Genomic DNA, 72089 nt, shown 5'->3' on the forward strand with positions numbered 1-72089 from the left:
AGAACGTCCCTCCTGTGCATCGGGACCCGGCTGCTGTCCTGCCATTCCTACCTCCTCCCCCTCATCGTCATCTGGTGGTGGCATTTCCACGTCAGGGGGCAGTGGCACGTTCCGACGGATGCACATGTTGTGTAGCATTACACATGCCATGGTGATCTTGGACACCTTCTCGTGGCTGTAGATGAGTGCCCCACCTGAACGGCTGAGGCTACGAAATCGTGCCTTCAAGAGCCCGAAGGTCTGCTCTATCACCACGCGTGTACGGGTATGGGATCTGTTGTTGTCCTCCTCGTGCCTGTTCTGTGGGTTGCCGACGGGGGTCATGAGCCACGGCTTCAGAGGGTAGCCAGCATCACCTGCATGGAAGTGGAAATGAGGTAATCGTGTGTGCCCTCATGGTGGAAAATTGTACTGATCATGCATGGCCACAGATGATTACTGGGATGAGCATGCATCCCCCCCTTCCCAGGCCGGTGGAGTATGAACCCCCCCTTCCCAGAACTACTCACAGCCCCAAAGCAACGCCATGGCCCATTCAGATGACTCACCAAGCAGCCAGGCACGACGTCCGGCATGTCGCTCCATGTAGCGTGGTAGTGTTGAGTTCTGCAGAACCAAAGAGTCATGAGTTGATCCGGGGTATCGGGCATTGCAATGTGTGATGGATTTACTGGCATTACACACCATCTGGACATTGATGGAGTGGTATTGCTTGCGGTTGCGATACGGCACCTCCATGGCATGCGGGACCACCAATTCAACGTGGGTGCAGTCGAGGGCACCTATGCAATTTGGCATGCCTGCCAGTGCATGGAAGGCAGCTTTGGTGTCGTAGATCTCCTGGGGAGTCTGGGGTAGGGATATGTATTCCCTTGTGTGGGTGAGGAGGGCATCCAACGCTTCTTTGAGTATCCGTGAAAATATGGGCTGAGAAATGCCATGCATTTGCCCCACTGTATGCTGGTAGGTGCCTGTGGCAAGGAAGTGGAGAACAGACACTACCTTCAGTAGAGGGGGGATGGCAGTGCGTATTTCTATGCGGCTCACGATATCATCATGTATCATGTCCACTATGCTGGTAATGGTGTCCCAGTCAAGCCGGTACAGGGTGTGGATCTGCTCTGGTGTGAGGTTGAAGGGGGTGGCTCTGATGCGGGGGATTGGGGGCTGCCGGCGTGGTAATGGTGGCTGCACCGGTAGGGCATGCTGGCCCTGTCTCACCCTCCTTCTCCTCCTGTGTATCCTCTGTGGTGGTGGCTGTGGTTGTTGTTGTTGCTGTTGTAGTTGTTCTTGCCTTGCAAGCAGGGCCGCCAGCTCCACGAATGCTGCTACAATCAGTATCATTTTGGTGTGGGAGGGGGTGTGGTGTGTGGGTGTGCTCCTTTTGTGCTGTGCCAGACTCCATAGCCTCCACCTGTGCTGATTGAGTGCACCTGTTCCTCTTGGAAACACTGCTCAGGGTCCTTTACACCTTCTCAGCGATGCCGGTATTTACTCCATGGCGGTAAGGTACTTTGCGGTCTTGTGGAGGCCGTTTTTTCCATGTCCGCTTTACTTGGGATCAGCTCCGGTTTACGCCATGCCGCTAATTACGGCATGGCGTGTCGTGCGCGTGCCACTAAACCGCTATTTACGGCATTGTACTTTACGACGCCGTAAATAACGGTGTGGTAGGTCAGAATGGGCCGTAAAGGGAAACGATGCCGGTATTCCTTTACCGGCATCATTCTTCCCTTACCACCCAACTCGGAATGAGGCCCAATGACTTTACAAACCTTATGTGAGAATCCTCCTTTGGTCACCAGGACAACCCAAACTCAGATAATGAACGGTCCAAAGCTCTATGTATGTCTCATGTTTTGCATAAGTGTTTCTGCCAGGGTGGATATTCTGACAGAAGATATGAGCACCATGCTCAGAAAGAATGCAGATTTGAATTACTATAACAGACATATTTGATACATTGGTGGCCATTCGTATGTTCCCAAAATGCATTTTGTTTTTATTCAAAGCAGCCAATATCCTATATTCAGGGCACCCGCATTATTCGACACCCAGGTAGGCCCCTCAGTCCCACCCACACCACTGACACTCTGTCCCACAACATCCCTGCCTGCTAACCACTCCCCCGTGTGTGAAGGAGAGGGAGGGGAGGGAGATGCCACTGTACATTTTCGCCATTTGCAGCACTGCTAACCAATGACTTTTAGCAGACATCTATAAAAGGTCATTTTTTGCTGACAATTTTATGATGTACATTTCTGTACTTGCATGTGGAATGGTATGTCTTAACATGTTCCTCTATGACCAGAAATAGTGCATGTTTGTGTTTCTAGGGGCAAGGTTATATTATTTGAACCGGTGCCATGCAGTTTTTCACTAGTGGCAGGAAATTTGGCACTGACGTATGGATCAAGTTCCTCCCGCAAGATAAAACATTGATGATGTTTTTCAGTTAAATGTCTCTTCATAGGTAATTTGGACCAATTATTGATGCAGGACCTCAAAAGTTCAGTGCAAAAATCCCATCCAGAAGTGCAACAATTTGTGCTCTGGCCACAGGATTGCAATTCTATGTGAAATAATTCAATATTAACTTAAGTGCTTAAGCACCACTGTTTTAAGTAGCATCTTATAGCCGTTTTCTGATAAATGAGGTGTCGCTTAATGTTGCACAGGGTTCGCAGCTCCACGTGTTTGATGAATTACATGGTTGATCCAAACTTGATCCTGAACTTCACCATGTGTCCATCATCAGCGGGAACACTGCAGATCACAAGAATGCATTTGGGAACAAGGATTGGCCTTCTTACATCAGTGAGGAAGTCATAATAGTTTTTCAAGGATCTAGGGCTTCGGACCCCTCAAACAATGAAGGCTGTGGATCTCACTATATTCCTGCCATACCATCACATAGGGGGAGACCAAAGGGTGGCTGCATGTTTGAGTGCCCATTAGGGTGAAGGCTAGGGTTAACCAGTTGGGCTGGGGTTCCCTCATATCCTCTGTTTACTTCTTAACGTGTTGGGGGGCTTATCATGGATTGTATCTCTTATTAACACCTATAACCTTTTATCCAATGTGCAGCTTTGATGTATCATGATGGAGCTTAGCTTTTAGCAACCAAGGAGGTGTATTTTCTGTTTTTGAAGACTTTAATGGGATGATGTGTAGAGAGACTGATGCCAAGAGACTGCTGATTCTTGATGCTTCAGGGGCGTTTACATTGTGTCTTGTCCATTAGTGTCTATTAACAGCACAGGTCATCTAATGAGACAATTGTCTCCAGATGTACAAATGAGAAATGAGAACCCTCAATGGCTCACCTAAGGATAGCCCAGCAAAAAACACCTCTGCTACTCACCAAGGGTCTTTGGAAATCGACTATTGTTTTTTTCACTGATGAAGCTTGGTAATACTTTAGGGATCTTTGGGTTGGGCTGACAGTTGAAAGTGATCAACATTCCCTGTATAAAATGCTCTCTTTATACCCAGCCAATAAGCCGGCAGTGGAGAACAGGGACAGGATGCTGGTTGCTCCAGTTGGGTGTAGTCATAAATGGGCAGAGGATTACCTGTCCAGTTTCTCCTGTATTGCGGTATAATGAGATGTTTGGAGTGCCTCCTGTATCATAACGGAGGTCCTATACTCAGATCAAAGCAGTTACGTAGCTTTTAAGGCCTTTAATAATCTCCTGAGGCCTACCACAAACCCGTCAACCTCTCGGAACTCAGAGGCCCTCGTGGTTTGATAGGGTCTGCTGAAGTACGAAGAGAGAGTTGTCTTGTGCACTCTGGAAGATGATCAAAATGGGAAGGACTTTTTTTATCCAGTTGTAAGCTCAATTAGGAAGCAGAGAGGGGAACTCGCCACTCTAAAAAGGCGCAGTATACGGGAAGAACTTGGGAAGACTTGGACCAAGAATTGTTTGGTAAGGGTAGTTGAGCCTTTTTTTACCTGATAACATGAGGAGATGGAAAGAGATGTCTGGAGAAGTATTTTCTTACTCTATATGGCCATACGGAAGAGGGGGAAAGACAGACTAGTGTACAAGGAAGTAGTAATTCTGGGGAGCCTAATATTTACATGGTTCCAGTCCATTCTCTTCAGTCTAGCTAAAAGAGGTCAGTAAGGAATTGCAATCCGAACTATATGAGAATGCCACCCTAATGTACATGGCTGCACTGAATTTAACACAGGCACTGTAAATAGATCCCAGGGATCTATTTACAGCTCCATGACTGGAATCTTCAGCATTCCCTTTTGGCAATTTTAATTTATATCCATGAGGCACTACCTTACAGCTATGTTTAAACAGGCAGGGATCCTAAACAAAATAGGCATCGACCTTTAGAGGCCAGAGGCAAGGATGTGTTTTGGCCACCTGCCTGTTCAACCTTTACGTGTCAAACTCGGGCAATTATTTATCATCTTCTGTGTTTGTTACTCCACAGACTGGTACCTTAAAGGTACAATTGACTTGCATATGCCAACGATGCTGTGCTGATTGATCACACTCATTCAGGACTACAGCAGCGCTTGAAGGGCATTACGTTCTATGCTGAAAACCACACATTGATGTTTTTCTGGGAATCTGAGTAAACGATATGCCTGTACATGTTGTTCTGTTGTAATTAAATGAATGGAGCAATTTAGTGTAAACTTGAAATGTAATAGTCTTTAATGGGTATGGGTTCTATAATGAAAGAGAGAGAGAGAGAGAGAGAGAGAGATGAACTGGATGTTTGACATGCAGAGGCAGTGGAATGCTGAAAGGCAGGTTTGAACTACCATATTAGTGAAATGTGAAATGTTCGATAGTCGTATGATTAAACTGGGACTGACATTAAGAGAAAGTGTAGCTTTTCAGGGGGACATTTCTTTTCCGGGATCAATGCAGCATCAGAGCGTAAGCTTGGTCATCAAATGGTGCATAGCATTAATGGGGGAAAAGTAGCGGTATGGTGTGAGAAGATTGCTATTTTGAAGATGTGTGGAAGGTTGTGGGCAGTCATAGTTGACGATGTAAAGCTACTCTGGCCACTCAAGAGGTTGAGTCGCAAAGATGCTACTGTTACTTACACTCATTTTTGTTCAGATTTAACAATGGGTGAACAAAAGGCCAGACTTGACCACTGCTGATCTAATTCTGGATTTGTTCTCTGGGGCATCTGAAGTTTAGTCTTGGGGTGGAGAGTGGGCAATGTGGTGGATTGTAGCCTTTTTAGTGGTGAGTTGTCTTGAATGTGGGGTGTAATGCTTGGGTGAAGTTTAACAGTGGCATGGAAACTTAAGCTTTAATATGTGTCATACCGTCATAAGACAAGTGAGAAGTTGGAAATGGAGTATCAGGTGGAGTGGAGTGAAATGATGGACGTGTAGTTTAATAGTAGAAAACAGTAGTCTGGAACAACGAAACTCCCTTTGTGAGTGTGGATCTTTAGAAGGTGAGTGTAGGTTGGGACATGGAGTGGTAGTGAAAAAGGAGTTTTGCCTTGGCGGGCAGTTTTGGACTATGGGGCTACAAAACAAAGACGATAGTCCTAGTACATGAATTCTGACTCACTCCAACTGTTAGGCGGAAACCTGTGCAGTTCCCTCTGGGACCACTGCAAAAGATTTAGGACTACAGGTGTTTGGCAGTAAATCCACTTGGTAGCAGTCTGTACCACACAGATTCACTTGGTAGCTGTGGCTGAGCAGTCAGACTTCCCTCAAGAAGAGTTAAGCAGTATGTGGAGTATACAATATAGGGCAATTCGGTGTCCAGTCAACTCGTCGAAAAAAAACTGGTCGACTGCAATTTGGTCGACGCAATTTGGTCGAAAACCAAATGGTCGAATTTTTTTTTTTTATTTATATATTTATTTTTCGGGTTTTCGTTTAGTTAAAAAAGGGGTGTTTAGAGAAAAAAAGTGGGTTGGGGGGGACCCCCCCCTCAAAAAAAAAGGGTTAAAATAAAAAAAAATAAAAAAAATTCGACCATTTGGTTTTCGACCAAATTGGTTCGACCATTTGTCTGGTCGAACAATTTTTTTCGACCAAATGTCTGGCAACCGGGCAATTCTTCACAGTAAGACAAGCAAACACGCAACAAGACTTAGTGTAAAGATATTCAGGTATTTATTTGTAACAGAACATGTATGGAAAACACTATGGGCCTCATTAGGACCCAGGCGGTAAGGGGTTTACGGCGGCGTAAACAGCGCCGACCCTTACCGCCTGATTCCGAGGTCCCTTAGCGCCATGGCGGATTTAACACCTGCTTCTAGCAGGTGTTAAAATCCATGGGGCTAAGGGACCATGTTGTTAATTACGCCACCGTAATTTACGGTGGCGTAATTAACGCCTTCCCCACTCCCATTATGCCCTATTGGGCAAAAATGGGAATGGGGAAGGGTAAATGGGGATTGGGGACTTACCGCCCCGCCAACCTCGGAATGGGTCGGTAAGTCCGCCAACCACCATGGCGTAAACATAGTTTACTTCATGGTGGTAAAGGTTCAACCCAGGCGGTAACTTACCGCCTGGGTCGTAATAAGGCCCTATGGCACTATCACGGCAAACACTTCAATCACAATTACTCTACGAAGAAGAAACGATCAATCCCTCTAACAATATTTCGACAAGTCTAGGTTCTACTAGCATCACTTATTTGCAGACAGAGGTGTACGCCTCAACCTAGATGGCACTCTAATATTAGTAAGGACGGGAGAGAAAAATAAGCAGGTTACGAAATCAACACAGTTCAATACTTCACAGGAAAAATGCAAGGCAAGAAGGCAAGAACCACAAGAGATCATAAAGTTCAGAGGCCAGGCCCACTCGGAAAGAGGCAAGGCGATATGTCCCAAAAAGTCTCTAGGGGAAATGCGTTCGAGTCTTTGTAGCAAATTGTTATCGGCAGATTGAACCAGTTCAGAACAATACGTGAGAAAGCTTGGAGGCGACCCAACGGAAAGGAGAGGATTAAGACACCTCACTCGAACCGATCGAAAGGGAAGCCAGGTGGACACGGTAACTTGTTTGTGGAGAGACAGCTCCGGCGGGGGCAGTTGTTCCTGGTGGTGGATGCACGTCGGGTCTTTGCCAAGAGTAGAGATGATCTCGTCGTCGAAGAAAAGTGAAGTCCGGTGCACCACCAGGGAAGAGACCAGCCGCAGAGTGCTCCGTCACAAGGCACCACCTTTTGGTCGCGGTACAGGGGTAGTGGCTATCCGGTTGCCGAAGTGCTCTGCACGGGTAATTCGACCACTGCGTCCTGAGGCGAAGAAAAAGCAAAGGAGACTGGTTGTTCCCACCAGTCAGGGAAAGAGACTCTCCGGCAGGGAGATCTCCTCTGTCGTCGGGAAGTGGTGAGTCGGTTCCGCAGGGCTCCACCGGAGGTGTCGTCGTGCAGGTCGGCTCAGCGTTACCCTCGTCGGATTCTTAGGTCCTGTGGCGACTTCTGAAGATCCAGTCCCAAAAGCCCTGCTTTTATGCAGAAAACCCCCATTCATTCAGCCTAGCAGTCAATCAACCATGCTAAGTGGTGAGCGGGGAGGCCCTCCACTTGGGCCAATCACACCAGAGTGCGACCGGAGTTGGCAAGGCAACTCGGTCCAGGGTGCCTAAACCCCCTCCCACGCCCCTGTGGTAACCCAGACAGAATGGCACCACTTTGGAGGGTCTCTGTACAGAGGCCCGCCAAAAGTGGAACAAAGGGCTCAACCTTTGGTTTAGGAGTCACAGAGACGAACACAGACGCCATTTTAAAAACCGAGTTCTGGCAGAAAATACCATCCGATAAACTTATTTAAGATAAGTAGACCGGTGGTACGTTAGAAATTAACGAGGAAAAGTATCAATCTCTAACAATGGGACGAATCCCATAGGGTTATGTTCGGGGTCGAACATAACAAGTAGTTTCCACTGTCACCAGCCAAAACTCGACGAGGGGGGACGGGACAGTGCCCCCTCGAGTAACAGATCCAGGAGTAATCGAATTACCCCTACTAGTACGTCCACAATAAGATGGTTTGTACTAGTTCTGTTAGTAAATTTAGGTCTAGTAAAGCCAATGGTGACTTTACATGCCCGGGGAGATAGTAGTCAGTCCCCGGGTATGGAGTCTATGGTGGAGGTCCGCTAGGACGCCCCAGTGTTACGGCACGTAGGGTGCAGTGTAACACACATAGAAAAACATATGAGACCCTATGGAGTAAAAGACCCCATAGCCCATAGAACACATTGATATTCAAAGGAATTACACACATTCATGTCCAAGAGTGGGAGGAAAAGGAGTCTCACTCTTGGCGGAATGGAAAAAAACAACTCCAGAAATCCAGCAAAGCTGCTGGGGGACTCACTAGGTTAGGAAATTCAGCCTAAACAGAGAATTCTCCCTAACACTCGCCCACCCCCCCAGACTAAGGGACAGGAGGATTTAATCCACTCCTGGATGAATCTCATACCTCTAGTCGATGACATGCATCCTAGAGAGACCATCAGCATTTTGGTGGTGACATCCTGACCTGTGCTCAATGGTGAAATCAAACCCTTGCAGGCAGATCGACCATCTCAATAGTTTTGGGTTTTCCCCTTTCATTTGCATTAACCATCTCAAGGGTTGGTGGTCAGTCTGAATGACAAAAATAGAACCATACAAGTACGGCCTAAACCTCTTCAGAGCCCACACGATAGCAAAGCACTCTCTTTTGATTGTTGCCCACCTTGTTTCAGGATCCTTCAGCTTGCGGCTGATGAAGCAAACGGGGTGCTCCCTACCTTTCCCATCCAGTTGACTGAGTACAGCACCTATCCCTACATTTGAAGCATCTGTCTGCACAATGAAGTGTTGGCGGTCATCAGGAGCTCAGAGTACTGGGGCTTGGCAAACAGCCTTTTTCAGGTTTTCAGAAGCCTGATTGCACTCCTCGTTCCATTTAACCTTTTTAGGAAATTTGGGCGAGGAGATGACATTCAGTGGAGGAGCTATGGTCCCATAGTTCTCTATGAAATTCCTGTAATACCCAGTGAGGCCTAGGAAGGCTCTCACTTGGGTTTGAGTAGTAGGTGTTGTCCAATTTTGCACAGCTTCAATCTTACTGAGCAAAGGCCTTATTTCTCCACCTCCTACCTCATGTCCAAGATAGACTACCTTACTCTGTCCAATTTGGCATTTACTCGCCTTTATGGTCAGATTGCCTCGTCCAAGAGCCTGCAAAACATCTCTCAGGTGGGTTACATGTTCTTCCCAGGAATTGCTGCACACTGCGATGTCATCCAATTATGCCATGCAGAAGTCCTCCATCCCATTCAGAACCTGGTTTACCATCCGTTGAAACGTAGCAGGTGCATTCTTCAATCCGAAAGGCATTACCTTAAACTGGTATAAGCCAACCGGGGTAGAAAATGTAGTTTTCTCCTTGGCATGGTCTGTCAGGGCTATTTGCCAATAGCCTGACGTCAAGTCAAATGTGCTGAGGAACTTGGCAGGGCCAAGTTTATCCACCAACACATCTGTTCTTGGCAAAGGGTGGGCATCAGTCTTGGTGACTGCATTAAGAGCTCTATAATCCACGCAGAATCTAAGTTCTTTAGATCCGGCCTTTGGTACTAACACAACTGGGCTAGACCATGGACTAGTAGAGGGCTCTATTACCCCGAGATCAAGCATCTTGCTGACCTCACCCTTGATGTGGGTTCGTACGTTTTCTGACATTCTGTATCCTCTGCTTTTGACTGGCAGACAGTCACCAGTGAATATGTCATGCTGGTACAAAGGGGTCAAGCCTGGTGAACGTGAGAACAGAGAGGCAAACTGATTCAACATGGATTTGCACTCTTCTTGTTGCTCAGGTGTCAGATTGGAGGAGAGATTTACTCCTTCAATTTGTTCGTCTAAAGGTAAGCCTCTGAGGAGATCCGGAAGAGCTTCACTCTCTTCTTCTTCCTTGGATGATGCTAGAAGCAACGCTCCTACATCAGGTCTTGAGACATACGCTTTGAGGCGGTTGGTGTGGAAGACTGTCGGAGCCTCCTTGGGATTGCCCAAGTCCACCAGATAGTTAACCTCTCCGAGTTTACCCACAACTCGGAAGGGTCCCATCCACTTATCTTGCAAGGCCCTCTGCCTTGTTGGGATCATAACGAGAACGAGCTGGTCTTGAGCAAACTCAACCATGTTAGCCTTTTGAACGTGCCAGTGCTTGATCAATGCTTGTCCAGCTTTCAAGTTATCGCTTGCTTCCGTCATCATGTGCAACATTCTCATCCGGAGACCTATCACGTAGTCAGTCACTCTGACTGGCTTGGGGGAAGGAGCATTCTCCAACCCCTCCTTAATCAGGGCCAATGCGCCTCTGACGGGATGACCATAGAGAAGTTCGAAGGGAGAGTAACCTACTCCCTCCTGAGGGACTTCTCTATAAGCAAAGAGAAGGCATGGCAGTAGAAGGTCCCACTTACGCTTAAGGGGTTCTTCTAAGGCACCTATCATGCTCTGCATGGTTCAGTTGAACCGTTCTACCAACCCATTGGTTTGTGGGTGGTAAGCTGTTGAGAACTTGTAAGTAACTCCACAGGTTTTCCACATGGCTTTCATGTAGTGGGACATAAAGTTTGACCCCCTGTCAGAGATTACTTCCTTAGGAAACCCGACCCTAGTAAAAATACCAAGGAGGGCCTTAGCCACAGCCGGAGCTGTAACAGTCCCCATAGGAATTGCCTCAGGATACCTAGTAGCATGGTCTACTACAACAAGTATAAACCTGTTGCCTGAGGAGGATGGAGGATCAAGGGGACCAACAATGTCAATCCCTACTCTCTCAAACGGGACTCCCACAACTGGGAGAGGCACTAAAGGTGCCACATTCTTGGAGCCAACCTTACCAGAGGTCTGGCAGGTGTGGCAGCTCCTGTGGTGTTTTTCTACTTCGGCCCCCATCTTTGGCCAATAGAAGTAGAGAGAGAGCCTTTCCTTAGTCTTCTTGAAACTCAAGTGACCAGCCAAAGGAATCTCGTGGGCTAACTGCAAGAACTGTGGTCTGTTCTCTTGGGGTACCACAAGTCGTTTGTAGTCTCCAGGTGCAGACTCGGTTGGTTCGCTGTAGAAGAGGCCATCTTCCCAGTGCAACCTGTATTTCCCAGGCTCTTGCCCTTCAGCCTGAGCTTCTGCTTGGTGGCGAAGACCTTCCATAGTTGAACATTCTCTCTGTCCCTTACTGAAGTCTGCCCTGCTGGGTCCACCTTCTGCCAGTAAAGACTGCAGCTCAGGATGGTCAACAGGATCCAGATCTCCAATGAGTTCCTGGCCTTCCATTAGCTCTTCCTCAGAGTCTAATTCTACCACACAGGGTTGTACCTCCCTCTCAGCCTCAGCTGGAGGTGGAGTTACGGGTGTAACTTTGGACAACCGCGGGGAAGTCCGCGTTGGCTGCACTGAAATGCTGGCTGCTGGTTTCGGGAGAGAAGTCTTAGGTTTCCCTTTCACTTCTGTTTTCTTGGAGACAGCTGCCGACAATTCCAGTGGAGCAGGAGTGATTTCCTTCTTCATCATCTCCTGGAGAGTACTGTGCATGGTCCTCTCTCTTGCGGGTCTGGTTAGCTCCTGTAACCGTTTACTAGGAGGTCTGGGAGTATGCAATACAACTCCGAGAGTTTTCAAATCGTTATCCAACAGTACGCGTCCTGGTACCTCACTCTATATGCTGACAGGTATCTTTACAGTCATGTCGTTACACTGGATGAGAACTGGTAATTGGGGAAGCATCTGCACAGGCCCTCCAGCTAACTTGGTGAGGCGTTTAGGTGCCTTAGCAACATCCTCAGCCTGAAAAAACGATTTATCCACCACAGTTATGCTGTCCCCAGTGTCCCTAATGGCAGGAGTCTCCTGACCATTCACCTGGACACTGTCCTTATAATACTCTTTAGTATTATCGGGGATAGAATTATAGACATCTAAATTCTGTTGTTCCCACAACCCCAGAGATACTAAAGAAACGCTGGCTGAGACGCCAATGGGTTTGTCAGCTAGCAGTAGAAAGTTCCCACTTGCCATTTGGACTTCCTCCTCTGGAGAGAAGGCTAAGGAGACAAGCTGGACCCCTGAAGGTTTACCCTTACATCTCGGATCTCCTTTCACGTGGTCAGTCGAGCCACAAACAAAGCATTTACCGAACGCTTTTTGGAATGGTGGCTTGTTTTGACCTCCTTCCGGTTTGGCACCAGAAGACACACTATTCTGCTGTGGTTTTCCCTGTGGCTTTCCCTTCTGGTTTTGTTTGGGGCCCTATTTGGAATTTGAGTTATTCGAATTCTCTTTTGAGTCTTTTTTAGGCTGTCTTCCCTCATCCTTTTTCTGAGTTGCCCCAGAATCCTTATGAGTAGCTCTGTTGGCAACCCATAAATCAGCAGCCTTAGCTAGCGTCCCGGAATCCAATTCCTTCGAATCAGCCAAGTGCTGTATGAGCTCAGGAGAACAGGCATCATAAATCGACTCCAACATAAAAAGATTCTTCATACCCTTCACTTTGTAACCCTTAATTCATCCCTCTAAGTTTTTCAACCCTTCGCTCACCCAGGTAGCCCAAGGGGTACCATCATGCTTTTTGAGGGTTCTAAACCTCTTAAGATACTGGGAAGGGGTCTTCCCGAATCTAGCTATTAAAGCTAGTTTCACACTTTCGTAATCCGTCTTATCCGCCTCCCCCAACTCCATTACCACATCAGTCGCAACAGGAGGGAGCCTAGAGAACAACCAGGGAAGTAAATCATTCCCGGTGATGTCCTGGAGCCCATGATTGTACTCAAACAGTTTTAACCAATCCAACACATCCAATCTAGGTTCATACATACCCACTAATTCCTTCAGCATCCGGGGTCTTTTGGGACTGGCGCTCCTAGAGTAACCAGAGGAGAGAGAAGCATTTTCGATAGACAACTTTTTCATCTCTAACTCGTGATTAAGTTCTATTTCCCTGAGTCTTAACTCAGCTTGCTTCTGCTCAGCCTGGGCATTCATCCGTCTGAACTCGAGCTCTTGGTTTCGTTCAGATTGAGCCAAGAACTGTTTGTATTCTAATTCGAGCTTCATTTTTTCAAGTTCAAAATAAGCAGGGTTACTTGTGGGACCTGGTATGGGCCCCGTAGGCACAGCGGGTAAGGCAGGTAGAGGAGCAGGGGAGACAGTTTTGTTAGCCTCTCCGTCCCCGTCAGCCTCTTCATCGCTATCATCAGAAATACGATTCAGATCAACACCATCACCGGTGGTGAAATTGGTTCCTCTAAACCAGTACCCAGACTTTGGTTTGCCAGAAATCTCTCTATTAATTCTAACTTCTTGCCTCTTACAGAAAGATTCTCTTGCCTACAGAGAGCTCGCAAACTCTCAGTATTTTCACCTGACAAGGATTCTTGACTGTAAGTTTCCATCGTAGACATGTTTTTGAAAGTTGCTTTTTAGTGCTAAGTTTTGTGGTTATTTATCCTAAAGTGTCGAAAAGCACTCTAAACTGTATACTCGATACAAATCCCACCACTGTACACCAGTGTTAGGCGGTAACCTGTGCAGTTCCCTCTGGGACCACTACAAAAGATTAGGACTACAGGTGTTTGGCAGTAAACCCACTTGGTAGCAGTCTGTACCACACAGATTCACTTGGTAGCTGTGGCTGAGCAGTCAGACTTCCCTCAAGAAGAGTTAAGCAGTATGTGGAGTATACAATATAGGGCAATTCTTCACAGTAAGACAAGCAAACACGCAACGAGACTCAGTGTAAAGATATTCAGGTATTTATTTATAACAGAACATGTATGGAAAACACTATGGCACTATCAAGGCAAACACTTCAATTACAATTACTCTACGAAGAAGAAACGATCCATCCCTCTAACAATATTTCGACAAGTCTAGGTTGTACCAGCATCACTTATTTGCAGACAGAGGTGTATGCCTCAACCTAGATGGCACTCTAATATTAGTTAGGACGGGAGAGAAAAATAAGCAGGTTACAAAATCAACACAGTTCAATACTTCACAGGAAAAATGCAAGGCAAGAAGGCAAGAACCACAAGAGATCATAAAGTTCAGAGGCCAGGCCCACTCGGAGAGAGGCAAGGCGATATGTCCCATAAAGTCTCTAGGGGAAATGCGTTCGAGTCTTTGTAGCAAATTGTTATCGGCAGATTGAACCAGTTCAGAACAATACGTGAGAAAGCTTGGAGGCGACCCAACGGAAAGGAGAGGATTAAGACACCTCACTCAAACCGATCGAAAGGGAAGCCAGGTGGACACGGTAACTTGTTTGTGGAGAGACAGCTCCGGCGGGGGCAGTTGTTCCTGGTGGTGGATGCACGTCGGGTCTTTGCCAAGAGTAGAGATGATCTCGTCGTCGAAGAAAGGTTAAGTCCGGTGCACCACCAGGGAAGAGACCAGCCGCGGAGTGCTCTGTCACAAGGCACCACCTTTTGGTCGCGGTACAGGGGTAGTGGCTATCCGGTTGCCGAGGTGCTCTGCACGGGCAATTCGTCCACTGCGTCCTGAGGCGAAGAAAAAGCAAAGGGGACTGGTTGTTCCCACCAATCAGGGGAAGAGACTCTCCGGCAGGAAGATCTCCTCTGTCGTTGGGAAGTGGTGAGTTGGTTCCGCAGGGCTCCACCGGAGGTGTCGTCGTGCAGGTCGGCTCAGCGTTACCCTCGTCGGATTCTTAGGTCCTGTGGCGACTTCTGAAGATCCAGTCCCAAAAGCCCTGCTTTTATGCAGAAAACCCCCATTCATTCAGCCTAGCTGTCAATCAACCATGCTAAGTGGTGAGCGGGGAGGCCCACCACTTGGGCCAATCACACCAGAGTTCGACCGGAGTTGGCAAGGCAACTCGGTCCAGGGTGCCTAAACCCCCTCCGACACCCCTGTGGTAACCCAGACAGAATGGCACCACTTTGGAGGGTCTCTGTACAGAGGCCCGCCAAAAGTGGAACAAAGGGCTCAACCTTTGGTTTAGGAGTCACAGAGACGAACACAGACGCCATTTTAAAAACCGAGTTCTGGCAGAAAATACCATCCGATAAACTTATTTAAGATAAGTAGACCGGTGGTACGTTAGAAATTAACGAGGAAAAGTATCAATCTCTAACAATGGGACGAATCCCATAGGGTTATGTTCGGGGTCGAACATAACAAGTAGTTTCCACTGCCACCAGCCAAAACTCGACGAGGGGGGACGGGACAGTGCCCCCTCGAGTAACAGATCCAGGAGTAATCGAATTACCCCTACTAGTACGTTCACAATAAGATGGTTTGTACTAGTTCTGTTAGTAAATTTAGGTCTAGTAAAGCCAATGGTGACTTTACATGCCCGGGGAGACAGTAGTCAGTCCCCGGGTATGGAGTCTATGGTGGAGGTCCGCTAGGACGCCCCAGTGTTACGGCACGTAGGGTGCGGTGTAACACACATAGAAAAACATATGAGATGCTATGGAGTAAAAGACCCCATAGCCCATAGAACACATTGATATTCAAAGGAATTACCCACATTCATGTCCAAGAGTGGGAGGAAAAGGAGTCTCACTCTTGGCAGGATGGAAAAAACAACTCCAGAAATCCAGCAAAGCTGCTGGGGGACTCACTAGGTTAGGAAATTCAGCCTAAACAGAGAATTCTCCCTAACACCAACCCCCCCTGTTTCACCTTATATTAGGGTAAAATAAATGTAACGATGCCCCAGGTAAAATGAGCCACCCAACTTCACACATTTATTTCGCACACTCTTAAGCCCCTTATGCATCCAGCATTATATTGTGTACTCACATATCATTATCCAAATGTATCTTGGATATACAGCCCAATAGCAGAATACTTTAGAACCTATCCACCTCTGCCATTTTGCAGAACTGTGGTCCCACCAACTTGGACCAAGATTCACCCATTCTATCACAAAACATTCTTTCTCTGCTGCATCCCTCCTCCTTTATGGTTGTAGCATCTATTTTGCACTTTCCCATCCTCATGTAGTCTGTTTGCTTATTTTCTTCCCAATACACAATATCTGTAGGAACACTGTGATGTACTCCCCTCACTAATGTGTAATGTATTAGAGAAACAATACCACATAATGCTATGGGAGTACCATGTAGCTATAGACGCTGGCATTCCTTATCACACACAATATACTTCAAACCACCCTGCTTGATTCCACCACAGTAAACATTCGGACCCAGCTGTTTAGAAAAATAAAAGCTTTGAACAACAACCAAACATAATAAACCAATACACAATCTGCTTTCAATCTACTCTTGTTGGACAACATAAAGAATACATAGATCCATGCAAATATCACAATCTGATATGTGGGGGTTAGTTCGTGAGTCTGCTGTCTCATTCCAGTGTTGCCATGGCGAGCAGCAATGCCTAGCAGTCGCCGAAGCGGGCGAGGGAGTGCTGCAGCGTTGCGTCACAGCTACGTTCCAGATAGAGTGAACTTCTGAGCAAGCACACCAATATAGCGAGCAGAAGCATGTGGGTCATTGAATGACAAAAGAAGAAGAGAATGAGCCGGTCCAACAACATTCTCCTCTAGATGTGGAGTTGATCAACCGTCCTGTTAGCCATGTGATTTACATACATGAGCGAAGAATGCTCCTGGATTCAAAATGTGCGAATTGGAGTTGTTCCAAAAATAGAGCCAGCCGCAAAGGGTTCTAAGCATTATCTCAATGGTGCATTGTGAAATTCTATATTGTATATATTGCATCTCATGAAAAACACAACTGCTACAGAAACCTTAGAAAACAAAGAAGTGCAATGCATTGTTTTTTGTCCTGGTGAAGGCTTGTTTGTAATAGAAGAGGTTCCTAACCGTGCTGTTAGCGAGATCTTAGAATTCTTTGGGCAGAAAGACAGCACTGTTGACGTTTTTTGTTTTGAACATTGTACATGATGACATTTAATGGGATCAGTGGTGTGTAGGTGGATAGAAGAGCAGTACAAGAGTGGAGTTTGCTCTGATGCAATTACAGCATTAAAACTGTAAAAATAATTGTTGTATGTAGAACCGAAGGTGCTTCAGTTGTATGACAATTGAGCAGAACAATCTGTGGAAGACCTGACATGTTTACAATGCTATGTAAAAGTGAGATACCAAGTTTTGTCTTTGTAAAACTGGAAGTGAGCCAGTAGACTCACAGACTCACCACCAACTATCAGATTGCGACATTTGTATGCATTTATGTATTCTTTGTGTTTTCCAACAAGAGTAGATTGAGAGCAGAGTTTGTTTTCGTTTTGGTATGTTTGGTTATAACTAAAAGCTTTATTTTTCTAAAAAGCTGGATCCTAATGCTTAGCTGTGATGCAATCAAACAGGGAAGTTTGAAGCATTTGGTGTGTGATAAGGAATGCTAGCATATACAGATACATGGTACTCCCACAGCAGTACATAGTATTCTTTTTCATGTTCTTCCCTACAGCAGAATCGTTCTGGGTATCCCTTGTGCGGGGCACAGTCAACCACTCCACAGAAAAGCCCAGGTACTCTGAAACTACTATGGTAGTGATGTAGCACAGTATTAAAGCATGTTAACATAACATTACATTTAGTGCCAGTGGTAAGGGTGCTTAAACGCCATATTGAATAGGACATAACTAAATGTAAGTCTCGCCCCACACACCCATCCCCTGTCCACTAGACTGAATGAACTGAGGCTTTTGCCGGCAGGAGTTCCAGAACATCGCATCCAGCCTTACTTAATTGTCAGGTGCTGAAGCCCACTGGTAGTTCTGCCCACCAGTTGTGAAGGAGCACACATATATTTGATTCTGTGGAGGGAGTTTGCAAGTTAACATTCTATATAGAAAGCATCCCATCTGATTTTGGGAACTATAATTATATTCCTTTAACTGCTAAACAACTGTATGCATGGGTTACAGAAATAAAACAATTAAAAATCACAATGGTCACAGTGCAGCCATATGTATTAAAAACAGTTCAAAGAGGTCTGGAAGCCTCCCTACCGAGAACGAACACAGGCAGATAACATGTTCTCTGGGAAGGTGCCCACTCGGGAGGCTCTACAACAATGTGGCTGTGGACTTTTAGTTGGTACATTCCCACAGAACAGGTTATCCTGCCCTGTTCTTTCTTGCAGAGGGGCGCCCTGGCCTCTTTTTGAATGTAAAAGTAACTTGGGGTTAGTCACCCTAAGTTACCAAGGGTTATTACAGACATGGACCACTTGCTCACTCACTGTGCTCAGCGAGGCACAGCTCCACCTAACTGATGAGGCCCGAGTAGGCCGAAACACATGTCTGGGGTTGCTGTTGGTACTCTTGTTCAAAGATGGATTGCCTAGCATTTCGGTGCAGGACTGCTCAAGTGGGTGGGACAAAGACTGATTTGCAAATAGATATTCCTCCTTTGTGAAAGATACAGTGAGGTAAAACATGTGGCTGTGGACTCTGAGTGGGTAGATACCCACATAACAGGTTATCATGCCGTGTTCTTTCTTGCAGAGGGGAGCCCTGACCTCGTTTTGTATATTAAAAACAGGCAAGATGAAATTGTAATGTACGTGCTACTTCAGTCTCTTTATTTGTTTTGCATCTGTCTGATCATTGATGTTCATATAAATATATTTATTTAACGTGTGTCAAATTAGGCATTAATCATGACACTTACAATAGCAAAATATTAAAACTAAGTATAATTTTCATGACACTTATTCTAACAATCTCAAAGTTTTGAGACACGCTACAGGATACCACATACACAATGCTGTTACGGGGCTCCTCTTCCTAAAGGAAGCCATTCTTTTTTGTTGTTGTATGTTTTAGTTACAAAATCTAGCACTGCGGTTGGTGGTAACCTCTTTGTCTTGCACGAGTGCTGAAGTAAAATTATTTTTATGCATATCACGTGATACCAGGTACGTCAAGCAATGAAGCGCTGTAAAAACAGGTGTCCACCACGGAAGGATGACATGGACGAGTCAGCCAAACCGGTGTAAAACATGCCAACGTATATACCAAAGGAGAGCACTTAACTCGTTGAGCTATCTTTAACTCTAAAACTTGACAGCCAAACATTGCAGACCTAATAGTTACGCCATCGTTATGAAGTTGGATGAAACTGTCAAATATTTACGTATTGATATTGATATTTTATTTGTATCGTGCTCGTACACAAGTGTTTCAGAGCGCGACGAGGCAAGGGAGGGGAACAAGGGAGAAACAAAACAATGATCTTACTAGGCCCAGTGACATTGAGATGGTGCAAGTGCAGGGGAGAGGGAAGGGGGAAAGTGCAAGGGAGGGTGGAGAAAGTGGAAAGTGCTGAGGTAAGGAATAAAAATAAATAAAACAAAATGAATAATAAATACATAATAAAAAGCAACAAACAGTGGTAGTGGAGCTAGGAAGTGGCAAGTGCTAGGTTTAGGGCAACAGACAGGGTGTGCCTGATAAGTGCAGAAAAGGAGGGGGGGGCTGTGGGTTTACAGAATACAGACCCCAGTGCAGGGGATTGTCAGCAGGCAGTGCGGGTGGGTGGCAGGGTCATTAGGGACCCGGGCCCGAAAGTCAGAGGGTAACCAGGTTCACAATGCCGCCATGACAGAACAGATCAACCCGGGAGAGAAGGAGCGAAGCAACATACTTGAAAATACCTCCTATGTTTCCTCTCTGCCAATGCATGATGTATGGGGAATATACAGCATGCCTGATGCGTAGGAATGTTGCATGCAGCAATTAGTGCCTATTTATGGGGTAAACTATCTACCAGAAATAACTTCGATTTTCCCTCCACCTTAGAGATGGCGGTAAACGTTAATAAAAAAAAACAACTAAAAAAACCTGACTTTTTAAAGTACTTTGTGAGGAAGTGAAATGGTGTTCAAGACCCTCCTGAGTGTTAGTGAACCCCTTACAGTAACCGTATGATCCGCTACTCTACACACAATTCATTTCCATCCTCAAAATGATTGCGGAAAAGTATTTAAGAAAAAATGCATTCAGATTTTCAAGTAATGGTAAGTACGACATTCCGTATCTGCAGGTCAAATCGGCCAAGCTTGCAGAGAGGGCCGTAGCTGTGCCGCGCACCTGCAGAATATCAATGGGAGTAATAACATTGGGAAGCGATGGAGGATAGGGAGGAATGATGTGAAAGAGTGAAGAGAAGGCAATGGCTTATAAGACAATCTGCAAGCCATCTGCGAGTGGGGGTGAAGGCTGTCATTGCTGTGTCTGTCTGGCCATGCAGAGCTTAGCCCTCAAGCTCAGGGATCATGCGGATTTAAGGAAGGGCGTGGGCTCTCACTGTTCTTAGCTTTTTTAGGGCTGGGTTCCAAACATTGAAAGGACATTTACTCCAGAGGAACGAAACATGCCCTGTTTTTATATAAATACACTTTCCATGTGTGCTTCCATGTCTTTCTTAGTCTCTTGCACAGCCAATTCCAGTTTCATCAAAATGCAAATATAATCACGATGTCAGGCCTATTGATGCCATGCACTTATTTATTTGTATTTATTTCTATTTATTTGTAGATTTTATTAATTAGTTAGATTTTTCATTGCTCTGTGATCATTGCCTTTCAGCCACATAGTTTGCCGGTCAGATATCTCAAAGATGTAAGCGCTTCCTTCAGAGGTGTGTGTGACCTGCAGGGAAAATTTACACCAATTTACACCATCTAATCTGTTCATTCTAATGAGGTTAATAAAGTGAGAACGATTACATTGGTTTTATTATAACATGAATTAATACAATGCTTAGAGGTGGGAGAAATCTGCCATGAAGCGCTATATCAAATGTAATTTCATCAAGATTACTACAGACCTCTCTGACACTTTGTGTAACCTGAGTCCCTGGCAGATCCCGTATATATATTCTTTTGGTGGACTAGTCAACTTATATTGCCTTTTCGGTTTGTTACCATACCTTTAACCCTAAAGAAGAGGCAAACACACGTGTGATTCTCTTATGTGGAATCCTTACACTGCTTTTATAACTTCGGGCTGGTGTGCCACTTATCAAAAAGGCAGAAGAGAACAGCGAGGTACTATCTGCCCCACCATTATGTAGTGGATTTCACCTACTTTATGTCTTGAGAAAGAATTAAGATGTATTAACACCCAGGGTGGCGGGCGCAGACAATCAGGTTCTGCTTATCGCAGGTTGAAATATGTAATTTTTGCCCATCACCCGCCATCTTCCCCCACCGCTTGCCCTCCTGTATCTTTAAGAAAATATATATCCCAGGCACCCTCCCCATTCCCACTTACCTGACTGTGGCGGTGGCGGCGCTGCATGCCGTTGCCGCAGCAGTTTCCTTTTTCGCCCACCATGGTCATAGAAGACTTCTATACCTATGGTTGGCATTTTGGTTAAGTATGTTCCTTCATTCAACTGGACACGGGCAGCGTCCCATTGAACAAATGAAAATACTCTTTATTTTAGCATCCCAGGTTACTGCTTTGGTAACCTGGGGTGCTAATAACATTAATTCCCGTTCCAGGGGGTGCTTAACTTATGAAGACAATCATGTTATTTAAATGCATTTAATTTACTAACCCATATTTTCTATTTACTTTACACACTCTTAGAGATTTTTTTTTTTTTTAACTTTGTTACCAAAGCATGTATTCCTACTACCATCATGTGTTAATAGCCTTTTAGACCCCAGGAGGGTTCGCTATTACTTGGGATAATGACCCTTCCCCAACTTATGTCCCTCGGCTTCACCTCAAGCCATAACTTCGTGGTGGGTCATTATCCGGCGATAACGACCCCTCCCTCAATCCATATGGCTATAATGTTCCTTGATGTTGGAGGAATAGTCCTTCTGCCTTCAGAAGTGAACGGTAGACCCATAACAGGCCAGTAATGAGTGTTAGAGTGACCTGATATTGTTGTCTGGGTGTCAGGAATCACTTCCCCACATTACAATTGTTATTTTGTTAAACACAAACAGCCACTGATCCTCATTACTTATCATGTGAGGTCCAGACCATCAAGACTAAAAACTTGCATTAAAATAGATTTTTCTGTTTTGGTATTAGCCAACAAGCATTATTGCCACCGAACAACATTCAAAAGCATGCATGCTATCTATAGATTATATGATTGTCTATATTGTTGGCTGACATAACAACACTGAATACCTTGACATCCAGACCTGGCTCTCTGCCATGAACCTCGAGGGCTTCACACCTCAGCTGACCACCTCTGCCAAGTCCCTTGGGTTCGACATTGACAGACACCACATCTTCAGACAGCCCATAGCAAGGAAGACAGAAATGACTTGGTAACAACTCTCTCTCCTGTGAAAAATCAAGCCCTTTACCGCAGAAAACAACTTCAGGTCTCCTTTCCAAGCTATGGTCCTTCATCACCCGGATGGGGGCAGTGCCCTTTTGAAAGACATTCCTGTGACCAGCTTGGCACCCCTGAGTTGTGTCCTGCATGATTTTCATATTTCAGAGCCGCAGGTAGGGCATGTGGGCCATTGTTCCATGTGAATTGTTGGCTCAGATTTGAGCCCTCCTGATAGCCACCTGAACTGATATGTTGTTTTTCAATTGGCACAGAAGCCTTTTACTTATGCTCAATCTCCTCCTGGGTTGAGACATACCTGAATGTGTCCAGGCATGGAAAGGGAGGCTGAATACATTCCATGCTTGACCTTGCACAGCTGTGGACTTGCTCATTCTCCCCGCTGCAGACATTATCCAAATTCGACAGACAGAAGAGGATTTTAACTCACAGAAGTCCTGAGTATACATGTTCCTTATTGGATGCTTGAACTAGCAATACAATTGACTATTGTCTATCTTTGAACTCTACAATGTTATCAGCACACTTTCATCAAAATATGTTTGGAAAACATTTTCCTTGGACTTTGAGGCAAGGTCACCTGTTTATAGACAATGGTCAGTCAAATCAAGGTGGTGGAAGCTGTCCAGAACAGGAAAGAACTATTAGGCTCCGCAAAGAGAAATATAACACATGAGATAGGAGTGAAATATTTAGAGTTGTTGTCAGGTGATCCCCATCATTATCCATTGTATGAAATCCCTAAAAATATCACCTCAAGGAGAGGTGTTGCATGTAGAAGAAATCAGGCTGTAGTTGGAAAAAAAATGCCAGGCCCTTTTCTCATTTTCTGTCACGGAGCAGGACTAAGAAAAAAAGTGAAGGTCAACTTCAAAACCCTGGCACAAAAGAACCGGATTCCAAAGGAAGCCGCATGGCAACTAAAGAACATCCTTGCATCAAACGCCCACACTCTGCAGGTGGCAGCTGGAAGAAGGGGAATACGCTCACCCACAAACGAGGAAGCCAAAATGTGTGGATGGGCTGATCCCAATAATTACCACATGCCAGAATAAAGCTCAAAGCATGACACATGGGCAGGAGGTAGAACCATTAGGAAATTACGTGTCCCATTGTTTCAAAGACAAAAATTACTTCAAAGTAATTGCTTCGATTTACTTTGAAAAACGTGCATGTAGTTTTGGGTTAAGTGCTAAAAAGGGGGTGGGGAGGCGTTTGGGGTAGGCGTGGCAGTGAAAGGGAAGGGCATGGGGTGCGACCCCGACAATTAAAAAAAATGAAGTACAATTATGAAGTAATCACTTAAAAATGACCACAATGTCATTTTCTTTGTTGAAATAACAGAGAACCGGAAAGTACCTAAAATGAACAACACTGCTAATCAGGAAATATATCAACCAACCAGAGCTCACACTGGAAATGTACACCTCGATCAAACTTATAATAAGAGTCACTCACCTTTTGATGTGGATTGTGTTAGGTCGGTTTTTCAGAAAGTAGCTTGTCTCCCAATGAGATAAGATAGAGATGAAGAGTGAAAGGGAGAGCTCCTGCATTGGCCAAGCCAAATAAGTCATTTATTGGGAAATATATAGAAAAGGAATTGGAAGGCAAATCTAGTGAGCCTGAGGCTGACCCAAAACTCTGGCCAAAATATGAAAAGCAGGAAAACAATCTTCTGAGGGCTCCGATCCAGAAACTGGTGATGGAGCAAAACCACCATTCCATTTGAAGACAATTGACACCTTAGGAACTCTGGTGGTGGTGGTGAAAATGCTACTCTAACGTAGCCAAGTACGGAGGATAATTCGTACATTAAGTGGACAAACATGAGACCTAGCGCAAGAGGTGAAACTAGAAGTCTTGTCTGGTTTAATCATCTAAATAATTCCTAGAGTAAGAGAAGTATAATACAAGATGTGTAGCAATGTTCACAGCCATCACATCCTAGAAGACAATGGGATGTTTATATTATCTGACAAAGGCATTGACAAAAACAAAGGCAAGGACAAGGGCAAAGACAATTACAAAAACCAAGAAGTGTATTAGGGCACTGTAAGCAACCTTGAGACTGCGAGCAATGTGAAAGACGACCTGGGAGAGGAATGCCCAAGTGTTTGGGGTTAAGTTTAGAAAATGTATAATGAACTTCCTTTACCCCTTGTTTCTCCTAGTATTACTTTATAATCTCCATTTTAAGTTGCATCCCTGCCCCATAGGTGTCGCCTCATACCCTCCATCTGATATATGTTGAAACATTTATCTTAGAAATGCACAGTTTGCACCATTCATTTAAGGCTGGAGTAAAATAACCTATTATATTTGGGCATGTAAGTAAATTAGCTTACTTGACCGGGCATGTGCAATCATATTTGTCATTCTCTTTAAAGCTTTTGTTTATGTAATAGAAATTGCCTTCCTAGATATCGATATTTAACGTGGCTGCCTCATGCTGATTATGCAGATAATCTGCTTGTCTCAGAGTCAGGTTATTGCTATTCTTTCTATATCTTTGCTCTACCCCATGAACCCACCTAGACATGCTGGGATATAAAACAGTCCTAAATATTGTTTATCAAGGGATTCATTCCAGACCAGCAGCACCATCTTTATTTTGGATCCCTTCACAAACCTACCCATGCACAGATTAGACTGCTCTAGATTGAAGGCAGTGGGGCAGTGGCTTAAGTGTTCTATGTGTGCTAAAGAGATAGCATTCTGTGGTGACTGGTCCAATAAAAATGCCCATAACTTTTATATGAAAGAACTTTGCTGGTTTCAAATAAATATGCCTAAGGATAAATCCCCTGCTTCTGGACATTTAGACAGCAAGCATAAAGTTGACTTAGCAAATCAAAATGTGACCACTTAAATCTCCAGGATGTGACTGCCTGTCAGGGTATGTGCTAGTCTGCTCTCTAGCCCAGGACATGGGAGGACATGTCCTTGTGAAACCTCTGCGCAAATAATAGTCCTGCAGTACTAAAAACCCCACAAAGGTCTTACTTTTGAGCATGCTATATTTTAAATCTTTAATATTATTTATTGCCAACCAATATACGCTACAATGAAATATCCCATGCTTTCATTAAAAATACTACAAACTAAGTTTACTAACTCAAATACAGGCTTATCAAAGGCAATCCAATTCCACTCAACCAACCTTTTTCAGGAAGGAATTCCAGATAACATAGATCATTTTCTAGATCATAGAGCCTTGAGTTCCATGAACATTTTTTAAGGAAAATCCTCAAGATCACAGATCTTTCAAGATCATCTGAAATCATCCGAGCTACTAGCTTCACATTTCCTGTCATTACACATATATTACTGTTCCTTTCAGATCTATGACAACTAAGTGCAGTGAACATTTGAATAATTACTTTCTCAGTGCAAGGCATTCTGGATATATTTTTGGGACTATCCTAATCCCTAAGGATATGAATGATCAAAATGAATTACATCATTTTCTCTAGGACCTGCTTCATCAACAGATTGATAGTATTCTACAGACCCTAAAATTGTCAGTGTTAGCGATATTAAACAAAATGGAATAGCTTTCACAAAATGTGTATTATAAATATTGTGTTTATATGGAACATATTCTTTATGTTTATTATTGATGTAATATTGTAGTATTATGCACTTCATTCATTTTCAATTTCCATTGTTGAATTTCATTATGCATTGTCTTTTTTATTTTTATTCTTATTTAGTAACTTTTTGTTTTTGTTACATTGCGTGCAAATCACATATTTGGCCGCCTTTTATGGATTTTTATGGATTTGATTTGCTTTATTACACTTATCAATTAATTACAATATGAAATACAAAATAACTAGTAGTTAATTACATTATTCAGTATAACATTTACTTTTTGCCCATTAGTATTCTTTTTCTTCAGATTTTAAGTGTAATAATCAAATTGCCTCAAACACAGCAATGTGGCTATGACATGAGTCATATGGTGGTACTCCGGTGTGCAATGATGTCATCACGTCATGCGCAACAACATTATTGGGTATTTGCGTGGATATGTCAAAAAGTGGTTTGATTCCTTCGCTAATATGGTCTTTTTCCACTTTTAATTTTCTGTAGGTCTTGTTGAGCTGGGAATCCATCATGGCCCGTTGAAGATTCAATAACAAATTGGTAATGTTGATCAGTTTGTTTTTGCTTTTGAATTATAGAAATTATGTAAATATCTCACAATGTACCGAATATTTTTTGAATCCCCTAATCTTCTCGTTTTTGGGGATGATTGAATTGTTGCTTCACTAAATAAAGATGTACAAACATATAAGTGTCTTTCAAGTATAACTCAAGTTGTGGTGTAAGGGCGTGCTTTGTTTAACTTTCAAATTTAGCCGTACTGATAAAATGTTGATTATTTCCCCTTTAACAATCATTACTGCTAAGGAATGTCTCAGGACCGATACTCGCTATGTTCAAAATAATTCTTATGTGGCTTCATTGAATTTGCAACTTTAAAGATTGATAAATTAATTTTTGTAAATGCATTTAAATTATTCTTATGTAACACATGTAGTACAGGCATTTCTATCTGTTTTCTAATGACATTGTTGATATAATGATTAAACATTATTGAAAGTACATACATTTGTGCAGTTGAGCAAGGTTGGTCACTCCTAAGGTTAGAAGAGCCTTGAGAATTGAGATATTGTTTTGGTACCCACTAATTACGTGGTGCAATGCAAATTCCTGCAATATTAAGAACACTACAGAGGTCTTTTCAATCTCACACCCTAAATATCTGACACACTTGTGCATCCTTGCCTTTGAGCACACTGTATTTTAAAACATGATCAATACATGCTCAATATCTATTGCCAATCAATATGTGTTAGAATAAAACATTTAATGCTTTAATTAAAACAAGATAAGAAAGGAAATTTACTAACTCAAATACAGGCACATCCAAGGGAATGAAATTCCATCACAATAACCAACATGTTCAGGCAGGAGTTACAGATGGCAATTATCTATTCCAAGACCTTAGAGCCTCGGGTTCCATGAATATCTTTAAGGGAAGATCATTATGGCAAAATCTTTCAAAATCATCTACAGTGAACATTTAACTGCATTTTACTGTAGTCCCCATATCCTTCCTGTTTTACTGACCCACTTACTTCAAATCCCCATATGCCTTATTTTAGCACCCAGTGCATCTAGCCACCCCAAAAACGCATCAGTAAAATGGCCCCTTGCCAAATTGCCACAGTGAGTTTGGTGGATGCCATTACTTTCTGGGCCTAAAAATGCACTACAAAAACACTGACATCTTCACTGCATCTCAGAAAGGTGCATAACACTTAACCAGCGCCTTAAGTCCCTGTGCCACAGGGACATTACATGTACCGGCGAATCGGGAAGTCAGGCGCCGGAAAATGTTGTGCCCCATTCCCATGGAACCACATAGGACTCCATGGGAGCGAGGAGATGGAAGCACTGGAACCAATTCTAACGTGCCAGTGTTTCCATGTAAACTTTGCGGGTGGCTGCTGTTGTGCCCGGCAGGTTGCACAATGGCCCGCACCCCCAGAGTTGTACTGTGGCGGTCTGGAAAGGATGCTGGTATGGTGCGACCAGCACCCTTATTTCTGGGCTGCCACAGTTGTAATGAGGCTCTAAGTCTTATCCAGTCACACTTTAGTAGTCAAAGCAAAAGGGTGCTGCAGCCTGCTTTTATGAAATGCAATGCTTGATGTCAAGAGAACTGGTGGAAATTCATTAAAGATGATTATCCACCTAGGCAGAGTGTCTGGCCACTCCCGAGGGGTCGGGACATGCCAGACTCCAGCAGTAAAGTAACTGCTCCCTTTTTTTATCCATCTGTGCACCTCCCCACATTGCATCCTATGATATACTTTCAGGCAGACCTCTGGCCAGCTATCTTCTCTTACTCCCTGTCTGGCCTGTGAAAGCAAGAAGATGTCCCAATCTATTACATAGTCTCTCTTCTCCCATCCTAGATCACCCCAGCTCAGCCACTCAGCTCAAATACTACACACAGCAACACTTAACCCATGAGATTTAGCCCACTCCACCCACTCGAGATGCCTTGATACCAACATGGTAACCTTATTCACTTTGCCTAGAAAAAGTACCCTAAATTTACTGACTCTACCTCCACTTGGCCAAACATTGACTTTGCCATATGTGTACTTAATTCCTTTAATTAATCTGCATCTTCACATTGTGAAGGTGACAATGAGTGTTGTTAAGGTTAGCGAAAGGTTAGGGTGGGGCTAAAGGCATGGCAGGGGTTAGAATATGGGGTAGAGTGAGGGGATATGGGCACAGGGAGTCTTCCCCTTAATGACAAAGTGGATGCTGGGCTAAGTGAAAACCAGGAGAAAATAAAGGTATGGAGAAGTAATATTGACCAATTGAATGTATGGCAAAATGTACAGAGGGAAAGTAAAGACCTACACGCACCCAAAACACCTTCACAAACTCCTCCCCTCTGACTTCAAACCTCATCACAACTCACCACACCCACTCAAACTGATGTATTGCTCATGTCCAGAGAGGAGTGCAGTCTGTATGCTCTATGCATATGCACATCACCATATGATGGAAGTACACAGGACAAAAGTCAGGGAACTGGTCATCCAGCGACTATAAAAGAGCCAACACGTTTAGATGTGCCACTGCTTGTTTCATAGAGCAAGCATTTCAAACTCATATGCATCCTGCTGCTTGATAATTAGCAACAGATTGTAGAAGAGTTACTGAGCTGCAGAGTTACAATGGTGAAGTAGGGGAATCTGCAGCAATGCAGTATGACTCACCTGTGGGCAAACCTCTTTAGTTAAATTTACCAAAAGTGTATGTCTTTTGGAATCTTATTTGGAGCATATCAGTTGCTGTCATGCCTGTGATCTGCAACCTGTAGCTCTCTAGATGGTTTGGGCTAATGCTCCCATCAGCAATGGCTAGTATAGACAATGCTGAGAGATCATAAAATGTGTAGACCATGTCATCTGGAGAGCTGAAGGTTGAAGATTCTGGCATAACCATAAACATTCATTGACATAATTCCTCATAGGGATTGTTTCCCTCCTGTGACAAATCAACTTCCGGGGTACCAGTTGCCCATGGGTGAAAATCAGTTTCTAAACCATCAATTAGCCCCACAAATCTATTACACCACAAGGTATCTGAACAGAATGGAATAAAAAGTAAATTATTAAACTCCTTGCCCAATTTTGGTAACATGGACAGAACGGCAGGCTTATCTCCAAAAGGTTGTGGATCCTTGGTTAGTGTCAACAAAGCAAAAAAACAATTTTTACCCATTGATAACAGGGACTGTCCAGTCAAGGCTGTATCAAAAATGTCGAATTTAGTTATATTACAACAGACAGTCAAAAAACATTACAAAATACAACCAACGCTGTAAGGGAATGCAGAGGACAGACAGCTACAAAGAATTAAAAGGAATGCACTCTGGATACTGACAGAAGGGTAGTCGGTATGGTTAATAAGCACAACAGTTTAAGTTTACATGGCTTCAGCACATAGGAAACAATGGGCCTCATTATGAGTCTGGTGGTAGCCGTGCCTCCGGAGTCCTGGTTTTCATCCTGGTTTTCATCGACTGTTCCTTGTATTTTGCCATTCTAGACAGAAGACCAAGTACCTAGTCCACCACATCTTGTGTGTGGATGAGGGGTTGCCCTCCCATCCCTCTCTCACTAGATGGAGGGGACCTTGTACAGGGTGTCCAAACAGAAGCTCAAAGGGCCTAAACCCTACTTATGTGGCACCTCCCGGCAGGAAAACAGTAGGCATGGCAGGAGAATATCCCATTTTCTCATCTCAAGTGCCATTCCAAGCCACCTATCATGCTTTTCTGGGTTTTGTTCAACCGCTCAACAAGCCCATTCATTTGTGGGTGGAAGGATGCAGAGAACTGGTAGGTAACTCCACACTCTTCAAACATAGACATCATATACGCTGATATGAAGATTGTTCCCCTGTCAGAAACAACTTCCTTGGGGAAATCAACACTTTCGAATATCCCAATCAGAGTCCTCACAACCACAGGGGCTGTGATACTCCTCTGAGGGAGAACCTAAGGGTACCTTGTGTTGTGGTCTACCACCACCAAGATATATCTGTTCACTGAGCTGGTTTGGGGATCGAAAGGACTCACAATGTCCTTGCCTATTCTCTCAAAATGTCACCCAACCATGGGTAGTGGAATTAAGGGTACCTTTGTGGCATCGCCTGACTTTCAGAATCTTGACACGTCAGGCAGGACTGGAAAAATTCCTTTACTTTTACACCAAACTGGGACCAATAAAAGTGTGCAGACAACCGATCTGATGTCTTAATCTTTCCCAAGTGACCAGCTAAATGAATTTGGTGAGCCAAATCCTAAAGGAACTTTCTGTGGCATTGGGGAATCACCAACATTCTGGTGACCTCACCCTCAGAGTTTTTTGGCTCACTGTTCAGGAGTCCATCCTCCCAGTACACTTTGAACAGGCCAGGGCCCTCGCCCTTAGCCTTCTCCGTTGCCTTATTCTGCATGTCCACCCAAGTAAGATACTCTCTCTCGGGCTTTAAGAAGTCAGTCTGATCTAGGCCCCCCAGCTGATGCAATCCCATCCAGCTTAGGCAGGCCCTTCAGATTTGAACTCACCTGGTCCCACATCTCAGGTTCCAGTGCTGTGACAGGCAACTCTGAAGTCATTGATTGATTGATATTTTATTTCTATCACGCTCATACACAAGTGTTTCAGAGCGCGGCAAGGGAGGGGAACAGGGGAGAACAAAACAGTGATCTTACTAGGCCCAGTGACAAATAGAACGTGCAAGTGCATGGGAGAGGGGGGAGGGCAAAAGTGCATGGAAGGGGGGAGAGGTGGAAAGTGCGAAGCAGAGGAGAAACAGATAAATAACAATAAATAAATAATAAAGGCAACAAACAGTGGTAATGCAGTCAGCAATTTGCAAGTGCTAGGTTTAAGGCAGCAAACAGGGTAGGTCTGATAAGTGCAGGAAGAAAAAGGGGGGGCTGTATGGGTACAGATACAGACCCCAGTGCAAGGGGTAGCCCGGAGGCAGTGCGGGAGGGTGGCAGGATGAGCAGGTACCTGGGCCCAAAAGACAGAGGGTGGCCAGGTGCACGGTGCCAAGAGAGAACAGATCAGCAGGGGAGAGGGGGAGCGAAGGCAGAAGAAAAGAGGAAGGTCTTGAGGTGTTTCCCGAACCGGAGATGGTTCTCCTCAAGTTTTAGAGTGGCAGGGAGTCTGTTCCAGAGGGAGGCCCCAGCCGAAGGCAGAGATCTACCCCCAGCTTGTTTCTTAGAATAACAACTGACCCTGAGCGAGTTGGAGGTAGAGGAGCGAAGAGTTCGAGAGGGGAGGTATTTGCGTAGGGATAGCTGAAGGTATTTTGGACCCAGGCCCCAGAAAGCCTTGTGGACAATGCAGAGGGTTTTGAATTTAATCCTTGCATCCACTGGGAGCCAGTGGAGAGATTTCAGAGCTGGAGAGATACGATCTCAGGGCTTGAGGCCAAGGACAAGTGTTGCAGTCCTGTTCTGGATTAGTTGCAGAGGGTGGAGAGTAGAGGTAGATAGATTTAGATAGAGGCTGTTACAATAGTCCAAGCTAGAGAGAACCAGAGCTTGAGATACCATGAGCTTCTGGGGGAAGGAGAGGAAAGGCAGAGTACCTCTGAGGAGGTGCAGTTGGAAATTTGACTTTTTAGAGACCTCAGAGATGTGGGCGGAGAAGGAAAGGGTGGAGTCAAAGATGACCCTGAGGTTCTTAGCCAAGCAGGTGAGGGTAGGAGGAGGGCCAAGGGAGGCTGGCCAGAGAGTGAGGGGAAAGGATGGTGAAGGTGTGCCGATGAGGAGGATCTCCGTCTTGCTGGCATTCAGACAAAGATCATTGGCAGCACACCAATCTTGAATGGCAGTTAGCCAATCAGAGATGAGAGAGGGAGAGGAGGTGGCAGAGGAAGCCTGAAAATGAGTTGCGTGTTGTCAGCGTAGCACTGAACATTTGAGCAGAAAATGGCAATGCAGTGGGCGAGAGTTGCCAGGTATTGGTTGAAAAGCCAGGGCGAGAGGTTAGACCCCTGGGGAACACCACAGGTAGAGAGGAAGATAGATGAAAGGAAGGACCCAAGGTGGACCTGGGAGGGTCGATCTGAGAGGAAAGAGGTCAGCCAGACCAGCGTCTGATCAGTGATACCCAGGTTTTCACAGAGACGATTGAGCAGGATGGTATGGTTGATCGTGTCAAAGGCAGAAGAGAGATCGAGGAGGATGAGAACAGAGGGAATGTTAGAGTCAAGGTTGGTGAGCAGATCTTCATGGATGTTTAGGAGAGCAGTTTCCGTGCTTCTGGCAGCTCTGAAGCCAGACTGGTGGTCATCGAGACAGCCAACAGAATTGGAATGAAGGTTAAGCTGAGAGATGGCCAACTTTTCCAGGAGTTTGCCAAGAAAGGGAGTAATGGAAATTGGGCGATATTTAGCTGGACAAGAAGGATCAGCCGTGGGTTTCTTGAGAAGAGGATGCACAAAGGAGTGCTTCAGGGGGGAGGTTAAGGATCCAGAGGCAAAGGAGTGGTTGCAAAAATCAGCAAGGGCCGGAGCGAGGGTGTCAATGTGGTCCTTGATGGTTTTAGAGGAGCAGGGATGAACCTGTTTTGAAGAGGCTTTCATAGATCGGACTTGTCTAGCAACCTCGTCGGGGTGAAAAGAGGAAAGGACGAGAAGGATGGTGAGAGGGTGGCTAAAGGAGGGTCAGCAAGCACAGATGGAGAAGGAAGAGGAGGAGTGTGCGTGGAGAAGGTGGACGGGATGTCCTGGGTTTTTGAAATGAAGTGAGAGGCAAGGGCATTGCAAAGAGCCTGGGAGGCAAAAAGAGGGATAGAGACTGCAGCAGGGTTGGCCAGCTCCTTGCAGATTTTAACGAGTTTGGCCGAGTTGTTAGATGCCGCAGAGACACGAGCTTGAATATGGACTCTCTTCTTGGTGAGGACAGAGAGTCGGTATTGCCTTTGTAGCAGGCGACACGCCAGTTTGTCAGAGGATGAACAGGAAGTCCTCCATTTCCTCTCAGCTGCCCTACACTTACGTTTAGGTGTAGCTAGGTCAGAGTCATACCAGGAATTGCACTTGGCTCTGGACTTCAAACGGATCCTCATGACAGGGGCAAGAGCATCAAGCGTATCAGAAATTGAAGAGTAGAGCAGAGACAAGACTGTGTCAGGATGTGAGAATGCCAAAGGTGGAGGGGGGGGGGGAGAAATTGGCGGCAAAAGCTTCAACTGACACACGCTTCATGGGCCGGATGTCCGAGAAGGTAGGTGGCAGTGTTGGGGTAGGCTTGGCTTGGGGGAAGAGAGGGAGAGATGAGATGAGATGAGGGAGTGATCGCTCCAGGAGAGAGGAGTGGTCAGAGGGATGGAGAGGGGGAGGTCAGAGGAGATCAAGACATCGAGTGTGTGCCCTGCAGAGTGAGTCAGGCCAGAGGGGAGGATGGACAGGGAGAGGGAGTCGCAGAGGTCATGGAAGAGTACAGGGGAGGAACAAGGAGAGTCTAAATGTATATTAAGGTCACTGAGGAGGAGGAGTCCATTGAGTCCATTGCTACCAAAGTAAGGTCCTCAGTGGCTACTGACCCCTCTCCTGCAAGAGTAGGGTGCTCAGCATTCTGTGGAATTTGACCAGGGGCCTCCGGCCTCACTGGTCCCTCCATCAAGCCCTCTGGAAGCACTACAGGCCATAATGCATTGAGAACATTCAATCTGGCGGCTTCTTTGGTGCTCGATCTGGGAAATGCTGCAACTATATCATGTTCAGGAAGATCATTACCCAACAGATATGGGCAGGTATGGAGTCTTTCACCGCTACATTGTTCTGAGTTGTTTCACCTCACCAGCTGTACTCTAATATCGCCAGGGGGCACTTACTCTTTCTGTCAAACCCACTGATGCTACACTCAGGCCCATCAATGTACTGGCCTGGTTTTACCCACTGCCAGTTCACTGCAGTAATTCTAGCTGAGGTGTCTCTGACCGCCAGAGTTTTGTGTCCATCAATATACACATGTTCTAAGAACAGTTGAGTATTAATGGGAACTGGGATCTCTTCTGGAGACCCAGTATTGTTCTCACTGAGTGTAACCAATCCACATTCAGCCATTCCTTGGACTAGTGGGAAGTCCTCCTCTAGGAGGCCCACACTAATGATTGCTCCCTCTATCAGTCCAACTTTCATTATGGCTTGCTTGGGTAAGCCCTTGCATTCAGGATCCCCTTTCCTTTGGCCCAGCTCCTTACAAATGAAACAACCTTTGGGTTGTGAGAACACAGGTGTCCAAGTGTTAGGGGTGCCTGTGCTCTTCTTTTCTGTGTGTACGGCTGAACTAAAATGTTGGGATTTCCCTTCATTCTTTTGGGTTCCTGACTTAGAAGAGGGTTGAACCTTTGTCCTTCCCATCCTTGTTACTTTTCTTGTCTGAAGATTTCTCGTCTGGTTTGTGTGTGCTCGCCTGAGCCTTTTCCTGGACTTTAGTACTCACAAACCTGTTAGTAGCTTTTGCAAGCTCTCTAGAGTCTGTAACAGTCTTTCCCACAAGATGCTAGTGTAGGTCAACCGTACAATTCTTCAAGCATGCTCACACACAATCAATTTGTAAATCCCTTAAATTGTGGCAACTTTTTTACCAGACACCCACATGCTCAGATTTTTCAAGAAGTGTGTGAACTGCCACCTTTCTTTCTGACCTCTCTGAAGCACTTCAGATACTTTTTGGGTGTTTTACAGAACTTCCTGGAAAGGGACGCCTTCATGTGCTCATTAACGTACATTTCCTCAGGAGTTAAATGAAGAATTGCATCAGTCCCTGGTGTCGGTAAGCAACACATCAGGGCTGCACCCCACAATACCTTAACCAACTCCTTTAGCTGAAAAGCAAGCCTCAGCACTTTAAACCAGTCAAGTATATCCTTACCAACTTCAATGGCCTGTACTACGTCTTTGGGGATGTGGCTCCAGGGTTTATTCTGGGCACCCTTGTTTGAACCACTAACGCTGATTTTGCTAGAGATGGATCTGTTAACCTTGTTCCTCTTTTCGAGTACCAGCATGCGCAGCTCTTGGGAGATCTTGCCCCACAGTGTTTGTTCCTCCAGCAGGAGCTTTCTAGCCACTTCATTGTTAACCGTCGGTACAATTGCTGCACCGCGTAGAGGCTTGCTGAGGCCTGCGATCTAGAGGTTGATGCACTAGCCCCTGACTTCACTGACACTCTGAAGTGTTGGGAAACCACACTTGGCCCAGGGAGGGATGGTTGGTGAGAGACACTGCTACTGCTGTCTTCCTCGTCATCTTCTACTACCCCTCCCAGATGTTCTTCTTCATTCGGTTGTATGGGTCTAGCCCATTCCCTGAGGTCTCTTCCCCAGGTGCCCTTGCTTCTATCCAAGCTTGGAGGCTGATCAGCATCTCAGGATTATCAATCATGTTGCTGCTGGGAAATCCCCTTTCTTGATATTGGATGTGCAGGGCAGCCTTGCTCATGCCTTTGACAGTGCAATCATGGATAAACAAGATCCATGATTAGCTATCAAAAACTTGCAGGGCATAAGACTGGAACCCTAAGCACTTGTTGGGACCGTGATCTAGTTGAGAGGATTAAATGTGCTTTGAATTAGCAATTTAGGTGACAGTGAAGTGTACTGCTGTGCGTAGTTGTTTTAAACTGGATCCTCTGCTCAAGGAATACTAAACAAATGAACAATTCAAGGAATTACACATCCACACTGTGCAATTACAGTTAATGCAATATTGATCAGAATTAATTAAATTGAATTGAATATTCACAAATGTACATTGAGTCGAAAGTCACAAAGATTTTGCATTTTTGTGTCACAATAATTGGTATAACTCATATTAACTCTGCAATCTCAATGCATTATATAAGATTTGAGTGTATTCTTTGGAGATGAATGGCCTGTGCTCATGTACTCATATTTTCCTTTCTATTTTTTCTCTGCCTTGATTATGATATGCGACAACTGTATCCTTTTCTGATATATATGGTTGTGTTCAACCAATGTATTTCCATTTTATTTTAATGGTTTCTGCAAAACATAAAAAAATATTTTCTGCCTTGCTTCTCCCTCCCCTAATGCCCCTGATTTCGTTTGATATGAATTGAATTTTCAAAAATGCAAAATCTTCGTGAATTTTCGATTCAATGCATGATTGTGAATTTATTTTGGACAGCTCTAATGTGTGGATATCAGCTTGGAAGAAGACCTGTGGTCGAAACACACGTCGGCTATATTCAATTTCATTAAATAAGATAAATATTGCATTAACTGTGGCGTGCTTCATGTTCATCCTCTGACAAACTGGCCTGCCGCCTGCTCCAAAGGCAATACCGGCTCTCTGTTCTCACCAAGAAGAGAGCCCTTATCCAAGCCTGCATCTCTGCGGCATCTAACAATTCGGCTGAACTCTTTAGAATCTGCCAGGAGCTGGCCAACCCTGCTGCAGTCTCTACCTCTCCTGTCACCTCCCAGGCCCTCTGCACGGCACTGGCCTCTCACTTCATTTAAAAAACTCAGGACATCCTGTCCTCACTCTCCTCCTATCACTCCCCCCTCTATTCCCTGTTCTTCCTCTGGCCCTTCTGCAGCCACCCCTCCTCCCTCCTTTTCTGCCTTTCCCCTTTTTTCTGCTGACGAGGTCTCAAGACAAGTCCGATCTATGAAAGTCTCGTCTAAACAGGTCCACCCCTGTTCCTCCAAAACTATCAAGGACCACATCGACTCCTTGGCTCCTGCCCTGGCTGACTTCTGCAATCACTGCTTCGCCTCTGGAGTCTTCCCTTCCCCCCTCAAGCACTCCCTTGTGCACCCCCTTTTAAGAAACCCTCTTCCGACCCCTCCTGCCCAGCTAACTATCGCCCAATCTCTATCACTCCCTTACTGGGCAAGCTCCTGGAGAAACTGACCAATCTGTTGGTAGTCTTCATGACCATCAGTCTGGCTTCAGAGCTGCCAGAAGCAAGGAAACTGCTCTACTGAACATCCGTGGGGACCTGCTCTCAAACCTTGACTCTAACACCCCTTGTGTTCTCATTTTGCTTGATCTCTTTTCTGCCTTTGACACTGTCAACCACACCATCCTGCTCAACCATCTTCGTGATAACCTGGGTATCACTGGACCTACCTGTGGTGTCCCCCAGGGATCTAACCTCTCTCCCTGGCTGTTCAACCAGTATTTGGCACTTCTTGCCCACCGCATCGCCGCTCTCTGTCCCAACTTTCAGTGCTACGCGGATGATACCCAGCTCATTTGCAGGCTACCCTCGGCCTCCTCTTCCCCTTCCCTCAACTCTGACTGTCTTTCTGCTATCCATGAATGGTGTGCCGCCAACGACCTCTGCCTTAATGCAAGTAAGACTGAGATTCTACTCATTGGCACACCCATTCCCTCCTTCCCTGCAGCTATCTTGCCGGCCTCCCTTGGCCCTCTTCCTGCTCCTACCTGCAAGGCAAAAAACCTCAGGGTCATCTTCGACTCCACACTCTCTTTCTCTCCTCACATATCTGATGTCTCTAAGAAGTCACACTACCAGCTACACCTCCTCAGAGGTATCCTTCCTTTCCTCTCCTTCCCCCAGAAGCTCACTGTCTCCAGAGCCCTGGTTCTCTCGAAGCTGGACTACTGTAACAGCCTCTATCTAAATCTGCCTGCCTCTACTCTCCGCCCTTTGTAACTCATCCAGAACAGGACTGCGAGACTTGTCCTTGGCCTCAAGCCCAGGGACCGTATCTCTCCAGGACTGAAATCACTACACTGGCTCCCAGTGACTACGAGGATTAAGTTCAAAACCCTCTGCATTGTCCACAAGGCCTTCTGGGGCCTTGGGCCAAAATACCTTCAGCTCTCTCTTCCTAAATATCTTCTTTCTCGAGCTCTTCGCTCACCCACCTCCAACTCCCTCACAGTCATCCGCTTCTCCAAGCAACAAGCTGGGGGTAGATCTCTCTCTGCAGCAGGGGCCTCCCTCTGGAACAGCCTTCCTGCCTCTCTGAAACTTGAGCAGTACCATCTCCGGTTCCGGAAGCACATCAAAACCTTCCTCTTTGCCTCCGCTTTCTCTCCCTCTCTCCCCTGCTAAAATCACTGAACTTGAACTGAATCTGTCTCTGGCCCACTCACCGATCTCGGTCCTGGGCCCAGCCACTCTTCCTGCATTGCCTCCCTGCACTACGGGACTGTCTCTGTATCCTACAGCCCCTCCTACCGGTACTTACCTTGCACTTGCCACCAGCTGCCCTATTATTTATCTTGTATTCTACTAACCCTGTACTGCACTTTCCCCTCTCCCTTTCCTCTTGCACTTTTCCCTTCCCCTCTTCCCTTGCACTTGCGCGATCTGAATGACACCTAGCCTAGTAGGATCATTGTCTGTCTCCCCTTGCCCCCCCCTGCCTCGTCGCGCCTTGAAACACTTGTGTATGGGCGCGTTACAAATGCCATATCATATCATATCATAACTATAATTGCGCAGTGTGGTTGTGTAATTCCTTGAATTGTCCATGATTATCTAAGAATATCTATCAGTGCTCTACACTTTAACTGCAACCATACTTTTACCGTTGGGTGACCAAACTGTGCGCAAGGCTCCAATCAGATCCGACCATCTGGCACCAACGTGACAAATCAATTTCTGAGGTACCAGTCGTCCCGGGGTCAATATCGGTTTGTAAACCATCAAAACCATCCATCAGCCCACATCTCTAATACACCAGATGGGATGCAAACAAATTGGAACAACAAGCACATTATAAACTTCTGTGTCCAATTTTGGTAACCTGGATGGAATGGCAGGCTTATTTCTGAAGATGTATGGATCATTGGTTAATTGCAACTCAGCAAAAATACAGTTATTAACCAATGATAAAAGGGACTGTCTAGTCAATGTTGTATGAAACATATCTACTTAATTTATATCCCAACAGACATTCTAAAAACACTTCAAAATACAACCCACCCTGTAAGGGAATGCAGAGGACAGACAGTTTCAAAGACGGACACATAATGAACTCTGGATACTGACAGGAGTGTTGTCAGCATGGTTAATAGCCACAACACTTTAGGTTCACTTGGCTTAAGAACAAAGGGAACAATGGGTCTTAATATTTCTCTAGGGACCTTCTGGTAAGGACCGGGGGCAGAACCACAATGTACCTTATCCTATATGTGTTCTTGTTGCTCAACAGGGTCGAGTTGGCTACAGGGTGGTTGCAGGCTTCTGTGACAGAGTTTGAGATGGGAGTCAGCTGCGGGTATCAGGTGGCAAGACGGTTGAGCGAGCAAAGTTGGACGAATGACTGCAGGCTGACCTACCCGTCGGCTCGAGTTGGGAATCGTTCTCTTAGTGCTGATCAGTGGTTCTGAAGCACTGGTCGAGATGTCATGGATGTCTTATGCAATGTGCATTGTTAGATGCTTGTCGAGGCACTTCTCCCAGCTTTTTCAATTTGCTCATGTCGTCCTTGAAGGCGGACGGCCTACAGATGTGGAGTTTGTTGCAAGCAGCTCCCTTGTCCTTGGTTTTAAATTCAGAGACCTTCTGGCACTCCCTAACCAGGAAGCTTGCTGCAGAACCTAGCAGGACATGTTGTGTGCTGGCTGGTTACCAGTTCTGGAGCAGCTTGAGGGTCCTCTCTCTAAGTTCCGCAACTCCCTCTGTTCCCTGGGAGATATTTAGGGGAGGGATACTGCTTCCTTCTTTGGATATCCTGGCCTTCCTTCACTGACAGAAGATTTAAGGCAGACTGTACCTTCAGGAAGGGTCCAAGGTTGAGTTCTTCTAACGGACTTCTTGTGAAGTCTTCAGGTGGTCTGCATAAAGAGGGGCTACAGCCTTCTTTTAAAGCTAGGTGGGTCAAAGCGATTGGTGTAGGCTAAGCTTACCTTAATGAACCAGTCCTGGGGTCCCTACCAACAATCTCCTGTATGTGTGAGGTAATCACAACAGTGCTTTGCAATAGGAAAGGTAAGGGTGTGAAAAAAGGACCACAGTGTGCCCCAGAACTAAAATGGTGGAAACCGACTCTCAGCAGAATGATCTCTGGCACACTCCCTTGTGATACTAAGTCTGACCAATCTTGCTGTCTGTTTTTGGTCAAAGAGTCTCTCTGGTTAATGGTCCCCTCTATGTGGTCCCTGTTAAAGTTGCAGGTCTCCCTTGAAGCTGCAGCAAGACCAGACTCTCTGGCTTCTACAAACCACATTCTTGTACCTTACAAATGGGGTCGCCCCTTACTGGGGTGGCTTACGGTAAACATTAGTTCCAGATATGACAGCTCACTGTCATTGATACTCAAGGCAGGAGCTGACTTCAGGTTGATGCAGTTACATATGAAACATTGTTGTGTTTCCTGTCTCCTTTGTTAACCCCTGCAGCCCGTGCCCTCTATTAGTTTGTTAATTACTATCACCAGCTGCAAACCTAACAAAAGCGGAGGGCGTATCCTTGGAGCCTTTGTTAATCAATCAGGCTGGCCTTGACAGGTGAATGGTTGGTCTGCCCCCTACGTGGAGATGACATGGTGCTTTCCTGAGTGTAACATTCCAACTAAATATTACAGGTCCGACTGTGCCTGTAGGCTGTGTCCACCCAGAGTACATGGGTCTATGCATTTGTCATGGTGTGAGCATAGGAAGCCCCACACATTTTCCTGAGGTTGGTCTACCATAATTCAATTTAATTAAACATTTCATAAAGCCCAGGAGAGCACACGCCCTCCATGTGGGTGGTCGAATATCTCACACCTCCATTCAGATATAAAGGACAGATTGTATTTCCGAGGAGGAAAAACACTCTTTAGACTCACCACTGGTGAGGATTTAGTCAAGTGTGAATTATGTTAATTAAGAAAAAAATATATAAACCAATGAGAAAGCAATCTCTGAACACATTTATAAATACATTAATAAAACTCATAACTCCAAACAAGAGATCAACAATTACAGATTAGAAAAAAATAATAATTTAAGATGTTCATTACCAGAGGAAACTGTTAGTACATAATTAACTAATTTGCCCTTGGCTATGCCAAGAAAGCAATGTTCTGTTGTAAAGAAATACATACAAGTGTTCCCTGCCAGTGAAGTGTGGGTTTTATTACTAAAAAATGAAAACAGAATTTCTCAAGAACATACATTTAAATAAGACACATTCCATTGGGAAGATGCTAGTCCACTCTTGATTTGCTCTTTACTTTCTGGGACTACGAGACCCAGGATGCTAAGCTGACACCAGGACTGGACTTGTATGTATACAGGCCAGTAGTAAGTCTTCATGGGATATAAACTCATGCTGGCCTAGGTGGCAAAAGATAATACTTCCAGTGATCTTCTTCCTCATGCAGCACTACTTGAATAAAACACAAAACCAAAATCGCATATTAGTATTGCCTTTAAGGCTGACAGTGCAGTGGCAGAACATTGGAGGGGAGAAGGTTAGGGATGCAGTCACCACCCTTGTCCACTACTCCACATCAAAATGCCCCTTCATTCCACCTGCTTCTTGCTCGAGATTGAGCTGCCCCTACTCAGATCACAGCATGTATGCTATATTTCATAGCACACTTGCACTGAGCTTTGGCAGAGCAGATCCACTTCAGCTCCGAACCATGGATTGTTATAGGTTGCTTGGCAATCAAGGTGTGCCCTTGACCTCGAGCCCTTCACAAGTGCATCTCTGCACCTCCTGCTTCCTGAATCCCTCAGATCTATTGACTAAAGAGAGGTCTGAACCTGCACTGCTCAGAAAGCTTTTAACAGATGTCATTGAAGTACTGGTCATTGAGGACATCAATCGTGAGCTTGACATTACCCGCGTATTTGGGAAAATCAGGCCTATTGATGTTCTTCCATGTGCCTGTTTCTCTGCTACAATTAATGCTGAATGGGTTGCAGCAAAGCATCCTGAGGTTTTGCACAGTGTCTCCTCTTCGTGATTTTTGCTGTTAGTCCTCATCACCCAACACATGGGGATGAAAAACGTCCACTTTTAACTTGAACCATTAGTTCATAAAGAAATCCAGAAGGTACTCACTGGACTGAAACTTACCAACCTTGGATCACTAGACAGGACTGGCATCAGATCCCTCATGGGTTCTGCCGATTGGCACTTGCTCTGGCACAGCCCCTCACCATGTCAGTATATTAATGCACGCAAAACCAGTCCATTAACAACAGATAAAAAAGTGTGCCAAGTGCAAGAAAAAAACTGCTTTATTGACTTAATTAAATACAATGTGGTGGCTGTAGTCAAACAAACCACAAACAAACTCAAGAAGCCCACATTGAGCTGAGGTTTATAAGGCAAAAAATCACAAGGTTTGGATAATTACAAAAAATAATACATGTCACATTATCTGACATAATAATTGGCTACACTAATCAAAACCCCTGTAGATCTCTACACATTGGGGTCTACCATTGGCTAATCCATTTTCTACAACTCGACCACGGTCTATCCCCCAATATAGTAATCATTACAATCACATCATTACCGCACAATTTGTTTGGTTGGCATGCTGTATACTGACATTGATGAGAATACTTTCCTACTGTTGGATGCTGTGGCCTTGAATGTTGCAACTGTCCTAGACATTCTCATTTATTATGTTATTTACTGACCAGGAATGGAGAGATTAAACTCCCATTTTTAAGAACAAAAGATACTGCCATCTCATTTCTCATGCCAGGGTGCCATTTGTCCCAGACATCTTTCCCATCCTTGAATATTCTAGCTTGAAACTGTTTTCTTGATATTCACTGGTCACAGGATGAATAACAGTCTTTAGGAGGCTCCGTCTGCCAGGCATAATTTCTTCTATTTTACTGTATTTAGAAAAGGGTGTAGTGGCATTAATTGGCCATGTGGGCAATGTTCATTCAACAAAGTCTAGTTTCTTTGGCAATATTTCTTGGGGCACAATGCACCAGACGATCAAGGCTTCTTTGCGTTAATTCAATTATCCGTTGGACGAGAAATAATTGTTACGTATCTACTTTTGTTTCATGGGAATAACATCTCTTCACCGCTCCGTTGAGCACTATCTTGTACTCCCTTTCACTGTAACCTTAGCTGTCTCATACTTTCAGGCTAGAAAGGGTTTTTCATAGAGTTGGACAAATCTAAGTACTGTGGAGTAGTAGCTCTTAAATAATACATTTGCATTATCTAATGAGGCCTTTTCTGCAAAATGGCGAAACCTCTGCTCAATGCTACATTATACTTCATCAGGAAAACTGTTTCTCGGTGTGTGTATCTTTTAGTAATCTCAGCCTATTCAGCACTCTATATTTCTCAGTGATCTTATTGGTGTGCACTGCAACCTAACTGCCTCAATGTGGCACATCTACCTAGAGTGTTGCAGACTAATTCTATTCTACATGTGTTTGAATTTTAACAGCAACATGATAAGACACTAGTCCTATTCTACTTGTGTTAGTGTGTTGCTTGTATTCAGACTTCTTCAAAACAGCTGAGGTGGATAAAAGACCTAAAACCATTCATTTACCGGAACACCCTTATCTTATATTTGAGTTCAGGTTTTGACGGCATGGAGGCGCTGCATGATGTGATGTTTGCCGCATATGCACCATCATATCAGTCATGACGATCTCTTGCAGGTACTGCAGAGGTCGAACTTCAGTGAGTGTCTTATTGTGCTAGCTCACCCACTTGATGGCTGCCTCAAATGGTTGTACAGCAGAGCAAAACTGTGCTAAATCGGGAGGACAGGCTTACTTACGCACAGATGTGCATCACTTGATGAACACAAGGAAATTTAATTTTTGAAATCTACACAGCTAAATGTTTTTGTTGTATTGACCAATTGGGAGGAGGCCCATGTTCTTAACTGGTCATAAATATACCTGGGATTATATCCCATTTAGAGTGCAGCACAGGGTTACCGGCTGGCAACACCCGGTGTATGTTTTCTGTTCTTTGTGTTTGGATCTCGAGTGGCCTCGAGGTTTACCCAGCTGCACCTGAAGTTCAACTAATTTACGACTGTAATATATAAGAAGGAGCCCATCACTCGTTATTTACCTCACTTAATATTTGATTATCTTTGTTGTGCCTCCCATCCCACAATTTTCTCACTCTGTATATGCTGTCAGAAGGCAAGGGTTCCCTTTAACATCAACAGGGATTGGACACCTTATAGAAGCTTGATTTCGACCAATCCCCTGGGATATGTTGCCTTTATAAGGACTGTGACCCCCCACTCATTTTTTGATTAATCTTTGGACACCAGGAAGAAAAAGAATAGACCATTAACCTCTTGTGGGCATTCCTTAAATTCAAGAGTCCTAAACCATAGAGGTGAAGTCAAAAGGTATCCAAGGCAGATGTAAGTTCTGCTCCCAATCCATCCCCAGCAGACATTGGGGGTAAGCCTCTTCTGGAACAATGCCACACTGAACTACAATGGAACCAAAACCTAGTCACTGGAGGTGCAGGGACCACTGTAGGGGCCAGCAAAGCAACCTGAACTTGGAGTTTAGTAAATTGACCCACCTTGTTCTACAGCTTCTTGATTGGGAATCACAACATGATAGAAATCCAAAAGAAACTGGACTCCTGTTTCATCACTTTAGGTCATCTCAGAGCTACTTCAATGATGCTCAACTCCTTTGAGCCACCCTAAAACCTGATGCTGTTTTGGCACTCTAGGAAAACTACTAAACACTTGCTGCATCTCACGCCATATGTATGCCGGCTTGCCATATTACTGCTGATGTCTCAAAAAAACAGACTGCAGGCTCAACCTTCAAGGGACCAACCGATGTGAGCATAGACTTGACCTGTTGGAAGCCATCTAACTCACTGTCATGAATGCTGATTTAACCCAGCAAAAGCATTTGTCTTTTTGTCGACTGCCCAAAACGTTTGAAGACAATGCTGACTCGACCATTCAGGAGCCTGCACCACCAAACCAACCAGATAATGGCTGCCATAGGGAAAACACCAACTTGTACCATCTTGACATTGGCTCTGCCACAGCTAAAGTTCCAAGAATCCCAGCTTGTAGCTGTCGATCCTAGTATTAGAATAAGGTACTATTAAGAGGCCCTGTGACCCAGGTCCCCTTTTTGGGACCATAGTGGCTGCTAGTAAGCCCCTCGTCCATCATAATATTCAAAGATATATCCTTTTTTAACGCTGACATTGTTGCAATTTCTTGCCTGAATAACTCTGTTTATGGAGCCATACTTCCATGATACACCAGTTTATATGTTCTGTGTTCTATTTACAGGTGTGCGTTTTTGCTAGTTATTTTTGTATTTTAATTGTTTAATTAAAGTGTATATATATGTATAGAACCCTGATTGGGCCTTTATTTTTGAGTATTTTTACTATTTCTGCTATTGCAGTTTAGGATTGTGCTCTAGCACCTTGAAGCGTCTTTTTGAACTAGATGGAATTATAATAATGATCATAGACCAAATAATCGGACAGAATCAAAGAATATGGCAAAGTAGTACTTTATTATCAATGAAATAAAGCAGGGACAACTGGCGGACATTGGACTGATACACACACTCTCACAAACAAACTTTATTGCATGGATGTCTTATACCCCAATATGCATCATTTATGACCTCATTATACGTGGCAAAATACAAAGCTTATCAAGAGAAGGGATTGGTGAAGAGAACATATCTACTTATAGAACATCTCTAAGGTAGCTTGTTTAAGTACAACGTGAGTCAGTGTCCATTTTCCTACTATGGCCGTCCTTGCCACATTACATATTCCTCTATAGCAAGCTTCTATGTGTTTTCCTTATACCTTGCATTACTGCATATTTACAGTTATTGGTCAATATGATACTTCATCTTCTTTAGATCCATGATTGCTTCAGCTTAAGGTGCATGTTACTCTTAGTGCATCAGTTAAATCGTTACTTCTTAACATTTCTTTGTTGTTTCAGCATAGGTTCATAAAATTCTTTGTGACATCCCTTTGTCCTTGTCAGATTTCACTTTTAATGTCCATCCATAGTATTCATTGCTGCATTATGACATCTGGGCAGATGACAACCTTCCATGTTGCATTTTTCCATACGACATCCTTCAACACCTTCAGTGCGAGGGTACATTCTGTATGACTGTTTAAGTGCATAATGGATCTCATACACTCAAAGCGGTATGGGAATGATACAGCGGGTCCCATGTATTGTTTTTCTATGACTGTTCCAATATTTGTCAGCATCTTCTCTTCATCCTGCTTCTTATCTGGGATTCAAATCTGTGTCACCCCTTCAGGTCACCTGCATTCTTTATGTGTTCATCCACACTCGAGATTGTGTGGAAGCACTCTCCAGATGGGGAACAGAATATCCAATGTCTTGCATATCTTTTCCTATCCTTAGGGTAATTGAACCTGGTTTCTGGAGGTGCAAGGTTACTTTTCTTTATATTCTCCTGGTTACTGGCTTCATTTTGCATCTGCTCACCTGTTCCAGTGTCAATGTCAATTCTTATCTTTCTCCCAATAGCTTTCTTTGCTGTCTTCAGGCACTATCCCAAGATGATCCTTATTAGACAAGATAAGTAGACGTCACATAGGCGGAGTCTGAGTACATCACCACTTCCTCATCCTCAAAGCTCTGCATTATTTCGATGAGCGCCACTAATTCAGCAGACTGTGCTGAATGATTCGAAGGCAATCTCATGCTTGTTACTACCTCAAATTCACCTTCTCTATTCAGTTTCACGACCACTGCTCCAGTGTGCCTTTCCGCAGTCGTCTGGTCAATTTTCGAAAAACCATCAATAAAAACAACCCCCCGATCCCCAAGGCATTTTCTCTAGCTTGGTGTATATCATTAAAATAATCAGTGTACGTTGTACAATCATGTTCATAGTCATTCTCTCCTACTGGTTCTGCTATAAACATTGCTGGATTCACTGTCTTATATCTAACCATTTTAATGGTGGGGTTGGAAATAATCACCTCATACCCCAATGCTCTTTGTATAATCAATGTACCTTGGAGCTTCTCCAAAATTGCAAACAATGCATTCTCTACAAATTACATTAATGGGCACCCCATCATTATATTTGAGGCTTTTTCAAGCAGCTAAAGATCGCTCACATGCATAGTGTCTCTTCATGACTGGGTCTAAAATCCCACTGTAATATGCCAATTGTTTGTGTCCATGTCCTAATGTTGTCTTCTGTGTAAGAACTGTTGTCATGACTTCTCCATTTGAATGGGACAACACATACAAGTCTTCATTGCAATCTGGGATCCCTTACACAGGGGCTGTACTAATTGCCCTTTTCAATTATTTGAACCCTTCACTCATCTCATCTGTCCATGATATTGTGCTCTGTACCTGTTACCTGTGCTTCTTTAAGTCCTTTTAAAGTGGTTAAATGTATCTACTGTAATCGAAAATGTTGGCCCTGCAATCATTGCATAAGTCTGCAAACTGTTGAGTGTTACAGTTTTCATGATTGCTTCTGCTCTTTCAGGTGTCACTTTTCTACCTTCATCAGAGATCAACTGTCCTATGTACTCCTTCTTGACAATATTGGAATTTCTCTTTGCCTACCTTGTATTCTTTTTCTGAGAGTACAATCATGAGTTTAACTGAATCTTCTCTGCACTTTTGCTCTGTCTTTCTACATATCAAAATGTCATCCACATACTGAATTATTGGACTTTCAAGTTCAACATTACCCAAATCCATCTGAAGGACTCTGTTAAAGATAGATGGAGACTCACAGTACCCTTGGGGCAAACAAGTATGTTTCAGACGCATATTTCTATATGAAAATGAAGTCAAATCTTTTGAGTATTCATGAAGATGAATCGGAAAAAATGCATTCTTTAAATAGACAACTATAACATATTTGGCCGTCGATGGGATATTACAAAGTATTGTCGCAGAATTTGGAACTAAAGAAAACTCAGCTTTGACTATATTTTTTAGAGGGTGAAGGTTCCGTAATAATCTCCACGCCCCCACCTTTGATTTTTTCACAGGGTATATGGTCATGTTAGGTGATGAATCCGATGGCAGTATTATTCCTAGCAGAAATTAATTAATGCAGAAATGGTCTCAAATATACCTTCAACCTCATCTCACCTCATCTCTTGACATGAGGTATTGCTTTGCTCATGGTAAAAGAGCTCCTGGTTTTAATTTAATTGTAACTTCTCCTATCCCTTTTAATAATTCCACATCATATGGGCTTGTGGTGCATACATTCTTTGGCACTTTCTTGAAAGAATGACAGCCTTCTTTTTACCAACACCATTCTCTGCGGTGTTTCTATTTTCTTTACTTTAATCCAATAAGTGATACTTTAAAATACATGTTCATCATCAGAAAAGTCATCTCTAAACATGTCTTCATCTGTCAAATCTGTCAACCTGTATCCTTCACTAAGAGCTATCACTGTCCTCCATCCCCATTATCATCTGTCCCATGAAGCCACACCCATTCTTCTCTGATCACTGCTGCTTCTAATTCCAAGGGACTGATATGCCCTCCTCATCCTCCATGGGGATTTCTGGTTTGAACAGAAATTCAACTTGTAGTCTCAATATTTTACCTACCCACCTGGATAACCATGATAAATGCACTCTTTGTAATTCTCTAAGGCCTGTAAAGGCTAGTGTACACTCTCCAACATTCATATAGTATATACCTGGAGTAGAGCACACCATTCCTTCATCAGTGAAAGATATTGGCATGTTAAGCTTTGTCATTAAATCACATCCCAATATGTTGACTGGCGTTTGCCTAGAGTATAGTCATGGCATTGACATGTCATGTTCTCTGATAGAAATGTGTATTTAAAAGGAACTAAACACATTCCCCAGAGAACCCTTGAGCATTCATGGCAGTACCTGACATTGGGTGTTTTCCCTCGCTGACACAGGAATGAGTGGCTCCAGTGTCTACTAAAAAATGAAAATGTCATACCCCATATCATCACATTGACCCTTGGGTCCTCATGGAGGTCTGCTGTCACTGATAGTACTGAACACATCAAAGTCCCTCTATGGGCTGTCCTATTTTGGATATAAATTCCTCCCCGTACCTATGAAAGGATTTCCTATCAAAATCACAATTCCCATTTTGGTGGTGGGTGCCTGTCGGACTCCTAGGTTCATGTTGCATTGTGGTACCATAGCCTGCTGTGTCTGTGATTCCTGTGAATGTGCCTGTTGTGTTTGCATGGGTACCTACTATGGTTGCCCTTGGGTCCATTACATTTCCAGTGGTGCTGGCTGCATTTGTTGGGATTGTGGTGCACATGTCTGAGCATATTTGTGATCTTGGGCATAATGTGCCTGTGGTTCTGCATTATATTGTGGAGCATGATCCATCAAGCCTCTTTGAGCTTGCCAATTCTGTTGCATGCCTCCTCTTCTTCTGCATGCCCTAGCTATGTGTCCCATTCTCCCAGAATTCCAACAGTGTTGCGGCTGTCCACCATTAAATCCTCCTCTTTCCTGAAAGTTTTGAAATACACCTCGTTGTACTCCTCTAGGCCAATTCCCTCTTCCTCTCGGCCAAGAATTGTTACCACTCTGGTCTGCGGAATATTCTGTATTTTGTACTGCCCTGACTGTGTCTCCTATGGCACCCCTCCTTCATTACTTGTCAATACCGCTCCATCGATGGATATTTTGGACAACGTTTTCTGAACTAACTGCTTCCTCTTGCTTTATATTCTGAGCTTTCTTCTTATTTTTCTCCTGCAATTATCGGCAATGATGCACGATTATCAATTATATTTCTGGCCATTACTTTGCTTCCATCCCAACCTGTTTTTTCAACTGCTGCTGCACTGGCTTGGGCATCTCCTGACACAAAATGTGGTAAAATAATGGTTCACAAGTCTCCTGTCGCCATTTGTCCTGAATATCTTGTATAAAGGCAACAGGATCTTCATACTCTCCCATCTTCCTAGTCATGATCTCACCCATATCTGATTTATCAGGATATTGCACTCTGAGCGCTCGCCATACGTCTGCTCTGCAATTACTAAATGGCACTCCAGCATGTGTCATATTTTACGCAGTGCCAACTGCATATCCTGCTTGCTTCCAAATGTCGTCAGCACTCTCCCCTTACAGCCCTTTTATGTCACCTTTAGCTGGCATCATTTCTGATGTCATACTCTCTAATTCATTTTTAACGTCCATTCATAGTATTCATTGATACATTCTGATATCTTAGCAGGTGACATCCTTCCATGTAGCATTCTTCCATAAAACATCCTTCAACCCCTTCATTGCGAGGGTACATTCTGTATGTCTGTCTGAGTGCATAACGTTGACTGCTGTGTCTATCTACAGTGATCCAAAGTCTGTCTTTAAACTTCAGCCCAACACTATCACTCTTAAAAAATGGGCAGTACATGCTGCCCACTTCCATAAATGTGCCTGTGAATTGTATTGCATTAGGGAATAGTTAGGGACATTGATGTATCTGCAGGAGAGGTTCCTAGGTTTACAGACATTGTCCTCAGAAGCCTTTGGAACATTTGAGATGGTGGATATGTTTAGGAGTTGTGGTCAATTCGGGATAGAGGTGGCTACATGATCTGAAATGAGGGTCGTTTAGCAGAGTTGGAGTGTCATTGGCTGGGTGAGGTTCCTAGGCTCACAAACATTGCTTATCATCACAAGCACTACACACACTTGAATAAGTAAACATGGACAATAGTTAAGTTATATTAAACACAGGGAGGGTAGTGTAATCATAAAGGAGTGTCTGTAGGCAGAGTCGTAGTCACAGTCACTGTCTGGCTGAGGTTACTGGGCTCACAAACAATGCTTATCACCAGATGCACTTCAAATGCTTGGGTATGTGAAGATGGCCAACAGTTGAGTTATATTGGACATAGGGAGTGTACTGTGATTCTAAATTAGTGACTGCAGGCAGATTCGGAGTCAGAGCCACTGCCTGGGCGAGGTTACTAGGCTCAGAAACATTGCTTATCACCAGATGCACTTCACATGCTTGAATAAGTGAGCAAGCTCAAGAGTTGAGTTATCTTAGATATAGGGAGGGTAATGTGATCCTTACTGAGAGTCTGGAGGCAGAGTCGGAGTCAAAGTCACTGTCTGGTTGTGGTTTTATGCTCACATTACTTATCACCATTAGCATGTGACACATTGGAATAAGTGAACATGACCAAGTGCTAAGTTACATTGACATAGGGAGAGTGTAGGGTATTTTGCGGAGATTTGGGGCCTGACGGTATTTTCTTACCGCCGAAAAATAACTTAGCAACAATCACTCCTTGTATTCAGATTGGGCCATGTACAACAATAATACAGTGGACATGCATTATTTCAGCACCCAGACATGCATATTTGGTATGCGTGGTTGGTATGCGTGGTTGGTGGTATTTTGGTGAGCATAATTCCCTTGTTTTATTTGTGGCCCCAATGTCCAGAATCCCTTATCTTTGCTTAGATTTTTCGTGTAATCACTAGAGAGACCTCAGGCCTACATTTCAGGAATACCACATTTCGAGTGTTAGTGTTAGTGTGCCACCATGGGCGATCTCACTGACTTATTTACGACAGAGAGCTATATGTGGTAATTTTGTGGTAATTTACACTACCTTATATACGGTAGGGAACTATGTCCAGAGAGTCTCTCTTCCCGTTGGCTCATGTACCTCCAACGAGCTATGCTACAAACAGTCACTCACAACTGTCCATACTGAATATGATCATGCACACCTCTGTCTTAAAATGACAATTGCACTGTTTAAAAATCTCCCCACATCATCAGCACTGTATTGGTAAATATAAAACACACCACCCGTCTGCTTTCAAATATTTTTCTGTATTATAAAAGTTGCATTTGAACACGATCTCACTCTTTACAGAAATAAATAAAATTGCACAGTAACAGCATTGTCTGTGATACACTGAAAAGAGAGTGGCGGAGACAAGAACTCAATTTGCAACATTAACATGTGATAAAGTACAGGAATCTCCTTTCCTACACTGACTGAATATTCTCGTACACACTCAGCCCCCACACTCCTGTAATTACCTTATCTGTTCAGCCCGAGTTTTCTTCAGCTGTTCTCTTTCTGAATGTGGCTCCCTTGAAGATTAACCCCAGTGAAAACAAGCGCCTTTCGTTCTCAAACCGGGGTTATTATCTGGAATTCTCAGCTTTTGCAGATAGGAATGCTTCAGCCAGGAAACAGGTCCTTCTCCCAGCTCTGCCAAATCTCGACTGTTCTCCCCCTCTCTTCAAACTCCCCAGCAAAACCCTAATCACTGCCTCTAGCATGATACTTGCTATGACGCTGCTCCAATCAGAATCAATCATGCCATCTCCTCCCTCTCTACACAATGGCTCATTTTTATAGTAATACTTTGTAACCAACTGATTTCCTGTTCTTTCGAGCCCTTTTGCTTCCTGTAGTTATGTGGACAGAGCAGCAGAGAAAACGAAAAGAAAAAAAAATGAATGTGCATTTAAAAGTCCACTTTCAGAATAGGCCTAATTCTGCAGTGGAGACACATTTTTATTAGTGGGTTATGTTAAATGAATTTTTATTAGTCAGGTTGTTTATTAATAAGGTTAGTTATTAATTTTCAAATGTGTCTCTTGCACCATAGGCATTTCAGGTGAAAAATAGTGTGCATTTTTGAATGTGCACGTGTGCTTTTAACTGTAAAAATAGATTTGCATCTTATATGTTAAAATCGTTTTTGACTGAATAGCCTGTCTTTCCATGTTAATCTGGTAACACATATAGCAATGCACCGCACCCATGTGGTGGTGCTGCATAAAAAAAAAATTGCTACCTGTGCAGTAGTGCTGTACTCTGTGCTGTAACACGCCAAATATCCTTACATACCCTCCTTTTGTTTTTAGAACTTGGCTACAATCCAAGCCAATTCCTAAAAACAATGTGTTCTTTTTCTTCTTTTCACAATATAGCAATCCAACAAAATGAATATTCATGTGCATCAATGAAAAAGTTGCAATCAACACAGTTTTCATCTGAGTTCATTAGTTTACAAAATTTTCTACATTTGCCTTCTCAGTGGAAGTGGCATTACTCTAAGTTTAGATTTTACAAGTCAATTAAAAACAATGAAATAAAACAACTAACCAAAAAAAATAATTAATATAACAAATTAAAATAAATAATTAAAATAATAAATACGTGGAACTCCATATATCAGGACTCTTGTCTGCCTCTGATATGTCCCGACCAGCGATGTTATTTGGTTCATTCGAGTACACTTTCATCTTGGCAATCTTAGATCCATAGGAGTCATCTTTTTTTAGCATTCTGGTTATCTTGTCTTCACCTCCACCTGGAGGCAGGCATCTTTTGGTCTTCATCCAGTGGACTCTAGGACTCCATCGTCTCCCGTGGCCTCTGATCCCGGAACCTCCGACCAAATAATGTTAATTTTCTAAATCAAATAGAAAATAAACAAATTAAGTACATAGCACAATACTAACTTCACCCTTTTGCCAAAAATAAAACATGCTTGGTAAAAATATTTCGTTTTTTTTTTTTTTTCTGAAATTAAACACAAGTTAAAAGAAAACAAGCACATATAAAACAGCATTCAATATTTAATACATTTTCTCTCTGCACACCAACCATGAGCTTCCATTATATATTTTTATTTATTTATTTATTTTATATTATATATTTTTACATATTACAGTGTTTATGTGCCATTATAACAATCAACTTTTTAACTTCTTTGTCACTGCCTCCTGATTGCACCCATTTATTTTCTCTTTTTGTGTTCAAGGGACTTTATCTGTTTCTACATGCTCAAGCTGCCTGATCTCATGTCTGGGATGGCATGGTTTGAATTGATTTACATGGACAAACTGCTCTATTGCCGTTTCACCTTCATTTTTCAAAATTTTATAAACTACAGGAGAGACCTTATCTATAATTCGAAATGGCCCCTGCCAGGCTGCTAGAAATTTAGAATTTTTCTGTTTACTTTTTCCAAAATGAAACTTGTACACCTGATCCCCTACGCTGTATTCCTTTACTGATGTCTTTTTGTCATAATAAGACTTTGCACTGTCAGCAGCTCTTTCCAGATTTCTCTGCACAAAAGCAAATGCATGTTGCAAATGCCTCCTCAGTTCATCAATATATTCATGAACTGTGGATGCACTCACAAGTGTCTGCTCATGTGTTCTGTATAGTAGGTGTTGTGGTAACACCATTTTCCTACCTGTCAAGACCTCATGGGGGCTAACACCTGTTGCCTTGGCAGGAGTTGATCTGATTGCCATCAAAACCAACGGTAAACGTAAATCCCAGCTGGAACCTGCTTCTGCCACAAATTTCTTTAAAATATCCACAACAGACCTATTGCTTCTTTCAACTGTACCTGAAGACGCCGCCCGATATGCGATATGTAGTTTCCTTTTCACACCTAGTATTTGCCATACCTTACTCATTAGAGTACTTGTGAAATGACTTCTTCTGTCTGACTCAATTCTTTGTGGCAACCCAAACCTTCAGAACACATGGTTCACCAGCAATGTGGCTGCTGTTTACGCACTACAATCTGGTGCAGGAATGCATTCAATCCACTTCGACATCAAACATAACACACTCAAAATATAACGGTGTCCCCTGCTCGACCTTTTTAAAGGACCTACATAGTCTATTTGCAAATCTGACCATGGGAGAGTTAGGCCTCTTTTCATCAATGGTGCTCTATGCATTGGTGAAGCAGGTTTAAATTGGGCGCATACTAGACATCCTCTAGTATATAATTCCACATCTTGGGACATATGTGGCCAGTAAGCATAATCTTTTAGTATTTCTAATGTTTTTTGTGAACCTCTATGGCCTGCAGTTATGGCATCATGTGCATGGTGTAGCATTAGTCCTCTGAATGAAAGGGGTACTACCCACTGTATTTGTCCTGTTATGGACTCTCTAATCATGAGTCCATCCTGTAATCTAATTCGTGTTTTGTTCTTTAATAGCACCCTCAACTCTTCTTTTCCCATACAATCATTTTCTGTCAAAGAATTTTGTTCGGGATCTATCAAATGATTATAATAGATTCCCAAAATTTGATCATTCTTTTGTGCCTCAATCAAATCTTGGTCTGGCGTTTCATGACTCCACTGCACCACCGGTTGATCTACCTCCTTTGGTGCTTTAGAACGTGTGACTGCATCAATTTGTATTTCACCCATTAAATAATCCATAGGTAGCAATTCTCCCATCACAGCCCCAATCTTAGCCAGGTGGTCTGCCTTATCATTTCCCTCCTTATCCTCTCCTGGTGTTTTTAAATGCCCACGAATTTTTCTCCAGTATATTGTTAGCTTATTCTCTGACACCAATTTGTCTATGGCTTGTATCATTTTTCCATGCTTAAGTGGCTTTTTGTTATATGTAACCATGCCTCTTGCTTTCCAACCAGGCAAATACTCCACAAAGCTATTCCGTGCATAGTCAGAATCAGTCACCAGGACAATTTCACTGAACTTTTTATCAACTGCAGTAGCAATTGCTTTATAAATGGCTGCCAATTCCGCCACCTGACTGCTCCTATCTCCAATCCTCATCCCTATACTGGGGACACCTTCACATTTCAACCAGACATTTCCTATTCCTGCCACTAACTGTTTATTACTGTCATTTTCAATGTGAAAAGCACAACCATCCACATATACAGTTGGTAAATCCTTGCATGTTTTTTCATCAAAAGCTTTGTGTGGTGATTGTTCAAATTCCTGCAAACTAGTTTCTACTTCCATTTCATTTGGTATTTGTTCAGCTGCACAGTCATGTAAGTCAGCTAACCCTTGAGCAATTGGGTTCTTTTTATTTTGTCCATATCTCACTTCTACAGGAAAACCTTGTAATGCCAGCGTCCATGAAGTGATTCTGGATTGCGCTAGATTACCTGATCTAATTCTTTTACTCTCTAAAAATTGCAACGGTTGGTGATTTGTTTCAATAATCACCTTTTCTCCCTGAACAATGGGGCGGAAATGTTGTAGCGCCCACACAGTGGTTAATAGGGCCTTTTCACATTCATTAAATTTCATTTCAACTTAGGAAAATGCCTTACTTGCATATGCAATGGTTTTGTGATTCAAGTCGTGTTTTTGTGATAACACTGCTGACATACAATGTTCAGAAAAACCTATTTCTATAAAGAAATCCCTGTCCTTTATGGGGTATGCTAAACATGGTGCCTTTACAAGACATTCCTTTAATTTAGCCACTGGATCAGACTGCTCTTTTTCCCATTTCCAGGGAGTATTCAGTTTAAGCAGTTTAGTCAATGGTTGAGTGATTTCTGCATAATTCTCAATGAACTTTCTGTTATAGCCTGTCATCCCTAATAAACATTTTACTCCTTTCACATTTTTAGGATCTTTTAATCTTTGTATGGCCTCTATTTTCTTCTTTTGTGGATTTAGCCCATGTTCAGTCACTTCATGCCCTAGAAAGTTCACTTTTTTCTTGCACCATTGTGCTTTTTGCAAAGATACTTTGGCGCCTGCTTTCTGCAATTGGCCAAGTACATGTCTTATTTCATCAAAATGGCTTTTCAGGCTTTTATTTTTTATCAGGACATCGTCCACATAAACTATTGTTCCTCTTTCCGCTGCATCCGGCATGGCCTTTCTCAAAAATATGCCAAATTCACTCCCACTATTGATGTACCCGAACGGAGCTCTAAGCCAGGCATATTGAGTCCTGTCAAATGTAAAGGAAAATAAATGTTGTATCTCCTCTGCCAATGGCACGCACCAATATCCAGAGGTGAGATCTAATGTGGTAAATACATTTGAACCATGTATCTGAGCTAGGCCCTGATCAATGAATGGCAGTGGCCATCTAGATACTGGTACTCTTTTATTTAACTCTCTCAAGTCTGCACACAGCCGCCATTGACCATTTGGCTTTAACACACCTAAAATAGGTGTATTGGATGTGCTATGAATGGGCCTGATGATTCCCCGCGATTCCAAATTTTTAATAATCTCTGCCAATGATTCTAAACATGCCAGCGGTAGTCTATACTGGCGTACAAACACTGGATTTCTGCTACACCCTTCTGGTAGTGTGGCCACATGTAAATCAGTTAAACCACAATCATAAGCATCTTTTGCAAATACATCCTTAAACTCCATAAATATCTCCCTCAGATTGTCCCTCTCTTCATTGCTTTCACACGCATTCGCTAAGGAGATCTGTTCTTCTACCATTTTGGAAAATTCTGGAAAATCTTCTGGTAAGGGAATCTCGGCGCTTTCCTCTAACTGTGTGGCTGTGTCTTTTTGTAAAGCTGCCACTTTTAAATATTTTGGCATATCGGCTTCCACTTCAATGGGCTGATTTTCTGTTTCATTTTCATTTAAATTAAATATTATGCAATCCTCTTGATGGCAGCACACTGTCTCATTTGAATCATAAGGATAGACAGAATGAATTTTAAATATTCCTTTGGGCTGAGAGTCCAGGTGTTCTGGCAACTCACCCTTGGCATCTACATACTTTTCAGGAATATTTCCAATCACCATGTTATTTAAATCTGCCGTATAATGTGATTTTTGTATGGCCATTCCTAATGGGGAGTTTTCCTATAAATGAATATCCTGACAACCTTTATTATTTACCATAATTTTTACAGATCCTTCACCAATATCTACCAATGGAATGTATTCATAATCCAGGCCTTGCTGTTTTATGGATTCATTCAGACATACAAATGCATCAGAGCCTTTCATCTGCTGTCCATTTTTGCATTTCAGTGTTATTGCAAACTGTTTTGTAAACGCAGGAATAATAGTATCTTTCCTCATTTGTAATTCGATTGCATAAGGAACCAGTTGTGCACAATGATAAGCCCTTCTTTTGTCTTCAAATTCAGGTGCCGGACCACTTAGGCGTGACCATATTTTTTGATTAAGGAAATCTAACACCATACACATTCTGTGCATGATGTCATTTCCCATGTAAAATTAATTTTGTGCTCCACTCACTATCCATACATTATGGTAAATTGTTTTCTGCCCAATGCTAATTTTAAGCATTCATCTGCCTGCAATTCGGTTTTCAAAGTCTGGACTGTCCAAGCCAGAAACATATTGGTTTTTAATCCTAAATCTCAGGATTTCTTCCCTCTCCATTATTTTTTGCAACAATTTCTCATTAATGAAACTCCTTTCATGTTCAAGCGCTAAAGTGGCTTTTATTGTTTTAAAATAGTCATTTATACCAACATGAACCCATGGTTGCTCATCTTCCATGTGTATTTCTGCCAGAGTGGTAATGTGTTTTTCTGAATCTGTTTTAGGAGTAATATTCTGTTTGCATGTTTTCTCTTTTAAATAAAAACGTAATGTGTGCTCATCTATGGCAGTCTGCCAATTTTTCCTTGGGTCCAAGTATATTTGTACAGGTAGTTTTTCATTGTCGCTCTGCATTTTGTCTTGACACATTAATATAACAGTGACACTAGGTATGCAGCTATTCTTGAGATATACCTCCACAGCATCATTTGTTTTGGCAACGGTGTGACATTCATTTATATTGCTGTTTTGTGATTTTAGTTTCTTAGGCCTCAATGGTTTTTTGGTTAAGGACCACAGCACTCCATTCACCCCATCTATTAGAGGAGACAATCTTTTCAGACAATCTGTCCCCATCAGAAATGGAATTTCACAAATAGATGCGATCAATACCTCTTGTTTCATTCTGTGCTTTCCTATTTTTATGTCAACCTCAGTTACACCTATGATGGGCACCTCCTCCCCATTAAAGTTATGCACTGGGCCTTGATTTTCCTTCACTGTGATCTGACTCCGTGGGGGTCTCCCTTCATTGATACTCTTTACCAGCTCCTTGGACATAATTGTGGCCTGTGCGCCAGTGTCAATCATAGCAAAGGTGTGGCATTTTTCTTCTACAGTGATGGGTGCATAATATCTGTCCTCAACTTCCTCTAATACACATAAGAAATGTGAATTCTTACTGATTTCAGGGCTCACCTTTCTCAGGTCTTTTTCACTTTTGGCTAAACACATTGGTAAATGGAAAGACATTTTTCCCTCCTTTTTACCCATTTCTGCGCGAGAGACTTTATTCATTTCTCCATGATCAGAGGTTTTTTGGAGTGTGGCCACTGTTCGCCCATCCATCTGGGTAACATCAGAGACCACATTACAACCTTCCAACTGAACATGTGTAACAACATCATTCATCAATTTGTCATTTTTTAATTCTGTGCATTTGTGATCATTTATTGTGATACCAGCCCTTTCAGCCTCTTCAAAAATATGTGGCTCAAAGAATTCTTCAGGTGATTGACTTGTACCCTCCTTGTGAGTATTTCCTTTTTCTGTCTGTGTTTGGTCATTGTTTTGCATGCCCAGGGAAGGAGCTATAGCATCCCCACTTACTCCCTGTCCACTGGTATTCCCCATGCATGAGTCATTTTTCTTAAGTCTGTCCCTTTTTTCTTTTGGAATTCCTAATGTTTCTTTTTCATTTGTACAAATCTTTACTGTTTTATTTAGCTCTAGATTAAACCGTACCTCTTTTTTAGAATTATTTGCACTTTCTGTCACAAGTTCATTTACTGGCACTTTCACATTTAATCCATTAGGCATCTCAGAGTCGTTATGCAAAATTATATCGGAGCAATCTGTCATTTTGGCACTGCAGTTATCATGAGTACTTAGTCACTTTTCGGAAGCCCCCCGGTCATTGCTATGGCCATCAGCCCCCTCTTTGGAAGGTTGTTTTTGCGCTGTACAGAGCTTTCCTATTTGCTCAGCTAACATTTTCACTTGGGCCTCAAGGCACTGGAACCTTTCCATCTCTCTAGGATCCTCTTTCTGTGGTCTAGGTCGATATTGGTTGTTTTCCCCCTGATTGGATCTATTCTGATACCTCTCAGGTGAATGATGTCGGTTGGGATGGTTTCTGAACTCTTGATTCATTTGTGGAGGGGAGCGGGTTGCACCCATCCTTTGATTATAATCCCCTGGTGGGGAATCATTGTACTGACGTGGATTGTAGTTCACGTTTTGCCTCATGTCCTGTCTCTCAGATTGTGGGTACTGGCCCCTAGGTTGATTTCCATTATCAGTAAATCGATCCACATATCGGGGCCTATCCTGATTACCATATATCATGGTGTTGGGATCAAATTTGCTCTGTGTCCCCAATGACTGGTAGGGACCATCATTTCTTTGATCTTGATTTTGTCTCTGGTTATTGTTCATACCTGCCATATCAGGCCGATATCCTACCCGGGGTCTGTCCCCTAAATACCTAGGGCTGATGTAGCTCTCTCTATTACTAGGATCATGTGATTGGAACATTGGTCCAGGAAATGGCGATCTTTGTTGATTACCCCTTTGTTCAGGTGTCACATTATTTTTACCTTGGCTTTGAGCAGACTCAAGGGACATTTTGGCTGACCTGATTTCCATTACTGTGGCTGAGGGTTCTTTAGATTTAGGTCTAGTATCTTTCATTTTATCACTTTCTCTACCCTGACAATAGAGTACCTCATATAGTTTTGTGCTTTGATGTACAATCCATTCAAGGGACTTGTCACGGTCAAATTCACGGACCAATTGGGATATGATGTCTTTCTGTAGCCCATAGAAGTATGCAGTTTTAAACTCATTGGAATTTGAGTCAAAAGATACATCAAAGCGAGAAAATGCTCTTTTTAAGTCTTGTAAAAATTGGCGAGGGGATGTATTAGGTCCAGCAGTAATAGTGTAAGCGACTTTCTTTGCCTCCTGCAATGACTGAAAAGGAGAAAAATGACGCCTAATTTCTTTTTCAAACTCCAACCATGTCATATTCTGCTGTTCATTTAACCCTTTAAGTGCCATGGGTATTTCTCCCCAGTGCCAGAGCCTTTTTTGGTGATTTTGGTATGTGGCCATTCAATGGCTTGTAACTTTTTTGTTACATGAGATATCTCGGCCAAATTTGGCTCCTTTTCTTCCCACATGTAGGCGGTCGTAACGCCACCCAGGAATCCCAGGTTGCTGTAGGGGGGTGAGAGAAAATAAGTAAAATGTGCGAAAATTTTGGGTTTTTTCAAAAAATGCCAATAAAATGATGCACAAAGAAGCCAGTGGTTTTTTCCTTGTAAGAGCTAGGAACAAATGGTTTGCTGTGCTGAGTTCCCCAATGTGTTGGCTTTCAGGAACAGGTTGAGTGGAAATGGAAAAAAATTATTTTGATGGGGATATCAACCGTTTTGTGAGAGGTAGGCGATTTTTGCCATTTTTGCCAATTGGACATGCATGGACGGAATGGAAGAAAAGGGCAGGAAAGCCAAATTGGAGGACAGAAAGGCATATATTTCTGAAAAGTAGACAAAATTCCAAGTTTAGGAAGGGGTGATTTGTATAGGTCAGGCAACAACTAGGTAGGGGAAACTGCCATCGAATGGGGGAAAAGCGGGAAAATGACTGAAAAAAAAGGTATGTGTTGGACATGGTTGGCTTGGTACGGCAATGGCTTCTATGAATTTTGAGAAAAGCAATGCTCCGCTACATTCCCCCGACTCTTGCAGTTAGGAGAGCATACCATTTTTGTAGTGTTTGTACAAAACAAGCAATACCACAAGCCAAACACTGAGCCATGGTACACAGGAGTTTTACGCTCACGGTCTGACCAGACGCACTTAGCATGTGTAAATTGGGAAAACCAATGTGGTGAGGAACGGCAGCCATACATTTTTTGAAAGAGCACAGGCAGACCTTTTCAAGGGTAGGTGACTTGTGCAGGTTACAAAAGTGTATGGTGGCTAAAGCAGCGACTAAATGTAGGTCACATTTGGGAAAAGAAAGGGTTGTGAGACAAAGGGCTCCAGCAAATGGGTCAAAACGTTATGAAAACCACACAAACACAACACATGGCCTACCGTCCCGCGTTCCCACAGGTGTCCCGATGAAAACGGTACCTCACATGTGTGGGTGCACCTACCTGGCCGCCAAGGGGAAAGCCCAAAACACAAGTAACCCCAAGTCTGTTTTCACACCGGAAATGTCACACTCTCCCATCATACAGATATGGGCCTCGGGTGTCCAAGCCACCGAGGAAAACAGGGAACCCCATGCATTTCCGAAAAGAGGACACCCGTGGGAATCCGCAGAGGTATGATATGCCCAAATTGCCCCAGAATTTATTACCCAGACACCCCTGCAAAGTCGGAAATGTGGGGAAAAAAACGCTTTTTCCGTACATTTCGCTCGACGCACCCATCGAAACACGCCCCCCACAACACATGGCCTACCGTCCCGCGTTCCCACAGGTGTCCCGATGAAAACGGTACCTCACATGTGTGGGTGCACCTACCTGGCCGCCAAGGGGAAAGCCTAAAACACAAGTAACCCCAAGTCTGTTTTCACACCGGAAATGTCACACTCTCACATCATACAGATATGGGCCTCGGGTGTCCAAGCCACCAAGGAAAACAGGGAACCCCATGCATTTCCGGAAAGAGGACACCCGTGGGAATCCGCAGAGGTATGATATGCCCAAATCGCCCCAGAATTTATTACCCAGACACCCCCGCAAAGTCCGAAATGTGGGAAAAAATACGCATTTTCCTCACATTTCGCTCGACTCACCCATCGAAACACGCCCCCAACAACACATGGCCTACCGTCCCGCGTTCCCACAGGTGTCCCGATGAAAACGGTACCTCACATGTGTGGGTGCACCTACCTGGCCGCCAAGGGGAAAGCCTAAAACACAAGTAACCCCAAGTCTGTTTTCAGAGGGAAAACTCAGACATTCTGCCGACCGGCACAAGGTACAGATATGGGCCTCGGGTGTCCAAGCCACCGAGGAAAACAGGGAACCCCATGCATTTCCGAAAAGAGGACACCCGTGGGAATCCGCAGAGGTATGATATGCCCAAATTGCCCCAGAATTTATTACCCAGACACCCCTGCAAAGTCCGAAATGTGGGGAAAAAAACGCTTTTTCCGCACATTTCGCTCGACGCACCCATCGAAACACGCCCCCCACAACACATGGCCTACCGTCACGCGTTCCCACAGGTGTCCCGATGAAAACGGTACCTCACATGTGTGGGTGCACCTACCTGGCCGCCAAGGGGAAAGCCTAAAACACAAGTAACCCCAAGTCTGTTTTCACACCGGAAATGTCACACTCTCACATCATACAGATATGGGCCTCGGGTGTCCAAGCCACCAAGGAAAACAGGGAACCCCATGCATTTCCGGAAAGAGGACACCCGTGGGAATCCGCAGAGGTATGATATGCCCAAATCGCCCCAGAATTTATTACCCAGACACCCCCGCAAAGTCCGAAATGTGGGAAAAAATACGCATTTTCCTCACATTTCGCTCGACTCACCCATCGAAATACGCCCCCAACAACACATGGCCTACCGTCCCGCGTTCCCACAGGTGTCCCGATGAAAACGGTACCTCACATGTGTGGGTGCACCTACCTGGCCGCCAAGGGGAAAGCCTAAAACACAAGTAACCCCAAGTCTGTTTTCAGAGGGAAAACTCAGACATTCTGCCGACCGGCACAAGGTACAGATATGGGCCTCGGGTGTCCAAGCCACCGAGGAAAACAGGGAACCCCATGCATTTCCGAAAAGAGGACACCCGTGGGAATCCGCAGAGGTATGATATGCCCAAATTGCCCCAGAATTTATTACCCAGACACCCCTGCAAAGTCCGAAATGTGGGGAAAAAAATGCTTTTTCCGCACATTTCGCTCGACGCACCCATCGAAACACGCCCCCCACAACACATGGCCTACCGTCCCGCGTTCCCACAGGTGTCCCGATGAAAACGGTACCTCACATGTGTGGGTGCACCTACCTGGCCGCCAAGGGGAAAGCCTAAAACACAAGTAACCCCAAGTCTGTTTTCACACCGGAAATGTCACACTCTCACATCATACAGATATGGGCCTCGGGTGTCCAAGCCACCAAGGAAAACAGGGAACCCCATGCATTTCCGGAAAGAGGACACCCGTGGGAATCCGCAGAGGTATGATATGCCCAAATCGCCCCAGAATTTATTACCCAGACACCCCCGCAAAGTCCGAAATGTGGGAAAAAATACGCATTTTCCTCACATTTCGCTCGACTCACCCATCGAAACACGCCCCCAACAACACATGGCCTACCGTCCCGCGTTCCCACAGGTGTCCCGATGAAAACGGTACCTCACATGTGTGGGTGCACCTACCTGGCCGCCAAGGGGAAAGCCTAAAACACAAGTAACCCCAAGTCTGTTTTCAGAGGGAAAACTCAGACATTCTGCCGACCGGCACAAGGTACAGATATGGGCCTCGGGTGTCCAAGCCACCGAGGAAAACAGGGAACCCCATGCATTTCCGAAAAGAGGACACCCGTGGGAATCCGCAGAGGTATGATATGCCCAAATTGCCCCAGAATTTATTACCCAGACACCCCTGCAAAGTCCGAAATGTGGGGAAAAAAACGCTTTTTCCGCACATTTCGCTCGACGCACCCATCGAAACACGCCCCCCACAACACATGGCCTACCGTCACGCGTTCCCGCAGGTGTCCGGATGAAAACGGTACCTCACATGTGTGGGTGCACCTACCTGGCCGCCAAGGGGAAAGCCTAAAACACAAGTAACCCCAAGTCTGTTTTCACACCGGAAATGTCACACTCTCACATCATACAGATATGGGCCTCGGGTGTCCAAGCCACCAAGGAAAACAGGGAACCCCATGCATTTCCGGAAAGAGGACACCCGTGGGAATCCGCAGAGGTATGATATGCCCAAATCGCCCCAGAATTTATTACCCAGACACCCCCGCAAAGTCCGAAATGTGGGAAAAAATACGCATTTTCCTCACATTTCGCTCGACTCACCCATCGAAACACGCCCCCAACAACACATGGCCTACCGTCCCGCGTTCACACAGGTGTCCCGATGAAAACGGTACCTCACATGTGTGGGTGCACCTACCTGGCCGCCAAGGGGAAAGCCTAAAACACAAGTAACCCCAAGTCTGTTTTCAGAGGGAAAACTCAGACATTCTGCCGACCGTCACAAGGTACAGATATGGGCCTCGGGTGTCCAAGCCACCGAGGAAAACAGGGAACCCCATGCATTTCCGAAAAGAGGACACCCGTGGGAATCCGCAGAGGTATGATATGCCCAAATTGCCCCAGAATTTATTACCCAGACACCCCTGCAAAGTCCGAAATGTGGGGAAAAAAACGCTTTTTCTGCACATTTCGCTCGACGCACCCATCGAAACACGCCCCCCACAACACATGGCCTACCGTCACGCGTTCCCACAGGTGTCCCAATGAAAACGGTACCTCACATGTGTGGGTGCACCTACCTGGCCGCCAAGGGGAAAGCCTAAAACACAAGTAACCCCAAGTCTGTTTTCACACCGGAAATGTCACACTCTCACATCATACAGATATGGGCCTCGGGTGTCCAAGCCACCAAGGAAAACAGGGAACCCCATGCATTTCCGGAAAGAGGACACCCGTGGGAATCCGCAGAGGTATGATATGCCCAAATCGCCCCAGAATTTATTACCCAGACACCCCCGCAAAGTCCGAAATGTGGGAAAAAATACGCATTTTCCTCACATTTCGCTCGACTCACCCATCGAAACACGCCCCCAACAACACATGGCCTACCGTCCCACGTTCCCACAGGTGTCCCGATGAAAACGGTACCTCACATGTGTGGGTGCACCTACCTGGCCGCCAAGGGGAAAGCCTAAAACACAAGTAACCCCAAGTCTGTTTTCAGAGGGAAAACTCAGACATTCTGCCGACCGGCACAAGGTACAGATATGGGCCTCGGGTGTCCAAGCCACCGAGGAAAACAGGGAACCCCATGCATTTCCGAAAAGAGGACACCCGTGGGAATCCGCAGAGGTATGATATGCCCAAATTGCCCCAGAATTTATTACCCAGACACCCCTGCAAAGTCCGAAATGTGGGGAAAAAAACGCTTTTTCTGCACATTTCGCTCGACGCACCCATCGAAACACGCCCCCAACAACACATGGCCTACCGTCACGCGTTCCCACAGGTGTTCCGATGAAAACGGTAACTCACATGTGTGGGTGCACCTACCTGGCCGCCAAGGGGAAAGCCTAAAACACAAGTAACCCCAAGTCTGTTTTCACACCGGAAATGTCACACTCTCACATCATACAGATATGGGCCTCGGGTGTCCAAGCCACCAAGGAAAACAGGGAACCCCATGCATTTCCGGAAAGAGGACACCCGTGGGAATCCGCAGAGGTATGATATGCCCAAATCGCCCCAGAATTTATTACCCAGACACCCCCGCAAAGTCCGAAATGTGGGAAAAAATACGCATTTTCCTCACATTTCGCTCGACTCACCCATCGAAACACGCCCCCAACAACACATGGCCTACCGTCCCGCGTTCCCACAGGTGTCCCGATGAAAACGGTACCTCACATGTGTGGGTGCACCTACCTGGCCGCCAAGGGGAAAGCCTAAAACACAAGTAACCCCAAGTCTGTTTTCAGAGGGAAAACTCAGACATTCTGCCGACCGGCACAAGGTACAGATATGGGCCTCGGGTGTCCAAGCCACCGAGGAAAACAGGGAACCCCATGCATTTCCGAAAAGAGGACACCCGTGGGAATCCGCAGAGGTATGATATGCCCAAATTGCCCCAGAATTTATTACCCAGACACCCCTGCAAAGTCCGAAATGTGGGGAAAAAAACGCTTTTTCTGCACATTTCGCTCGACGCACCCATCGAAACACGCCCCCAACAACACATGGCCTACCGTCACGCGTTCCCACAGGTGTTCCGATGAAAACGGTACCTCACATGTGTGGGTGCACCTACCTGGCCGCCAAGGGGAAAGCCTAAAACACAAGTAACCCCAAGTCTGTTTTCACACCGGAAATGTCACACTCTCACATCATACAGATATGGGCCTCGGGTGTCCAAGCCACCAAGGAAAACAGGGAACCCCATGCATTTCCGGAAAGAGGACACCCGTGGGAATCCGCAGAGGTATGATATGCCCAAATCGCCCCAGAATTTATTACCCAGACACCCCCGCAAAGTCCGAAATGTGGGAAAAAATACGCATTTTCCTCACATTTCGCTCGACTCACCCATCGAAACACGCCCCCAACAACACATGGCCTACCGTCCCGCGTTCCCACAGGTGTCCCGATGAAAACGGTACCTCACATGTGTGGGTGCACCTACCTGGCCGCCAAGGGGAAAGCCTAAAACACAAGTAACTCCAAGTCTGTTTTCAGAGGGAAAACTCAGACATTCTGCCGACCGGCACAATGTACAGATATGGGCCTCGGGTGTCCAAGCCACCGAGGAAAACAGGGAACCCCATGCATTTCCGAAAAGAGGACACCCGTGGGAATCCGCAGAGGTATGATATGCCCAAATTGCCCCAGAAGTTATTACCCAGACACCCCTGCAAAGTCCGAAATGTGGGGAAAAAAACGCTTTTTCCGCACATTTCGCTCGACGCACCCATCGAAACACGCCCCCAACAACACATGGCCTACCGTCACGCGTTCCCACAGGTGTCCCGATGAAAACGGTACCTCACATGTGTGGGTGCACCTACCTGGCCGCCAAGGGGAAAGCCTAAAACACAAGTAACCCCAAGTCTGTTTTCACACCGGAAATGTCACACTCTCACATCATACAGATATGGGCCTCGGGTGTCCAAGCCACCAAGGAAAACAGGGAACCCCATGCATTTCCGGAAAGAGGACACCCGTGGGAATCCGCAGAGGTATGATATGCCCAAATCGCCCCAGAATTTATTACCCAGACACCCCCGCAAAGTCCGAAATGTGGGAAAAAATACGCATTTTCCTCACATTTCGCTCGACTCACCCATCGAAACACGCCCCCAACAACACATGGCCTACCGTCCCGCGTTCCCACAGGTGTCCCGATGAAAACGGTACCTCACATGTGTGGGTGCACCTACCTGGCCGCCAAGGGGAAAGCCTAAAACACAAGTAACCCCAAGTCTGTTTTCAGAGGGAAAACTCAGACATTCTGCCGACCGGCACAAGGTACAGATATGGGCCTCGGGTGTCCAAGCCACCGAGGAAAACAGGGAACCCCATGCATTTCCGAAAAGAGGACACCCGTGGGAATCCGCAGAGGTATGATATGCCCAAATCGCCCCAGAATTTATTACCCAGACACCCCCGCAAAGTCCGAAATGTGGGAAAAAATACGCATTTTCCTCACATTTCGCTCGACTCACCCATCGAAACACGCCCCCAACAACACATGGCCTACCGTCCCGCGTTCCCACAGGTGTCCCGATGAAAACGGTACCTCACATGTGTGGGTGCACCTACCTGGCCGCCAAGGGGAAAGCCTAAAACACAAGTAACCCCAAGTCTGTTGTCCATTCTGCCGACCGGCGCAACTTACAGATATGGGCCTCGGGTGTCCAAGCCACCGAGGAAAACAGGGAACCCCATGCATTTTCGAAAAGAGGACACCCGTGGGAATCCGCACAGGTGTGATTTGCGCCCATCGCCCCAGATTTTTTTACCCAGACAGCCCTGCAAAGTCGGAAATGTGGGGAAAAAACCGCTTTTTCCGCACATTTCACTCGCCGCACCCATCGAAACACGCCCCCCACAACACGTGGCCTACCGTCCCGCGTTCCCACAGGTGTCCCGATGAAAACGGTACCTCACATGTGTGGGTGCACCTACCTGGCCGCCAAGGGGAAAGCCTAAAACACAAGTAACCCCAAGTCTGTTGTCAGAGGGAAATCTCAGACATTCTGCCGACCGGCGCAACTTACAGATATGGGCCTCGGGTGTCCAAGCCACCGAGGAAAACAGGGAACCCCATGCATTTTCGGAAAGAGGACACCCGTGGGAATCCGCAGAGGTGTGATTTGCGCCCATCGCCCCAGATTTTTTTACCCAGACAGCCCTGCAAAGTCGGAAATGTGGGGAAAAAAATGCTTTTTCCGCACATTTCGCTCGCCGCACCCATCGAAACGCGCCCCCCACAACACATGGCCTACCGTCCCGCGTTCCCACAGGTGTCCCGATGAAAACGGTACCTCACATGTGTGGGTGCACCTACCTGGCCGCCAAGGGGAAAGCCTAAAACACAAGTAACCCCAAGTCTGTTGTCCATTCTGCCGACCGGCGCAACTTACAGATATGGGCCTCGGGTGTCCAAGCCACCGAGGAAAACAGGGAACCCCATGCATTTTCGAAAAGAGGACACCCGTGGGAATCCGCACAGGTGTGATTTGCGCCCATCGCCCCAGATTTTTTTACCCAGACAGCCCTGCAAAGTCGGAAATGAGGGGAAAAAACCGCTTTTTCCGCACATTTCACTCGCCGCACCCATCGAAACACGCCCCCCACAACACGTGGCCTACCGTCCCGCGTTCCCACAGGTGTCCCGATGAAAACGGTACCTCACATGTGTGGGTGCACCTACCTGGCCGCCAAGGGGAAAGCCTAAAACACAAGTAACCCCAAGTCTGTTGTCCATTCTGCCGACCGGCGCAACTTACAGATATGGGCCTCGGGTGTCCAAGCCACCGAGGAAAACAGGGAACCCCATGCATTTTCGGAAAGAGGACACCCGTGGGAATCCGCACAGGTGTGATTTGCGCCCATCGCCCCAGATTTTTTTACCCAGACAGCCCTGCAAAGTCGGAAATGTGGGGAAAAAACCGCTTTTTCCGCACATTTCACTCGCCGCACCCATCGAAACACGCCCCCCACAACACGTGGCCTACCGTCCCGCGTTCCCACAGGTGTCCCGATGAAAACGGTACCTCACATGTGTGGGTGCACCTACCTGGCCGCCAAGGGGAAAGCCTAAAACACAAGTAACCCCAAGTCTGTTGTCAGAGGGAAATCTCAGACATTCTGCCGACCGGCGCAACTTACAGATATGGGCCTCGGGTGTCCAAGCCACCGAGGAAAACAGGGAACCCCATGCATTTTCGGAAAGAGGACACCCGTGGGAATCCGCACAGGTGTGATTTGCGCCCATCGCCCCAGATTTTTTTACCCAGACAGCCCTGCAAAGTCGGAAATGTGGGGAAAAAAACGCTTTTTCCGCACATTTCGCTCGCCGCACCCATCGAAACGCGCCCCCCACAACACATGGCCTACTGTCCCGCGTTCCCACAGGTGTCCCGATGAAAACGGTACCTCACATGTGTGGGTGCACCTACCTGGCCGCCAAGGGGAAAGCCTAAAACACAAGTAACCCCAAGTCTGTTGTCCATTCTGCCGACCGGCGCAACTTACAGATATGGGCCTCGGGTGTCCAAGCCACCGAGGAAAACAGGGAACCCCATGCATTTTCGAAAAGAGGACACCCGTGGGAATCCGCACAGGTGTGATTTGCGCCCATCGCCCCAGATTTTTTTACCCAGACAGCCCTGCAAAGTCGGAAATGTGGGGAAAAAACCGCTTTTTCCGCACATTTCACTCGCCGCACCCATCGAAACACGCCCCCCACAACACGTGGCCTACCGTCCCGCGTTCCCACAGGTGTCCCGATGAAAACGGTACCTCACATGTGTGGGTGCACCTACCTGGCCGCCAAGGGGAAAGCCTAAAACACAAGTAACCCCAAGTCTATTGTCAGAGGGAAATCTCAGACATTCTGCCGACCGGCGCAACTTACAGATATGGGCCTCGGGTGTCCAAGCCACCGAGGAAAACAGGGAACCCCATGCATTTTCGGAAAGAGGACACCCGTGGGAATCCGCACAGGTGTGATTTGCGCCCATCGCCCCAGATTTTTTTACCCAGACAGCCCTGCAAAGTCGGAAATGTGGGGAAAAAAACGCTTTTTCCGCACATTTCGCTCGCCGCACCCATCGAAACGCGCCCCCCACAACACATGGCCTACCGTCCCGCGTTCCCACAGGTGTCCCGATGAAAACGGTACCTCACATGTGTGGGTGCACCTACCTGGCCGCCAAGGGGAAAGCCTAAAACACAAGTACCCCAAGTCTGTTGTCCATTCTGCCGACCGGCGCAACTTACAGATATGGGCCTCGGGTGTCCAAGCCACCGAGGAAAACAGGGAACCCCAGGCATTTTCGAAAAGAGGACACCCGTGGGAATCCGCAGAGGTGTGATTTGCGCCCATCGCCCCAGATTTTTTTACCCAGACAGCCCTGCAAAGTCGGAAATGTGGGGAAAAAACCGCTTTTTCCGCACATTTCGCTCGCCGCACCCATCGAAACGCGCCCCCCACAACACATGGCCTACCGTCCAGCGTTCCCACAGGTGTCCCGATGAAAACGGTACCTCACATGTGTGGGTGCACCTACCTGGCCGCCAAGGGGAAAGCCTAAAACACAAGTAACCCCAAGTCTGTTGTCAGAGGGAAATCTCAGACATTCTGCCGACCGGCGCAACTTACAGATATGGGCCTCGGGTGTCCAAGCCACCGAGGAAAACAGGGAACCCCATGCATTTTCGAAAAGAGGACACCCGTGGGAATCCGCAGAGGTGTGATTTGCGCCCATCGCCCCAGATTTATTTACCCAGACAGCCCTGCAAAGTCGGAAATGTGGGGAAAAAAAACACTTTTTCCGCACATTTCGCTCGCCGCACCCATCGAAACGCGCCCCC

This window comes from Ambystoma mexicanum, chromosome 10, assembly GCF_040938575.1.
Source record: "Ambystoma mexicanum isolate Mex_15411 chromosome 10, UKY_AmexF1_1, whole genome shotgun sequence".
Classification (NCBI taxonomy): Eukaryota; Metazoa; Chordata; class Amphibia; order Caudata; family Ambystomatidae; genus Ambystoma; species Ambystoma mexicanum.